Source organism: Sinohyriopsis cumingii, chromosome 4 (genome assembly GCF_028554795.1).
Source record: "Sinohyriopsis cumingii isolate HCF-2022 chromosome 4, ASM2855479v2, whole genome shotgun sequence".
Taxonomy (NCBI): domain Eukaryota; kingdom Metazoa; phylum Mollusca; class Bivalvia; order Unionida; family Unionidae; genus Sinohyriopsis; species Sinohyriopsis cumingii.
Window position 1 is genome coordinate 63745520 of NC_142964.1, and position 72089 is coordinate 63817608.

The following is a 72089-nucleotide window of genomic DNA, read 5'->3' on the forward strand; positions in this document are numbered from 1 at the left end:
CAGGTCCAAGAACAGACCCCTGTGGAACACCACAGCATAGATCAACTGGGCTGGAGTGTATTCCATTTGCAGATACAATTTGTGTCCTGTTGACCAAGTAGGACTTGAACCACAGTAAGGCTGTATCATCAATGCCAAATACATGCTGGAGACAGTGAAGTAATATATCATGGTCTATTGTGTTAAATGCAGCAGACAAATCAAGGAGGGTGAGAGCTGTAATCTTTCCGCTATCCAACGCAGAGAGAATGTCATTAACTACTTTTAGAAGAGTAGTTTCAGTACTGTGGCAAGGGCGATATGCAGATTGTACATTGCTAAAAAAACTGTTTGAATGGGAGATTAGAAACTGGGCGGTAGTTCTTTAAATCGTTATGGTCTAGTGTTGGTTTCTTCAGCAGAGCCTTTACAATGGCAGTTTTGAAAAATGATGGGAATTCCCCGGATGAGAGAGAGGTATTAATAAGATCAGTTAGTGAAGGCAATACTGGATCTAAGCACTCAAGCAGCAGTGATGTTGGAATTGGATCAAGTTCACATGACTTTGGTTCACTCTTCATCAGGATTGTACGTACAAAATTCATAGAGACAGGTTCAAATGCTGCTAATGGTTGCCGCTCAAATTATGTATCCCAACTGTATGGTGACGACGAGTCAATTGAAATTGTGGTGTCAAGCTTATCTCTAATGGTTTGTACTTTGTCACGGAAGAAATTTGCAAACATGTCCGGAAGGTCGACTGGAGAGAAGGTAATTGGAAGTGGTGTAGATTTGTTCCTTAACATTAACTTGTTAATAATCTTTGCAGCTGGAACTTTCCATGATCTTAGTAGTGTAGTGGGCTGATTTCGCTGCATGGACTATATTTGTGACATTCTTCTTAGCGGCTTCATAGATTTGCTTATGAATAGTGAGTCTGGTGGAAAGCCAAAGCCTCTCAGCTTTTGGCGGTCTGTTTTAGCAGTGCGAAGCTGGTCCCTAACACTGCTATACCATGGAGAACACTTTTGAATTGATACTCTGCACTTGGTAGCTGGGGCATGTTTGTCAAGCAATGAACGCAGGCAGTTATCAAATTGTTCTGCTGTAGGAGGTAAGCAAGTTGTTAGGCTAGCTTGGATGTCGTGCATTAGTTTGGTTCTATTTATCATACGGAGATTTCTCTTAGTAGCAGATAAAGGTGGAGGGTTAGGGACTGATACATCAAGATGGCATATAATGCAGAGGTGATCTGATGCAAGGTCATGGGATACCAGGGAGGACAGTACAATGTTATCATCAGGTCTATGAAGAATCCAGTCTAAAATGTGACCATGTTTATGGGTGTGTTGGTTAACTGAGTGTTTGAGGTTGAAAACATTAATGGAATCTATGAGTTTTGATGTATTTGGGTTTCTGGGACAGTCAAAGTGAAAGTTGAAATCTCCAAGAATAATCAGGTTGCCACCTATCGAATTTCCATAGTCCAGGAGATTCTGAAACTGCTCCAAAAAGAGAGAGTCAGCCAGCTTGTTTTTTCTACTAGAAGGAGGGCGGTATGGCAGAAAAAAATGGACTGACCTTTGCTTCAGTGTGAGTGTGGTTTGGACTAGTTCAAACAATGTGTGGTCGAAATTGAATGTTGTGGTGTGGTTAAGACGTTTTATCATGGAGTTCTTTGTGATAACAGCAATTCCACCTCCGCGAGAATTACGGGGGAACAACTTTATCCACACACTTGGGCTCATCGCCTGATGTTTTTAGGCATGTTTCTGTCAGGAAAAAGATGTCAATATTCTGGTCGTTTATAAAATTAACTATTTCTGTGCGCTTTTCCGGTGGTCCTACTGTATGGGCATTGAATAATGCAATACGCAGATGTATCTCTTGGATAGTTGAAACACAGGTTGACGAATTAATTGGGATTTTGAATTAGGTTATCAGATTAACGGTCGAACTTTTTGTTAATTGTTGAACCGAAATAAGGGAGATAACTAGAATTATTCTTCCTGTTCTACGCCGGCCAGCTTTGAAACAACGTTTCTTTTTCCACTTCTGTTTACATTTAGGTAATGATGAATGCAGTTCGTTTAGTCAAGAGCACAGTGTAGTGTGGAGAGCCAAGGAGTGATCATTTAAAGAAATTAATGAGGGTCCATCGTAGCATAAACGGGTTGACTGGCGTGTATCACGTGATGGCGGTTTGTTCAAAAACAGTGGAGCAAGACAGCTGAGTAAAAGTCTAATTGTTCTCATTTCCAAAACAAGGAGATGAAGAAACACACACGAATTTAACAGCCAATACATAATGAACACAATAATGTAGATGAAAACAGGTAACAAGCACAGATATCATGAAACCGGCACTAAAAAACGGAACAGCTGCTTCAAGCCGGTTAAGCGATAGCGGCCATCTTGTTTCAAATTCAGATATATATATATATATATATATATATATATATATATATATATATATATATATATATATATATATATATATATATATATATATATATATATATATATATATATATATATATATATATATATATATATATATATGTGTGTGTGTGTGTGTGTGTGTGTGTGTGTGTGTGTGTGTGTGTGTGTTTGCCATTCAGGATTCATACAACAACGCTCAAGGGGAATCAAATGTTCTTACAAAGAGATTTGGAATCCCAGACAGTTTATTATTAAATGCCACTTTTTTACGTTTTAAATTATAATCCATTTAATTCACTTAACAGTTATTTAGATTCATTTTTAAAAGCCGGTTACATGCAGTTTGTAGTGATTCCTCGTGACGAATTCGGAGAATATAATGCAGCTCTGTCAGTGTCTTTAGCCCAAAGCAGGTTCAATTGAGAATGTTATTCTAACGCTAGGAAATTGATTGTGTGAAATTGTTACCATACATTAGATGAGCACAATCGTTTTGCAGGTCAGGAAGATATTAAATTAAAACACTCCTTGTTTTATAGCCATTCAGGGGGTCTGATTATTTCTCGGTAAGAAGTTTGATCAGACAAGAGTCCTGAAGAGCTATAGAGAATCTACGTTGGGGTTTGGACCGAGACAAAGAAATCCCACTCAAGGGGTTGCATTATTTGTCTCCCCACGAGGCTTGCCGAGGGGGGAGACATATAATGTAAACCCACGACTGGGATTTCCTTGTCTCGGTCAAAACCCCAACGTAGATTCTTTTTCTCACCCAATCATTTCCTTTAAAGTAAAAAGAAAAATTCTCACTTGTGCAATATAGTTCACGCGCAAATGTTTACATGCGGTCCGTTAATACAAATATGTTAATGAGGGTTGTGGCGTGACAGTGTCATCTGAAGTATACAGTTTTATGCATGATCCCAAAAGATAACAACATACAACGTTGCATAGTACTGAGGTATTATCACATTTAATATATGGATGTTGTATGAAAATAACAATAAATAGTTAATATGTATTACCAGAAAATGTTTTATTTTCATCAGTTCAAATTTAGAAAAAAATATTGTAATTAATGAAACGAAACTGGGTCACGCCTTTGTTGTAGTGTATAGGCTATTATTAAAACAAAAAGTTACATAAAGCATGAGTGTCCGTGCATGGGTTATTCACGGGTAATTAGTAATTTGTGTCACTATCGTATATAACTCTCCTTTTCTTTGGAGGAGGTGGAACTCTTTTTGACATACTTGTGTTGTTCTTAATATTAATTTTAAAATTACCCACGTGTTTAAAAGACCCTCCAAATACGGACCTTAGGGGATAACCATGTGTTAAACTTTAAAGTTCACGGATCCTTTGAAAATTTATTTTCTGTCTAGGAAATATGGCAAGTGCTGCCGTGAAATTTGTTTATGGATTAATGTATTCACATATAAATGATTCCTTCTGGCTGGTAAGTTCATTATTTGTCATAAAATATTATGGGTATATTTTTGACTCACCTGGGCCACAATGGAGATGCTTAACAAAATGAGATTAAAGCCTGTTTGACTTAACACATTTCTGGCTGTTACTAAATTTTCTGTAGTTGTTAAGAGAGCTGGGAGGCTATGAAGTGTATAGGTTTATAGTCTTTGTGCACAGATCAGTGTTTTCTGTCACACAGATTGAGAATTTTATCCTATCTGTAGCAGTCATTTTTTAGGTCAGCGTAATTAAATGTAGCTAACAGTATATAATTTGTTTCGCACGAAGTATTTAAAACTAGTTACGTGTCGTTAGCTACATTTAATGACGCTGACCTTAAAATGTATTGAGCTAGACCTGCACATAGAATAAAAGTGACCATGTTGTGTTGAACGAACTAGCATAAATCCAAAAAGTTCGACATCGTATGCGTGTGTGTCTTTGTCTCTCTCGAAGTGTTTTTGTATGGTGTGTTCTCAAAGACGGATTTACCTTAAGTTGCTATGTTTTTGTTATATATTTGTTGTTGTTGTTGTTGTTTTATTTTAGAACAACTATGTCAGGCACAGCAGAAGACAAGAAGGGTTTCTTTTTTTAAAAGTAGTTCTGAGCGCGTGGACACCTTGACTGAGACGACTGGTCTTAGATTACAAACTGAGATACAAAAAGTAAGGTGAGCAAAACGGATAGATTTCTCTGTCGCGTGGGTGAGAAATGTATTTCTTCGTTGCACATCCGGTTGTTTCTCGCGAAAGTTTGCATATGCGGTTGCAGATATTTCATGTCAGTCATTTTTAATATTGCCATTTATGAAAATATAAATCGTGATAAAAATGAATAGTTAATTGCTTATTATCATAGGTTCTGTGGTAACGGCCAAAGTTTAATTGGTGCATGCTACTTAAGTCCTAGCAAGCCAATACGTAAGATGCTCCCTCGGCTAATCAAAATCGTTTGCTATCTGGAAAATATGTATTACGGAGATGACAATAGCCCTAACTTGCCAGGAAGGTGTTCCCTACCCTTGTAGTTTTTTGTTGGTTTTTATTTGCATGCATTCCAAAAAGTGTCAAAATATAGGCAATACATGACTTACATCGATCTAATATATGTCGATATCCGTAACATCTGAATAACCTCACCGAATTTTAACTGCGCATGTTTGCGGCGAGTTGACCAGCCATACGCAAATTCAAGCAAGGCCGCACTCTAATTATAAGCTAATCTGATTGGTTTGTTATAGGACTGAAATCCTTTAACCATCTACTTGAAATGGCAGAGACACGACGTAAATTGATATATTTTATTAAAATGTGTTACACTTTAGGTCTTTCCTTATCCATTTTGTTACAACAAATAAAATAACTTTCCACGATACGTTTAAACTCGGGATCTGTTTTAAAACGGCGATCATACTCGTGTTCCCACATTTCCACCACTTGGTGTCCTTGCTGTTCTATTTTAAAGCGCCGCTGACAAGTGGCCTCGTACAAGTCTTCCATGGTACGTTGTAAAAACTGATTTTTCAGTGTCACGTTGAGGGTAGCAGATAGGACATTCGTGAAATAAGTAACCATTAATCTTATACTCGATCTTGTGGTTTCTTTAGTCCCTGTCATCCACAGAATACCTTCCGTTAGAAGAGCAAGGATACCAAGTGGTGGAAATGTGGGAACACGAGTACGATCACCTTTTAAAAACCGATCCCGAGTTTAAACGTATCGTGGAAAGTTGCAAGTTGGTAGACCCTCTGAACCCACGGAACAGCTGGTACGGAGGACGGACGAATGCCGCCTGTTTGCTGTACCACGTGGACGAGGAGAAAGGAGAAGAAATCAAATACTTGGACGTGTGTTCGCTGTACCCATACGTGTGTAAATATTGTCACTTTCTCGCAGGGCACCCGCAACTGCTGACAGAACACATCGACCTGGACAACATTTGCCAAAACGAAGGATTGATTAAGTTTAAAGTCGTGCCTCCCAGAACTTGTACTATCTCATTTTACCTCACCATTGCCAAGGGAAACTGATGTTTCCCTTCTGCCGAAACTTGCAACCAAGACCAACCTTGTCAGCAAACCAAGGAAGAACGCGCCTTGACGGGAGCGTGGGTCAGCGTGGGATTGTGTAATGCTCTGGACCTGGGATACCAACTGTTAGAAATGTACGAAATGTACTATTTTCCCAAGACAAAACAATACCACAAGGGCGACGAGACTCAGAATGGCATTTTCACAGACTAAGTTGATGCCTTTTTGAAACTGAAACAAGAAGCCAGTGGCTATCCTTCCTGGTTCCACACTCCCGACGACCAAAAGAAATTCAAAGAGAAATACTGGGAGCAGGAAAGCATCACTTTAGACCACGTGGAAAAAAATGAAGGAAGGCGATCGTTTGCTAAGGTAACATTAAATTGTTTGTGAATCAAAATGGCAAAAGGACTGTGGTTCGCCAAGACGGAGTATTTGACATATCCTTCTAGTTACTTTCAGATGATTCACGACAAAACCAAATACACGAAACACGCGGACGTCCTTCGTGAGGACTTGATCTTAGTCAATTATGAAGAAGAACTGAACTTTGTAGAAGCCGACGAATTTCAAAGAAATGACATCATTGCGGCTTACGTGACGGCCGATGCTGTCTTAAAATTGTACGAAGCTTAAGAACTGTTAGGAGATCGCGTCATGTACTTTGACACGGACAATTGCATCTATATCGATCGCCTGGTTCAACGTCACCCTGACATCGAAGGAGACCATTTATGAGTCTGGACAGAGGAGCACCCCGACGACAAGATTCTAAGTTTTACTAGTGGCAGTCTTAACAATTACGAATATCGGGACCAACACGGAGTGTGAAGTAAAAGAATTGACTCTCAATCATCGCACCATTCAGGTGGTAAACTTTGGCGTACTGAAAGCAGCCTTGCAGTCTGGACAGGATGATACCTTGAAAGTAACCACCTACTAACCTCACAAGATTGTACTTTTACCCACACACCAAATCGTCAGTCGACCTTTGGAAAAAGTCTATCAAATCGTGTACCAGAAGCGAGTGCGACTTCACAACCACTTCACTTTACCTTACGGACACACTGGTATAAAGAATGGTTCCAAGATGATAGACACCAACAACAAGGATGACTCCGACACTGCAAGAATAGAATGAAAGACTCATGTCCAATAAGAACTCTAGTGCGACGCCTTGCTTGTTTATTTACTAACGCCATGGAAAACTATGTGCAACCAGTGCAACTTCCAGACTACAAGACTTTACCTTATGGACACTCTGATATCACCCAAAATTAAAAGGTACGACTTCCAAGAACGACACTTCATTGTGAGTATAAGTGACGAGATAGATGAAGCACTCCAAGCAGATGAAAAAAGAGAAGAAACAAACATAATTAGCCTCTTTCACCACCTCCATACCGTCAAAACAAAGTTCGTTTAAGAAAGAAAACGATTCAGTAGACCTAAAGGAGTATTTTGTTGCATCCAATTAACTCCGACAGCGATTTAGAGAAAAGTTAGGACTAAAACTTATACCTACACGGAGAAATTTAAAGACCTCTCGTTTGACATTCCAGCCGAGGAAGCAGCATGTTTCATTATGGACTTATCTGACTCACTGTTAGAGGAACTCAAATGTCAATGTCATATCAAAGATTGAGGTCGTTTGAGCCTATCTATGTATCACGACAGTTTGAACTCTCTTGTATGTCTCGGGTTTAGTACACCTACAGAAATAATTTCTTCCAAACTTTTGAGAGCTATTGAAGACGTGCAGACGATGAAAGAAAAAGTTGACATCTCCGATGGAAAAGTGACCATTCATATGGCATACGTTGTACCTCCATGGGGAGAAGACAATAACTGCACTTGATCTGCGAACCGGTAAGTGTACCTAGCACTGTGAACATAACAACTGATTTACGAATGAAAAGGAGTATGTGATGTGAAACATCTACGCTGGGTCACACATGGTAGCTGACCAGATTTTAAGCAACGTGTATGATGGATGTAGAGAGAAACGTGAACTTTGTCCTATTTGATTGTTTGTTACATGTTTTATCTTCTTCTTAAAAATGAACATTTAAAGTGCCGTGAAAGAAAATGGCATTCTTTTATGAAATGTAAATACGTTTTATATGAAGTGGGGGTTTTTTTTGGAGTTTTTTTGGAAGGCATGAACTTTACTAGAACCATGAACTAAATAAGTTGTAAATAGGTTTGTTTCATGTCGAAATGTTTATGTATTAAATGGATAGTGCTTAGACCCTAGCACAGGCCAGAGAGTCCATGTATGTAATTGAATAAAAGTTTTTTTACTCATACAATAGACTGTTCTTATTGGAGTCTATTTCGTATGTGAGTCTTTCTTTGAAACATCTGTGTCCTCTTTTCTGTGTTTGGATGTGTATTTGTTTGTTTCTGTATGTCTATTTTTGTCCCTATCAATCATTTGTCCCTATAAATACATTTCACTCTATAAATAGTTTTGACCCTATAAAACCCATGACGCCACCAGTGTTCAATTCTCATTGACTTCCATGTGAGATTATCATATTAAATTCCAATTGACACCAATTCTGACATACCCATTTTTAACGTTAAGGTCCCATTAAAGCTAAAGTGGCCCAATCCCTTGTCGATATGTTCAAATTACATTCACGACCTGTTAAATTTCCATATCTTAAATTCCCCTTGACGCCAAAGTGTCCCGCGACCTTTTTGACTGAGATTTCCATTGACGCCAAAGGATCCCCATTAACTACTCATGTGATCACTTGCTAATAATAATTTTAACTTTATCCCTTCATATGAAACTATTACTCTTGCACAATAAATGTTCTCGGTTGCTTCGTTACTAATTTTTTTCTTTAACTTTATGACAACACCGCCTTATGGATGCAGCATTTTGTTTTCTTTGAACGATATAAAATCTCAGTGTGTTAAAGATAATGTGATAAATAATTTTCCGCTTAGACTTTTAAAAATAAATGGACTCGAAATATGCGGTCCTATATCAAAGACACGATCTTTTAGTTTGTGCAATTTATTGCACAGCAAAACGGCGTTCAGTCATTATAGCACTTCATGGCATCTATAATTCATGGCTTTCAACCTTGATTTGTCAGTTGATGACACAAGGAGTTATTTATAGCTCCCATGTTCTCCCGAATTGAGTTTACCTTTATTACGAGGCTATGCTCTTAAAATAAGTAATATAAAAGAGTGAAGACAACAGGCTTTATAAAAATTTAACAAATAATTTATTTCCCTAGAATACAAAGTGAAAAATGAGAAAATAAAGAACTTACGGTATTGTGAATTAAATCCAAATTGTAATCCAAGAATTGAAAAAAACACAAGTCTTAGTAATAAAAAGTCCTGAATAAAACTCAGCTCGAGTCCCGAAGAGATCCAATTTTGAAGGTGATGACGTCTGTAGTAACCTACGAAGTACAGATGTGTCAACAGTCTCTTGTTGAATCGCAGAAAATATTATTCCAGTTTTGAATTCAGTACAAATTCCAGTGAATATATTTGTCCAAGAATATTGTCAGTGCACTTTTGTATTTCCAGGGAAAATAATCACTTGAATTCAATAATTTGAATAAAATAAAATTTAGCCCAAACTGGACACAGCATAATACAACTTAACGTGCCAAGTGTTTTAAACCCAACAGACAAACCTTTATCAAAACGTCAGTTATACGACTAATTAAGACGCAAAACAGATGTCCGGATGAGGGTCAAAAATTCATTCTTCTGGAACAAATAGAAGTTTGTTACCAATTGGCACATGATAAATATCACGTTGTCCAGGTATGACCTTCACTCATTTTAATGATTCTTACTCTGAGAAAGATGTTTAAAAAATTTAAAAAAGTTGTTTACCAAAACTGTCACTGATTTTGAAACAAGCTCAGCAACTAGATTCAATGTTTCATTATCCATATCATATAACGAAAATAAAAAATAAAATTAAAATTAAAAAAATATTAAAAACTAAAAAAAACAAATTAAATTAAATATTCAAAGCACATTAAAATTATCTTCAGAAATTCTCTAATGATGGCCATCAGAACTGTCTTTTGTTAATAAAGCATGCATTTGTAAAGTGGTCATGATATATATCTAGCAAAACACTAAAGTACCAATATAAATAAAGTGACTAAAGGTCAAGAACTATGTTGTTGCTATTATCATTTCAGAATAACTGAATAAGGTTACTAATTAGGTGTGTGCCCAGAGACTTTGTTTTCGGGGTCAAAAAGCATCGTCAGTTATTAATGTCTCGAGTGTCTTTTTTGTGGGAACTGTTACTCCTAATTGATCGCTCAAACATATACATCTGTAAAAAAAAAAAAAAAAAAAAATAGAGGCTACGATCAAAGTGAATAAATGGGCACTGCGACTAGCAACGAAGTCAAATAGCCTATTTCATAAACACCTTTGGGTACCATTAATTTCAAAATGATCCTTTGCTTTATGTTTAATATGTGATTGGTGACATGATCAAATTACACTTACAATGCCTCATTGGGAAACTTCAGAGACTCGGTGGAGACACTTTATTAGATGGTCAAATATCTGAGACTTCATTTGCATTATTGCTTTTACATCGACAACCTCAAGCCTTGTGTAAATACCAAAGCAAACACTTACAATTGCATGTTGAATTTACTGTCCTATTACCTTTACCATCATTTTCCAGCATCAGCATTAAGCAGCAATCATGATAAAGATTCTGTCTGTATAATACGAGACACTTTAATTAAAAACATGATAGGGAAGACAAATATTTTGCACTTTTCTTCAGTATATGAAACTAATAATGCCCTTGAGTTTTTTTTAGTTTAAATTACAAATTGCACACACACGACATATACTATGTTACCGTCGCGTAAACTAATATATGTCTCTAATGGACGAATCATCATATACGCTCAAATTAAGGGCGACTAATTATGCCGCTAGCGGACGATTCATCTTATGTTAGTTGAAATTAAGGGTGACAGTTATAAAGTAATATTGGCTCGGCTGAAGTTGCTATCTCGTCAAGAAAGAATATGATATAAAAAATAACAAAACTGTGCACAGCAGAACGATATTAGCAATAATAATAATAATAATAATAATAATAATATGGTACGGTATTCTCATATCCTAACATTTGTTTACACATTCCTCCCCCATTTATCGGTATAGATGATGATGACGATGATGATGATGATGACGATGAAGACGCTATTATTATTGTTAATATTATTATTATTCGAGGAGGTTGAGGCCACAGTGATGTGGGTTTCACTTTTATAAGCAATGGATTCTAGCTTTAGGATAATCCCCCCCCCCTTCTGCATATAATTTTGCAAATTATCTTTTCTTACCGTTTGTTTATTGTGAAAGTGGATGACATCATACTTTGACAACAGGTATCCACAGGTCAACGCTTTCACAGGTTTATCTCATTATTTTCTTTTAAATTCCATGTTTCAAATATTTTTCTTTTTCTTTATTTAATTGGACCGTCTGATATGTAAATGTTATGTTTCCAGTGAATGACAATTAGCTAAAACGTGAAAGACTAGAAGATTTTTAAATTACATGTATGATTTAAGGTGAGTTTTCCCTTCATCTTTCTATTTCATCTAACTGTAATGAATATGAAACAATAAGTACAAGTTGTAGCAAAAGTTTTATTGATTTATTCACAGAGCTGGGAAACAAATAAAAATGAAAATAGATTTAGACTTTTTTTTTATACCATATTTGTACTCATATGGGAAAAGTTCGAATATATCTCACACATTTACCTTGCCAGCAATAACACCATTCTAGACAACATGAAATATTAAGTAATCAACACACACACAATATCTGCAGTCATATCCATTGATCTATGCATCAATTTATTTTCAACTCTGATCTGAGGAGATAAGCGGGAATTAAAAACAACATAACTTTGAAGAGAAAAAAAAATACGCCGAATTCGAATATTAAATAAAAATAAAAGACAAAGCTATAGAATGTTTTGATAAAAACAAAATGTGCAGTAAATTACAATCTGTAAAATATACAATAAATGACACTATCTTTGGAATTTTTCACATTCTTTCACGCTGATCCATATATTCCATGGAAATCTTCCAAAAAAATGTTTCCTCAAGACGAGCTTTCATGTTAAAATATTGTAAGTCTTGCAAACATTTTAAAGCAAAAATTATTCTCTAATATACATGCAAACCCTCAAAAACATTAATAATAACATAAGATAATAAATCTGGTGTAACATAGATTTCTCGTTAGCATTATATGCTTAGTGAGGCTGACATATAATTATGGACACGGAAGGTACTGTTAACACAGCTAGAAAAAAATAGATTTAGGCTCAGAATATATACCTTTAAATTCTGTAGTCCCATATGCAAGTTTAAGAAATATTGCACAATTCGATAACCAGTAACATTTAAATACAAATTAAAATTCAAAGAGCAAATGCCCTTCCAATCAATATAACATGTGAGACGGACAACACGTCATTTCTCAACACTGGATCTCCAATCGAAATTCCAGCGTGATGTCAAATTGCTCAATTGGTCAGGTCAGCCGGAAAAGTTCGTGGATTTCGATGACACTGTTTACAATGTTTTCGCAGAAAAGTCTCTCGATTAGAGAATGGACATTCATAACAGATAAATATTAAATATGTCAGAAGAAACAGCATTCCGGTTGTTGGCTATTTGTTTTAATGAATGATTTCTGGACCTCTATTTAATCTACTCAGTAGACACGTTTAGGATGTATTCCGGTATTGACCAGTTTTCATTCGGTTTTCATGACATGCGCACCATGCGAGGCCCCATATTGTATGGCAAGTATAATTCAGTTATTGGCTTTTGTTTTATTGACATTATCAGTTCTGAAAACTAGTTTAATAACTCATTCTATCCAATCACCCTGCAAACACCAAAGATAACCAATTGCAATCAATAACTTTGTAATATAAGAAGTGAACATTTCTCTACCATGAACTAAACGTTAATTTCGGAGAGTGTCACAGTCATGTTGTTTTCTATTGCATGTCGATTGTCCGTACTCATACAATATATCTCATGAAAGTAATTATACAAATATATCTCATTAAAGTAATTACGCAAATATCAAGCTAACACTTAGGTCCTGACGATTGCTGTTTGAGTTTCCTAAAATAAGTCCCAAAACGTCAGGGATGTCTCTTTTTTCATCTGCGAAATATTCGCCGTTTCTTGTCATATTCGTATTTTACCTTACCTACAAAAGATTTGTACTGACGTTTTAACTCAGGCATAAGCTTCATATCTGACTCTGTCATAGAATTTGGACACATATTAAACCGGTGCAAATAGTTTGCTTTTTGTGTACAATCCTGCGTATGCTACGTTTTCAATTTTGAGTGGTTGTGGTGGGGATGATAGAAAAAAAAAAAGGAGTTGAGACACTGTTTATTAAAGTTTTGTTCTCAAACTTAGGTTTTCCTATGCAACAGAAAATAAATGCGTTTAATTATTTTAATATCACAGTTAAAATATTACGTCACAAAGTCCCATCTGTTATTTGCGATGTATCTAATATAAATTAACATCTACTAAGGAACTGCACTGATCTTTAATTAGCATATTATTCAATTCGTTCGTCATGTGACAGACACATTTTCATATTTTTATATTTGAGTCGTTTAAGATAAAATTTATAAAACTCTTTCAATGATGCATCAGTTTCCTCCACACAGGCTCTCAAATCAGCAATGAGTTAAGCCTGTTCATACCTTTTCAATTAGATAATCACTATGCATACGTACGTGCATTTGTATGTGTGTGTGTGTCTGGATATGTGTAACAATATACAAGAGTTATTCCAACCCATCCTTTTCACTTGATCACACGTTGATTAGTATGACTTTATCAATAAAATGGGTCTTAAAAATTCAAGTGGTAGACTATGGAATATACTCGTTTATAAGTCGAGGCAAACTGCAAACACGAAAGATTCTTATCTGCAGTAGCATTATGCGACTGCAGTCCAGGGTCTATGGCATATATATTTCTTCTACTGAGTACTCCTAACAAACTGCACAGTTCCAGATCGGCCTGAGCAGTTTGCAACTGGACTCGTCTTATAAGCGAGTACAATAGTATTTAAAATATGTTCTCTTGAGAATAAAACACTAAAATATTGAACAATTTAGTAGAATTCAATCAATTTATACCAAGAATGTGTCATTATCGTACGATGCAACACTTGTCTTAGCAGTATAAGCTTAATGTGCGTGATGATATAAGCTTCACATTTGCCATGTATATCTTAAAAATTAATTAAGAAATTTCTTAATGTTAAGTTTGCTCAACTTTAGTTTCACAAAAGCGAGCGAAATATAATGTAAGTAAAGACAACTTTAATTGCAAATAATGTGTGTTCCACAATGGAACATTACAATAACGTATCCTTCATTGTATATGGTTTGTGTCCTCAGTAAACTCCACACTTTTGTGTCCTCAGTAAACTCCACACTTTCTGATGGCCTTACAGCATTCCTGGGGACATAGTAGTACAAGAAGCTATGAGCTTTAAACACAACATCTGTCAGTATAGTCTTCTTTTCCACAACAGTTCAATACATTGATCTTATTACATGTTTCACAATAAATATAACAGATGACTTTATCTAAACTCGGCAGTGTCCGAACATATATTTGCGAATGTCCCACATCACTCAGACAGAACACACGCATTTTTCTCAGATTACTTTGTGTCACTATTATTAGATTGTGCAAAATTCGAATAGCTTGCTGGATTCGTTCTGCTGTACATGGTTTGAAGTCAAAATGATTATCATACCGGGACAAACTCGACCTTCCATTAAAGACAGTAGAGACACTGGAAGTGATATAAAAGATTGTATACTTCTTCGGAATATCACATACATACATACATACATACATACATACATACATACATACATACATACATACATACATACGTACGTACATACATACATACATACATACATACATGCATACGTACGTACGCGCGTGCGATAGTGCATGCATACATACATACGTACACAGCAAGACAGCCATATATACAGACACAGCCATACAACCATATATCGATCCATCCATCCATCCATCCATCAATACATACATTTAGTTATCTGTGTACGAAAATTCAAAGCAAATTCAAACTGTATATAACTTAAAATCCTTTGGAGAATACCAACCAGCACTCAGTCTGTAAATTAATGTGCATGCAGTGGCGTACTCAGCGTAAATGGCGGACGGGGCGGCTACGATTGCCCAAAATGGGTTTTGGTATCCCAAGATCTCTATCGCCCGAGGCACCGACCTGTCAGCCCCCACCCCCGTTAGTACTCAATTGTGTCTATGTACTGTAAATAATCCACACGGTACTGTAATTCATTCTCAATTCTCTCATACTCAAAATTACTTCAAAATGTGATCTATAGAAACTTAATCAGCCATTCATATACAAATCTTTGCATCTGACTTACATCGGTTCAAAAGCACAAAACGTACAATCAGCTGTACATCCATGGCACGACTAACAAAGTACCAAGCCATAGGGATAATGAGAAGTGAGATCTAGCACCGCCAGTTGAACTTCCTTCGCTAGACCGAGATTCTGAAATAAAATACAGATAAACAAGAATGTTGCACAATATCGGTTGGACAAATAGGAGCAAACTGAGAGGCATCTGGGAAACAAAGAATCTTTTACAAACCATGTAGTCAAATAAATGGTGTTCAAGCAAGTGATGAACTTGCTTAACTATATTTATTACTTTACCGAAATAACTTCACTTGCTTACGGTCATTTTTAATATTTTTTCATTGATGGATAAGCTTTAAACATTACTAAAGTTTTGTTGTTTGTAAATATGTTAGGTACCTGCTCAAGAAATCAGGTAAATAAAAATACAGGTGAACATAGACACTGGTGATCATCCGAATCCAATATCGATATTATATATATAATTGTAAATGCTAATTTGATAATAACGTATGTAACGGATTATTTGCTTGTTATAATACAGTAAAACCTGTCATGAGCGACCTCTGCTATGAGCGACCACCTGTCATGTCCGACCACAATCGTAATGCACGGATCGATTTTACTATATAAACGCTCTGTTATGAACGACCACCTGCTGAACGCGACCAGCGACCGCGATTTCTTGGCAAAATATGCATTTTGACACTGCTATGAACGACCGCATCGCCAAAAAATCAAAACAGATTGACACCACTGACCGTATCTTAATCCTTTGTAAACATTAGAGCTCGGGATAAATGTAGTATGCAAACAAAGTGCACATTAAATAACACTATAGTTGAACAACCATATAACGGGATAAACACCTCTAACCATCATTTAATCCTTTGTAACAAAGACGGCATAAATAGCAAAGATTGCTCTAATAAAGTATTTAAAAATAATTTGTCTTGCTACAGTACCAGTTTTGTGAAATTTACAACTCCAGCGTACGGTGTCATTTGTAAACTGCAGTAAACCAGACTAAAGTACATGTCACTAACCGCCATTGTAGTGCCGAAGTCATGTGAATAGCCAGTAAGAGTAACATCAAAGGGAGTAATGATGGATATACGCAGTCAATTTAGAGGTTTGTATTTTTTCTTTATCTGTATGAAAACTCACAAAACGCCGGTAGTCCTTATGTCCAAGTGAGAAATCGTTTGAAAGGGCTTCAGTGTTGGTTTGAGTACGTCGTTTGCTTTCCAGTTAATCCATAAAGCCTGGAGGGTGAATGAGCTCATTGTCTTTAATACTAGTAAGTGAGAATCATTTCCGGATTTTTTAAAAATTATTTTTTATTTCTTTTGTTAGTGTTTCACCAAGCCACAGTCTGTTTACGTGGGTGCAGATGGTCGGAACATTTGTTTATCGAGCTATAACGCTGTTGATTTAAATAAATGTACAGTATTGTTTCCTGATGAGTTAATTATGTCTTTTGGTTTCATTCATTGGTACATAATATATATTTATTCCACAATTCCCCAAAACCTGATCAAAACATATAGTCTTTATAACGTCAACACTAATAACAACGGCAGAATCTCCGCTGAAAAAAAGAAAAATTTTAACACTGGAAGAAAGGATTAATGTCATTGAAAGAAATGAAAAAGGTGAGACCACTCGCAAAATAGCAGTCAGCTTAAGCGTCGGTAAAACGCAAGTTCAAAATGTAATCAAAGACAAGAAGTCCATTAGAAACGAATGGCAGAAAGGTGCACAAGCACAGAGGAAATATGCCACGGCACGACGGACAGTTTACGGAGATCTGAACGAGCGAGTATGGGAGTGGTTTTGTGTTGCAAGGAGTAAAAACATACCAGTAAGTGGAAAGTTGATTCAGGAAAAGGCAATAATTGAGATACATCTTCAGACCAAATAGCTGAGTAAAACATGTCAACAAAGAAGTATAATGGATTTCTTTTTAAAAAAAACAGTGAATAAGTGTATAAAATAAGATATATACATCATATCTAACTGTTCATTTTTTGTACATATTAATGTGATGTTGAAATATAAATTTTATTCTCGTTGTTTGATAGATGTATATCTTTATTATATAAAGATATTTTGAGAGGAATGCATGCATTATTTAAAAAGATTCATGAATAAAGGATATGATACATGTACAGTGAGTATGGGTATTATTTATTTTTTAACAGTGCTAACTATTGACCCTGAAAACCAGTCCATTTTCACACACCTCCTATGAGAGACCACCTGTCTTGAGAGACCGCTTTTGGTTGGCAGAAGGGGCGGTCTCTCATAACAGGTTTTACTGTATATTTTAAATGAATTACACAGACAATTTCAAAACAACGCAGAATGGCACGAATTACGCATTATAACTTAAAGTTACAAAATTAACATTGTATGGCTAAATAAAAAAAAAAACTGAAAACATCCATCTCCCTGAAGATTGTATTTTCTTTGTTTAATAAATGCTATGCCTCAATGTAACAAAAAGCCTTTTAATTCGATATTTGTTTTACCCCTACTGTTATTTCAAATATAAATAATTATAGCAGGGGCCATGGTGCCTTCAGCACGTGAACATTGATAAGTGCACGCAGAAATAGATCAATACAAATAAACACAAAGCACTCAAAACTACATGAGAAATACCGTCGTACCTCTGTTCGCAGCGTTAGATAACACTGCTTTTTGCTTGTGTTGGGATACATCTGAAATGAAACGACATTCAAATAAGCACTGATTGGTTGGTTATAAGATCAAATTTACTTGCCGCATTAGAATGTGTATTTTTCTTTGTAATCTAAATATTTTGCTACAAAACAAGGACTACAATAAACCGCGTAATCATTTACAACATCGTACAACACTGCTACTGGATCCTTTAATTCGTAGTAAAAACTAAAGCAAAGAAGCAACTCATTGACTCTTGCGCCCTTTCGTAAATATTCAAAACAGTAATTACAAAATAAACCATAACGCTAATTAATCTAATTAATATCTTGGTAACTAATGGGTCAATTTATAATCTTGTATGCATTACTGAGAGATGATCGAAATATACATAACTACAATACATACAAACTTGACACCTTCATGTTCTGCATAAATTCAAAATTTATTTTAAACTATATTAAAGTTACATCCAATTATTTAAGACATGATCAGATTGTATTCCTGGATACTAAAAATACAAAGATAGCTCCAGGGTAATAAGTGTTCACAGTATTGATGCAAACAAGTTTCCTTTGTATCTCGCTTACTAAGAATATGTTGGAGTTTTGCAATATTTTCTAAACAATTATATCAGTTTGTAAATATCGCCCTCGTTTCCCCTGGAGCCATCTATATATACATGTATATGCAGTTTGAAATAACATGAAGAAACAAGTAAATGAGTAAAACTGAAGGTAGGAAAAGTTGCAGTAGAAAATATCACATACCATTCTGAACATACTCCGGTAAATACATCTCCTGCATTCGTCTACTCTCCTCGCTTAAAAAAGCTATTAGCAAAGCACATGTATTAAAACATGATAGTAAACAAACAGTAGAGTACATTACCTAAAATTGCTTTCCTCTTTACACATGGTATTTCGCGTCAATGCCCTTTCATACTCAGTTTACGTGCGGTAGTTGTGAAAGATTATACAATAGCATCTCATATTACATGCAGGAACTGCACTTAGAAACATTAGCAAGACCAAATGAATAAATAAGAAACCGAAAATAGTCAAGAATATTAAAATAAAATCATATTTATATGGACAATTGAGCTGGCAAATAAAAAGAAATAGAAATAACTCAAGCATAAATGTACAGGAAATTCAAAGTTAAACAAATGGATACTTGAATGACTCCAAGGGAAACTACAGGCTCTAAAGCATTATCGTCTACTAACACAGAACATAATTGTCAAGGAACTACAAGAAAAAGTTTATTGTTTCTAACCATATACCATCTGTTTGTGGCTAAAATATAAATTATCAGTATACGAAGCATTGGTACCGACATAAATTCACACTGGGAGTATTCATGACAATAAAAATAGAGATAAATGTTTCAAGTTAAATGCGATTTAGGTCTTGTTTTTGGTGCCGTATTTACTGGACTATTAGGGGGTTCCACCTGCAAACAACATAGACCCCGATCTTCTGTCGAACAATGCTCCGGAATATTCATCAATATTGTTTGTTCTACTTATTTATTCTAACAAACTGCATGCATCAAATCTGGACCTTTGCATTGCAGTTGCAGCCAACTTGTAGGCGAGTAGATATGGTACCTTATGACAGCAACATTCATCGTACGACAGCAACATAAACATAAAACTTGTGATAATTATTACGAATTAAATTTGCATTTGATTACTCGTAAGAGCTACTGGAAGCATTTCTGCTCGTATATTTCATTACGTTAACTGAGTTTTGCTATTACAACAGGTTCTGAGAACCGTATCAGCCAACTGTGGAAACATTAGAAATTGGTTCAAATATTGAAACATGCTGCTTTAAAGTGACTGATTGACTGACTGAACATCAAGATAGAACTGTATGGCTCCTTGTTCAGATCTCTGTTTTGGATCATGACAACAAAGTGAACGGAGAAGAGATTCGAACAGATTGTGATGACGCTGATGTTTCAGACAGAATATATTAATTATATCTAATTTTCTTGCTTGGGAAAACTTTTGGATACTTTTATGCAATGTCCGTCAATCTGTAAAGTTTACCTTTACCTTGACTAATCAACAATTTGTTACACTAGTAGTCTTTCGAACAAACAATTGAAAAAAAGGTATGTTGTGAACTCCTTAAAGTGGGTCCAGTACAGCACATATTGTGTCGCTAGACAGGTTTCGCGTCACGTCCTGTCACGACAATGAACGTAACTATTTTATCTCTATATCTACAGAAAAATTTATGAAACATATCATCATTACTGTATCATCATCAAATAACATCATTACAGCAACGTTAACCCATGTTATCATTACAACAACGTTAACCCATGTTATCATTACAACAACGTTAACCCATGTTATCATTTTAGCAAAGTTAACCCATGTTATCATTACAGCAATGTTAATACATGTTATCATTACAACTACGTCAACACATGTTATCATTACAGCAACGTCAACACATGTTATCATTACAACAACGTCAACACATGTTATCATTACAGCAACGTTAACCCATGTTATCATTACAGCAACGTCAACACATGTTATCATTACAACAACGTCAACACATGTCATAATTACAGCAACGTCAACACATGTTATCAATACAGCAACGTCAACACATGTTATCATTACAGCAACGTCAACACATGTTATCATTACAACAACGTCAACACATAATATCATTACAACAACTTCAACACATGTTATCATTACAACAACGTCAACACGTTATCATTACAACAACGTCAGCACATGTTATCATTACAACAACGTCAACACATACTATCATTACAGCAACGTCAACACATGTAATCATTACAGAAAAGTTAACCCATGTTATCATTACAACAACGTCAACACATGTTATCATTACAACAACGTCAACCCATGTTATCATTACAACAACGTCAACACATGTTATCATTACAACAACGTCAACACATGTTATAATTACAGCAACGTTAACCCATGTTATCATTACAGTAACGTCAACACATGTTATCATTACAACAACGTCAACACATGTTATCATTACAGCAACGTCAACACATGTTATCATTACAGCAACGTTAACCCATGTTATCATTACAACAGCGTCAACACATGTCATCATTACAGCAACGTTAACCCATCTTATCATTACAACAACGTCAACACATGTTATCATTACAGCAAAGTCAACACACACCATTAGTACAGAACCTCATGCTGTAATATTCATTGAGTGTACTCATGTAGATCTGCAGGATTTGTAATGATTTTAGTGCCATCTGATCTGGAAACGTTTTCTCCTACAATTTCATCACTGATATATAATTGGAAAGGCTAAATAAATCTCACATTATGTCACTTTCAATTAAATAAAAGGTTAAGATTAATACGGAATAGCACCTATTTCGTGATTTTTGTGTCGAAGAGGGACAGACAGAGAGAGACACAGGTAGAGAATATGTTGCACTTGGTAATACCTTCACATTCTCCTTTTTCACCTTTATCACCCTGCTCTCCCTTGACATTATCACCTGAAAATGAACATAGAGATTTGAGTTGAAATGGAAACGCGTCACAGTTATTTTAAAAATCTTATAACACATACGATATTCATACCATTATTACAGGAACCATGTACGCAGGGCCGGCCTTAGGCCGATTGGACCGATTTGACCCAGTCGGGCTCCGTGCTCACACGGGCCCAGCGTGTTAGTAATTTTTAAAAACATATCTATAGACAGAAAGTAATTTCAAAGCGATGGAAGAAAATTTTAAGTTCAGTATCATATAAAACTTGTTTAAAAGTGTAATTCCAAATGCCGTGAGCACAGGGGGGCCCCGCGCGTAAATCCAGGGTGCGCCGCAAAATGATCCAAATCGGCACTCGCGTTTACTAAGGCCGTACCTGCAAATCTGTACACGTTGAGTGACACAAATATTCTGCCTGTCTGTTAATCATCTGAGTGCAAATTTTGTGCCAACACCATCAGGGATTCAATTAGTGATTGATACCAGCAAGGAAATAAAATATTTGAAAAATCCATGAATATAAATTCATTCTCACTAGAACTCATACATTTCTGAAAACAACGGTCATGTCATTTTGTGCAAGAGGATTTCTCGTTTTTCTTCTCTGACGTTTGCAGACCTGAAGGCATAGTATGGACGTCCAGCCGAACAATTATAGGTAAGCTGAACAAATTGATCACCGTTAATCAGATACCAAACTGTATGAACGGTCTTAAGGCAACAAAGACTATTGATACATTATTTTTGTACAGCTTAGAATGACTATGGTTTCTTGACTGTATAATATCCTCAAGCCTAACATATTTCATTATTGTAAAATTCGATAAGGTAAAAATAATTCTTTTCTTCTTACAGAATAATTGATGATATATTTGTGTAGAACATTTTGTTTATGATGAATAACTTCTTTTATTTTGTAATGTACAACAATATTCACGAAACAACGATGCAGAAAATAAAAGTCGTCGGGTTATTTTGTGTTGTGTATACAACATGCTAACTTTTTCGACACAATATATCCAAAGTGATTTTTTTATTCGACCGTACAATTGTCGTGAGAAAAGAATGGTCGTTCTGGGATGCACTTCATAGAATTATTTTCATGGATGTATGCATTTTGAAGTTCGGAATATTAGTAAAGTCTATGGGGATTTCTGATGATTTAGCTTATGAGTTCAGAACCAATTTGTGAAGGGCATAAAAATTTGCCCTTGGATCTGATTAAAACGACAGAGTTGGGCATTGATAATTCCTTCTATGTCGCAAGTGCTGATTCGTTTAGATGTATTACTGTTCAATATTTCCGATGGTATCCTGAGAGAAGAATTTAGATTAATCATCACTATAAGCAATAACAAATCGAAATAATTTAATTCAGTTGTTCCAACGGAGGACTGGACAGACTGACCAACCTTTATCGCCTTTGTAGCCTGTGAAACCAATCAATCCGCGCAGTCCCTTTTCTCCTTTATCTCCTTTCTCGCCTGAAACGACATAATTGTATTTACGAATAGTATTTACGAAATATAGGAAAACATTATGTGAACAAAATATTTTGCTTATTTCAAAGAAATGTAAACAACACATGAGTTATTTCATAGATTTCTAAGAAATATGCATTTTTATCACAGTAAAAGAAATCAGAGACGCTCAAGGAAGTGAACTAGCTATTATTTAGAGTCTCTGATGAGTTACGTCATTTTCGCGAAGGTTGATATAGTAAAATTACAGGCAACGACTTGCCTCAAATCGATTTAGCTCCTTTTCAAGATAGCAGATACAATTCTTGCGTCTCTCACCACAGGCTATGACGAAGGTTGTCGATATCTTTAAAAAAATTATCAAGAATAGATGACCTGAACTTTTAAAACAAATTATCTTTACTCCTTCCTAAACTATCTCCACATACAGTCAGAGTCTAACGCATGGACATTACCTTCCCGTCATGCATCATGCTATTGTTGGACGACGTCCACGTGCTGATATCTATCAGAAATACAGCCACTGGGCAACGGTGAACGGGCATATGCACCTGTCCAATCAAACTCGGTTGTCGCTATAAATCGGAATCTAATATGGCTTCGATAATGCTCTTGTTTCACCGTGAGATGAGTCGAGTTTTGCCAGTGATATGTCGGTCGCATAAAACAAGTATTTTCTGTCTAATCGACACACGGAACTAATACGATACCGTGAAGTTTTAATTATAAATTGACCGTGAGGACATAAAACATGTATTGCTTCTTGTATATTACGAGGACATGTTATATGAAAGAACAGTAGCGGAAAGTGATGTGAAGAAACGTTGATTATCAAGAACATTGAATGGATTTATTGTTAATTGAACTGTATTTTCCATGGATACTGTATCACCTGAACGTTTAGGAAACTTGTTTTACTGTTCTGTAGTGTTACGCATCCAATTTAATGTTTTTATTAAATTTTTCTTTTATCTTTTGTTTTGCTTTACCCTTTAACCTGACCCATTTGTATTTATATCAATTCATTGCGCGTATTATCTCAAAACAGGACATCACGAGTCGTATAGACGATCATTAAAATTAAAATTACTTTCAAGCACCTGTGATATCATGATAACATCTGAAATATATATTCGTATATAGTATACATCCTCTTTCATTTTGTTTCTTTCTGTTTGCAAAGCGTTAATGTAGTATTTTCGTCTTTGTTGAACGCAGTAATCACTTTTATTTTAAACAATCCCTACTGATGGCACTGGAGAGTTATGCCTCCTACGACAAAAAATAATGTTTAAATCAATTACTACATCCAGCTGAGCCCAACCCGGAAGTGTCATGCTGAATTTAGATTGTCATTTAACATGCAGTGGCGATGTAATACGCAACCTTAAACTACTACATTACACAGCCTGGTCTGCGAGAATATCTATTAAAAAATATAGCCTTTCCAAATCTGCATAAAACTGCTCTGGAGACCTTGTGGCAGGTAAAGGACAGGTCAGACATACCAACGGATATATGTACCGAAGCAAAGGTGAGGTAAGTCACCCTTAAATATGTATAATGGACCTAAGCGTGTCTTCCATCCATGTACCTTTTAGAGCTGGACTGACCGGTCCATAGACTGCCATGAGATCCATGTACCTATTAGAGTTGGACTGACCGGTCCATAGACTACCATGAGATCCGTGTACCTATTATAGTTGGACTGACCGGTCCATAGACTACCATGAGATCCATCAGCACTATACAATATTTATTATATGATACCGATGAAGTATTGATCCTATGGTGAGAGAAAGCGATTCAACAGGGCATAGTTCAGCAGGGCATAGTTCCCCGGATGGAGGACATGCCTTACATATACAAAAATGCATGGGAAAGTTCACATAACACTTTACCGATATTACGAAACAGAACTGATAAATATAATGGGAACTAAACTTAAACTTAAATTAAGTCAGAGTACTTAGTCACTATTTGATTTGTTTCTTTTTAAAAGAGTTCACCATTTCCTCATATTTAACGAACATCGTTAAACAGTGGAAAATCTAAGACAATAAAACCGATATGACTAACAAACAGATGGACACAATTCATTTTATATAAAACCTGCTTCGTCTGTGAAATGTTTAAAAAATATCAGTTAGGTTTGAAAAGAAATTAAAATACCTACATTGCATACACATATTTGATAAGCGACAAAGCAGTTCTGTATGAATGTGACTATTCGAAGAACGGAAACATATATTTTTAGACAAACATTCTCTGGTGATTTTGGGATAAAACGATACAAACCCATTTCTCCTTTGATTCCAGGAAACCCCAGAAGACCCTGATGCCCTTTGTCTCCTTTTTCTCCCTTCTGACCCCGGAGACCTGAAAATTTAGATCGACATAAAGAGTTGGTCGTTGAGCGGTGTCTTTGCTACTTCTTTCACCGACAGAAAGATTTGTCGGAAAGAATTATCTTCCACACATCGATGTTTTCCTCTTTGGTTTTCAGTACTGCTTATTTACTTCTTGAATTACTAAAATCGTTGGAGATATGAAGACATAGACGACATTGACAGACATGTCCTTCTGCAAGAATGCTATGAGCTTATTGAAATTAGCAGATAAAAAAATTATATTACAAATGAATGTAATCAACTTTTAAAAAGAGTCGTTTTTTAATATCAAGATTAAAAATGTGCATCGGGAGTATGGAATAATTATTACCTTTCTATTTGAAGTTTGAAGATTTAAGTACAATTCCATAGCAACAGACAAACTTACATGAACGCTCAATTCCATTACAATTTATGAAACGTTCTTGTCTTATGCATACTATATTGGCCGTTGCTTCTATGTTCCTTTTTAACTGATTTCATAGACGTTTTTAAAATCTATCTTGTCATGAAAGTCCATCGGCATAAAAATTCATTATCTAGTGGTCATATCATTGTCTTTTCATTTTTCTGTCCACGCTGCTGATTAGTAAACGTAGGGTGTCAAAACTCCTGATCATCTATTTTCTGACTGACAGGATGAAATATGACAACTTAGGGAGATAACTACCCAAGAAAATCGCAACCAATATGAGCCGAATAAATGAACATTCTTTATGAAAGGATTCTTAAAGATTTGCAAATTTGATGAGCCTCTGATTACCACATTGTGGTTCGATAACAATTTACTGTTTGGTGAACGGAGTGTGTAGGAAAGCTACTTGTTGCAATCGGGAGTCGTCGTGAGCAAGAATGCATCAGATGAGACAGAGAACTTGAAACTCGTAGAACAGCATATGATAGTCTGAACTTGTGAAACATTAGGGATGAAGAAAGGTAACACCAAAAGATCTTTTCAACGCTTCGTAACCTAGACGCTGTTGCTGTATAAAACTTTTACTCACGTAAACGTCCAGAACGTTTCACAACAGAATGTTCCTTTCTTCGTAGCAAGAAGAATTATATCAATGGAAGATCTCAGCACATCCCAACATCCCAACACATATATGGTTCGAAAATTGCTATCAGAAAATCCGCCTCCATTATATGTAACACAAATTACTGGAAATAAAAAAGTGCTCTCCATCATAAACTACAACACCAGCACTGAAAAGGAACATAACAGCTGTTCAAATATGCAAACCAAGATTCACCAATCCATCCACACAGTTCAAAATCCTCCCACAAACGCAAGTCCCCAGTGTGAAACAACCCATATCATTTGTTCCTCGCAGATTTCGCATTCACAGTATAGTTTGTTTTTTGACGCAACACTCAACGTGCAAAATATCAATATCTTTAAAACAATGAATTCACACGCAAAGACAAATAATACATCGTGATTGTGAATCCAAGAGAATCAACCTGTTGCTTCCCCCAAAAGACCACGTGATTGACCATGTGACAATTCCATTCTAGAACGTGTTGATGTATCTTTAAATGACATTCCTATTTGCAGAATAAATTATACAATTTAATGTGATATGTTTTATTTGTGATAAAAATTTGTCGTTGTTTGATAGATTATTTGCATACGTTATTAGCAACTACATTCATGTAGCGTATTGCATTGGACAACAGTATAATGAGCCTACAGTTGTGGTTTAATATTCATATTCCTCCGCCGTGATCTGGTCAAATTGCAACGGAAATAAAGCAAACCGGATTTGCTTTGGATTTACCTCTTTTTTAAATATTAGCTTCTATATTAAACGGCTACACACTAAATAAAAATACAAAATTATTGTCTTTGAATAGATTTGGTCTCAGGGCGAAAACGTTAAGACAGCTCGGCAAGCCTTACTATCTTAACGTCTGCCACCCCTATACCCAATGAACCATGTATTTAAAGACACTAATCTTGTTTTCTGTATCCAGAAAGAATGTAAGACTGAAGGCTTTTTATTTTCAATGTATACCATCCATCGGTTGTACTGTGGTGTGTTAAATAAGATTCACTAGCGTTTGCTGTGAGAGTTACATAGCTTCTAAAAAGGTGACGCAAGGCAAAAGCTAAATGAATATTATTTTGGAAGAGCGACGTCACTATATTCAGAAGACGTCTTAGTGTGTAAAGACTTTACGATACGGTAGCTATCTAATAGATAACCTGCACAGATGTTAGACAGACATGGTTGACAGAATCTCTCCCACCAGTCATTCCAATGTTGTCGAACAGTTCAAAATAAGACGTGAAACATTTGAAAACTCCTCAGATTTAAATGAAAGTCAATCTTTCCATTAGAAGGTAAAACTGAACGGTAGCTGTAGAAATAATATACCTATATGATTAATCTGATGAACATTGACAACGTGGTCTTGACATGTACACAATATCTGTATTATGAACAATTGTATGCGTCTAAATCTCCCCCTCCCGATCCCACCAGCGTTTAACATACCTAACAAATGCTTTGTTTAATGTGTCGACTACTTAGTACAAACTAGTCTGTCAATGGGGATGGGGGAGGGCGAACTGTTTAGTACAAACTAGTCTACATGGGAGAGGGGAGGATAGAATGCTTAGTACAAACGTGTGTGTGTGTGTGTGTGTGTGTGATTTGGATTTTTAACGTAACTTTAATAAGTGTTCAATCATATCGCTGCTATGTCTGCAGCGTGGCAGTTTGTAGTGATGTCTAGCACAAGGGGCATCATGCCGCATATATGTATCATCATGTCCCACTCAGTCACATTATACTGACACCAGGCCGACCAGTCCTAACACTAACAACTTAATGCTGAGCGCCTAGCGAGGAAGCTGTTAGTACCATTTTTTTTGGGTAAATCTTTGGTATTACTCGGTCGTGGTTCGAATCTGCGACCTCACGCATCCGACGCGGACGCTCTAAACACTATATCACCAGAGCGGTTGTATGGACGGGGAGGAGAGGGCTGACTATTTAGTAAAAACTAGTCTGTTGATGGGGGAGGGGGAGGGCGGATTGGAAGGAGATGTTACCAGAGCTTGCTTTTTCCATCTTGTACAAATCTGATTGCGCTTAATATACGCAAGTTTAGACTTGTCCCTTTAAGAGTAGTCAAATACTATATTCAAACACGCAAATAAGAATCATATTCCGAAGAATATTTCTCAGTTAGTATCATACTATCTGCAATTGGCCAGGTGATTGCGACTAATCGTGAAAAATATAATTTACCTAGAGACCTTAGGGATTAATTCATCCATATGTTTTCCTATTAATATGTCTTATATATCTCAATCCAAGTGGGATACAGTTCAGGCATAACAGTTCATCTCTTTGAACATTTGCTTTTTGAATTCGTGTAGCACACTTGTAATATCCACTGGCTACGATGAATTGCTCTTTCCAGTCTAACATTCCTCAAGAGATCCCATATGGCTTACGACAGAATATTATTAGTTTTTTTATTAGTAGTTGTGCTGTAATTACACGGAGGAGAGATCATGATATAATTTCATGGCTTACAACTGATAATTTGAAACTTCTGGAAAATTAAACACTTATCTGTCACCGTAGATGCGCGAAAGTCTCTTGAATAATTGCTCTCACTGATTGAAATGTGTGCAGACAATATTTGGGCCCCTAAGTGCTGTACCATTATGCTAAAACAGTATAGCTTCCCTTCATACTCCGTCTAATAGTCTGACAAATGGCGTATATGTTCGGTTCTTTACAATGAAGATAAAACATCTTTCTATACTCATTTGTCTTCATTGCCTTTCTTAATGCTGCGAGAAAGGTTTAAACATTGCAAACAGGTATAATCGCCATATTTCCCAACGATTGGTCAAGACACCAATGCAGTGTCTTGTCACTGGTTGGTCAAAACGCCAATGCAGTGCCTTCTCATTGATTGATCAAGACACCAATGCATTGTCCTGTGAACAGGATTTCGAATATAAACTCTTGCTAGTACTTAAGCAGAGTAGCCCTCGCTTTAAAAGCACCCGCCATTACACATCTCAATGAAAACAAAGGACCATATTGGCTTTTTTGACGATACATGTTTAGAAACATCACATCTTGTTTTGTTTTGTTCTTAAAAATTCTTTACACTGAACTATTAATCGGAACTCATAAGCAGACGTTAAAGGTATTACCTCAGACACTGTACGTAAATCGGAATACAAAAGCAGGTGATACAAAATCTGTTACACCGGATACTCATTATTAGTCAAACTCAAAAGCAAGCGTCACAGGTGTTACATGTGTCCTGCTTTATTTCTCTCACGGCATTTGCTGTGGCAACGATGATATTGATTGTGCCGATGTATCGTTGATGTTTGCCTTGGTGGTTGTAATGATGATGATGATGATGGTGAGACAATCATCATCATCATCATCCGCAGCATTCCTATCATCATCACATACCCACAATTATCTTCATCAAAAACACATTCACCACCACGAATCATCATCATCTGTATAATATAGATTGTTATGAACGGCTACAAATCAAAATAGTGCAGACCATTAAGATTGTAAGAATGTTACTAATTATCATCGTAGCTTTGTCGCATTGTGTTTGACATTAATGTCCTCGCAGTTATCTATCTCACACCTGATCGACATTACACTTTGCAAACACATGAATGTCTACAGGCAGGTCCTCAGACTCTGATTTTAGCTAAACAAGGAAAAGTGTCATTAAGATAACAGTTTGCTAAATCGAAAGTTTAATGTTAGGTTTCGATTTGTGCAAACTAAAAATGAAAATAAAATTTATTTGATTGAAGAGAATGAGGATTGTACTTATGTATAATTTATAGCACATAATGACTATGAAACAAACGATGTAAACTATATTCATCTCGCAAACATATCGGTTAATAGATTTAAATTTGTGTACATGTTTATCGCGGAATAACAAAACAAAATTAACAACTTGAGCACTAATTATCGACATGAAGAAGAACATTGCACTCCCTCTCTAAAACAAGAACACTGCGTAGACTCTTTCGTATTATTGATTTTTAATTCCAACGTAATAGAGCTGCAAAACAAAAATCAAATTAATCGTCATATAATTAGTTACATTTTAAAAACACAAACTTCTTCAATGATTGAAAAATCGGTTGAAAATTACTCCATGCTATTGCTGAACAAATATTTAAGAAAACTAGTGAAAATGTGGTATTTATCTATATCAGATTTTATTTCCTTTCTCAGTTGCATAGTAGAAGCTTTTTTTTGTAGTCTGGTGAAGCTTGTAAGGAATATATGAATTGTCACTGAAAAATGATCCATAGTCCAGAAGGAAAACCTACCTGGAAGTCCATCTAATCCATCTTTTCCCGGTGGTCCTTGTGGTCCCACTTCTCCTGGAGGTCCAGAGTCCCCTTTGGGTCCTGGTGGCCCAGGAGGGCCCTCCAGTATTCTCTCTGGACCTGCCATAGTAAGACAATGATTATATATATATATATATATATATATATATATATATATATATATATATATATATATATATATATATATATATATATATATATATATATATATATATATATATATATATATATATATATATATATAACACAATAATGAAGGACAATAATACAGTAAGTAATAAAGTAAGAAAGTATGGAATGCAAGAAAAGAACCCAGCACACATGCAAATGAGTAGGTGCAGGTTAGATTCCTTTCGAAAACTTTATCACTCTGATAGCGTTTGCAGACCTAGCAGGAACTTATCCAGTTATGAACATATAATTGCTGCGCTAGTAATGGTTTATGGCACTGACACAGACCGTAATGATCTGCAATTTTTTTCCAATTTCTGCTGTGTGTTATATAGTCTATATAGTGTAACGGCAGGGGAAGAAAAAGTCTACCCGTTGCGGTCAGAAATCGAATTTGGTTTCTTCGTCCCACGACCATGTGAACAATACTATCAGACCAAAAGAGCGGTTCAGCTAGGCTGGTCAGTAAGTGACCCCAACAACCTAGACCACTACGATATTATGTACTACACAAATTACAAATAGTGTTATTTTTCTGTAAGTAGGAGAGATTGAACGCACATGAACACACACATACACACACACACACACACACACACACACACACATCTTACCTGGTGGCCCGAAACTGGAACACATATCGTGTAATTTTTTACAGTGCTCGTGTAACTGTGCTCTCTGAAAATGAAACAGATTACAATATTCAACAGTAGAATCACGTTTAATAGATAATACCGATATTACGAGCCTTTTCTAATATATCCACGCATCTATATTACGTGTACTTTAAAACCTTGTCTCATCATTCAAGCACATTTCCTCACTATTTCGTTCGAGCGTACTTTTAAGCCAGTTTCTTCTTCTTTTCTTCTTCTTCATACTTCAAAGCAAATTACTTCTTGAGGAGATACAAGGCGACCTTTATTCTAGACACTCCTTGAGGCGGACTGAGCTTAACGTTTTGAACAGCGTGAGATGCCAGTATCGCCAAAGCTGATAGTTCTCTTTCGAAACGGCGAATGTCATTTACTCAGTGGCATCATCGTAGACTGAGTGAAAGTAATTTGTTCAATAATTTAAAAATGTACAGACTAATATCATAACGCTTGCCATGAATTTGTATCTTGCATAAAAGAGATGGCATAATCTGCTTGTTTACAAATGTGTATACCTTGCCATAACATAGATCAATACATCTGCGAACGAAACTGACCGTATGTTCTATCCAAAAAGTAAAAAAAAAAAAAAACAATGATGACGTTATTATACTGTATTGTCTGTGTATTGACGAATACGACCAAACTGCTGAACCATAATCGTTCGTATATTTTTGATTATATATTATATGAATTGTGATGAAATATTGAACATTCGTCAATAATATATCAAGATATAATATATATATATATATATATATATATATATATATATATATATATATATATATATATATATATATATATATATATTAAATTTATTTATTTTCTATATCTTTATTAAGTGTGCATTATACGTAATAAAAATATTAATAACACTGTTTATCTCTATTTAGTCATAAATTTTTGATTATATATTAACATGCATGTAAAGAAAATATATGCATTTTTTATGTTGTATGTCCAGAGAATACGATAACATACTGTATCTACGTAAAACTCTGTATCTATAGCGAAAAAACTTTGATATGCCTGCCCATAATTACTTGCAAATGCTGTATAAGTTATGGAATGAAAGTTCTGAGGTATGAAAGCTTCATTAAAATGTAAAAGAATAACACAAATAATACTTTTCAAAGATTCAGCTATTAATACAATTTTAATGCAAATCTACTCTGCTTTACGTCTGTCCTATTTGTTTATTCCTGTAAATTCTAATAAAGTACAACGATGTGAATCCATGTAACTCATCAAAAAAATGTTTGAATTTAGTAGAGATTGTTGGATTTTATTATGCATAAACAATAAAAAGGTTCTAATGTAAATTATTGTCATGCAATGTTTGCTATTAAATATTAAGTAGGATTTTAAATGCATCGATGACAATTGTTTCAGCATGACAATGAGCACGTATAACAGCCAGAACAAGGATTTATTAGGTTCAAAAGGAATAAGAGATATGTCCTCTTCTGATAGCTTCATACTGCCCTTCTGATAGCTTCCATATTGCCTTTTGTAGCAAACAAGTTTAATATTAATATGACCATTCTGTTTTTATCTTGTGATGTGACTTTCGCAATGTCCATCCAGTGTTAATGTTTGTAATCTTTTATCTTTCTTCTGATCGGATGACTCTTTTATGTACATTTATTTGTGAATAATTTTAAGGATTTTATCACCGATTCCACTTCAAAGACTTTGACTAAGAAACAGACAAATGCATTCACCAGCGCTGCACTTTTATATATATATTTTAGGTACTTTCCCGAAATCAGTTCTCCTGACTGTCAGAAAAGTTTTGTTTCTGTCTGGTATAAATGTTGTTGTTGTTGTTGTTGTTATGGGGTTTAACGCCATTTTTCAGCACACGATAGGCTATACAAGGCGGCCAGTATTAATGGTGGAGGAAGAACCCGGGAAAACCCCGGAAAGAACCACCGACCCACGATAAGTTACCGGCAAGCTTTCTCACATACCCAAACTGGCTGAATCCGAGACTCGAACCGGCGCAGACAGAGGTGAGATGGCAGTGATCCGTAACGGAGAGCGCTTTAGACCACTCGGCCACTCGGGGCCCCTGGTATAAATGTGGATTCTTTCAAATAATGTGAAAATAAACCATAAAACATTGTCTCTTCAAGCCATGCTGGTCTCAGGTTTCATCATCTACACTTAATGAGCAAAATGGTCGATAACGATTTTATTTATCACCGAATCGAACATTGCAAAAACAAAAAGATCTGTTGAAAAAAGCTCAATCAAACTTCGAATAAAATAAAAATGCTAAAATGCTTCACATATTTTGTACGAAACAAGAACAGATTAAAATTTGGCGAATGAATAGTAAAAACAATATAAAAATGTCAAACTGGTGCATAAAATGCCTTCAACCGCAATATTGTGGTATGTGGTTGTCAGACAATTACGAAAATATCAACCATTTACTCTCGCGTAATGCTGGTATTTTTATAATTTCTTGAGTCAGTCACTACCTATTCATTTATGAAACTCAAACGAAACTGCACTAACGAAAAATACTTTCCATTATTTTTAATTGAAACAGAAACATAAATGGCATAATCCTCCAGGAAAGTTTATGATTTTCTGTCTTTATAAGAGAACACATAAACAGTAGAATGGACGTGTTCTTGTGCCGACAACAAATATCTGCATCCTAGCGAATTTTTGGATGTGTGTTAACGAAAGCGTAGGCTGTTTATTTTTCCAGTAAGTTATGACACTTCACGCATCAAAGTATACATTTTTCTGATGAAGTCTGTGTGTTAAGTTGGGTATTTATCATCCGCATTTGGAGCCAACAATATCAAATATTCCGTTCCCTGAGCATCAGGAGAACCGTGCTCTTTTTTATATGTGAACAGAGACTTATATTGTATAATGTGTGTTATCAAGTACAAAGGTTTGTCCATCATTTTATCTAACTTGGCTAGTTCCTGGTTCTGTTTGATAGCACACAAACATACATAACCAGTGGCGTCACTAGCGGGGTGCGGACCGTACCGGGTGACATCATCAGATGGGGTGACACCAACATGACTCTCTATAAAAATTTGAATTTTTGTGCAGGAAGGAGGTCCATGAGGGTGACATTATGAGTTACCACACTAGGTGACACCAACCCTAGTGACGCCACTGTACCTAACTAATGAACGATTACTTGGCAACCATGCGCCTGAAGTTTGGCCGTTAATTGTATCAAAAAATACTCTACGACGTAGACTAGGCCTGCCCATACTGTATCTGCATAGAAAAATTGCAGATATCAGTCTGGAGAAGATAAAGAAAATAATGATGCCTCTTGCTGATTGTTTATGTCAAGCCAATACTTTTGATCTTATCGACTGAGTAAGTATTCACATGATCTGTGGTATGACCTCACACTGTGAATAAGGTCAGATATGAAGCCAGGCAAATAACAACTAAATAGATCTTACATCATTCCCCTTACTGACATAGATTTTAGTTTTATTTACTTTAGAGACGTAAATTAATAAGCTTGTGCTTATTATTAATTAAATTTCCCTTTATTGTACTCACAAGGCCGTCTAGCGCCCAAAATTGTGGCGCCACGTTTTCGATTCACATTGTTTTTATCCAAACTTCTCTCCAGTGACAAAAGGGAAAAAGTCACTGGCAGCACACAACGTATGACGCCAATATCAGCTTTGTTTTTTACATATGTTTAATTGCGAGTTATGTTGCAATGAAAAAAATGCAGATTTACTCACGGCAAACAGAGATAAGTGTGAAGATGTAAAGATGTTGTAGTACCATTTGGGATTAATACATATCACCAACAATGATAAAGTGAGCTTTTAATTTCGTGTTTAGCAAAGGATTCATCATTGCTGAATTTGAACATGAATTGAAAGAGACATGAAAATTTACCCTAAGCTAAACTTTAGAGCAACGTAATTTGATGTTAATTTGCATAGGAAAATTCCAGCTTGGCTCTTTGTTAACAATCATTGATTTTAATTAGAATTTCGGATGCATGTTTCAATGCAAGGAATAGTCAGGATTCTTTTGTATAAACCAAATGACAATGTCTCTCATGAGATGTTACTGACGAAAATAGTTAGAACTTCAGCCAGTTTAAAATTGAGCCAGATTAGATCTTAGTGACTCATTCCATCTTCTTTATTAGTAAAGACACTAAACATGTTACACATACTGTTAAAGCATTTGAAGACAAAACTATTAGAATTTTGAACGAAGAAGGTGTCACAGAGAAATCCTAAAAAGGACAGACGGTTGTGTGGTGCGGCGCAAAGGGAAATCAGCTATGGAAAATACGTGTCTGTTGGTTTGGAGGGTTAGTACAAATAAACAACAGAAGTGACACACCAGAAGTCGTCAATGACCATGGTAGAGAAAGGCTGACACAAGAAGAATACCAAGCAGAACAGGATAGAAAGCGAATTCAGGTCAAATGCTATTGCAATTTTTAACTGATATTTAAAGATACATAACGGAAACAAGAACAGAAACACTGCAAGTACAAAGACCGCGTTATTAAATCTTATACTGCATATATGTTATAGTCAATTACGAAGTACTTCATGTCGTGTACTTAACCTTTAACCTTCTGAGAAGAAAATACATGCATTATCTCACTGACCTTAACATAACTGCAGGCTTCATCGTGAATAATTTCAATAAAATGTTTCAATGTATGTGTACGTGTCCAGTTTTAAGCATTTCAAATTCATATTGAATTGTGATACGATAATTTACTCTTGTAACAGTTATTTATATGGCTTACTATTTCATATATTTTTAATTTGATTTGTTTGTTAGTAAGTTTTATTTTATTTTATTTTATTACATGATATTGTAATGTAACATCGTATGTTGGACTTGGTCCTGTCCTAAACTGAGTTCACTTCTGGTTGACCCAAAATGACTTTTTATTTTATTCATGTTCAACAAGTACTACATAGTTAAATTACTCTCTCTCTCTCTGTGTCGATATATATATATATATATATATATATATATATATATATATATATATATATATATATATATATATATATATATATATATATATATATATATATATATATATATATATATATATATATATATATGGATGGGTTTAGCATCAATACTATTATTAACAGGAAAAGTAAATATGTTTATTTGGGTCTAGGTTTTGGAATTTCCTTAGTGAATTATTCGTAATCCAGGTTATTGTTTTGTAAACATTATAGAAAGTTATTTTCCATTAGGTAATGTTTTTGTGTTAGAAAATGTTGATTGTGACCCAAGGTCATGTAGAACGCTATAGTGTAACTCAGAGGACTATATCAGTTGCTTTAAGGTCTAGCACCTTGAAATGGTATTATATATTGTGACCAGTAATTTTGGGCTGGAATCTATTTTCTTCAAATTATTTAATTCGTGATTTTTTTCTCTTGAAATAGAAAAGGTCATCTGATAAACAACAACTTTGATTCATTGGAATTTATAGTGTATTCAAACCTGGAATTATATTTCTGTGATTCAACAAAAGAATGTTGGCACATCAACACAGTAGGAGCTACAACAGACACATCGTTGCCGTCAGTTTTTGGATTTATTCGGACCTCTTCTGAATTTTATTAAGGACTTTAAATTATTAGGACTTTTGTCTATAAATCTTTGATTATTTTGGGATTCAGTTTGCAGTACCTAAGTTCTTTTTTTCTCATTTTCACTTTATACTCAAGGGAAATAAACTATTATTAAATTTTACAAAGCCTGCTGTCTTTCACTCTTTTCTGTTACTTATTTTAAGTGCATAGTCTCCTAACAATATGTGTATATATATATATATATATATATATATATATATATATATATATATATATATATATATATATATATATATATATATATATATATATATATATATATATATATATATATATATATATATATATATATATATATATATATATATATATATCTTCTCTCTCTCTCTCTCTCTGTATATATAACCGCTCCGGTGGCCTAGTGGCTAGTGGTTAGAGCGTCCGCTTCAGATGCGGGAGGTCGTGGGTTCGATTCCCGGCCGAGACATACCAGAGACTTAAAAAAATTATACTAACAGCTGCCTCGCTTGGCGTTTAGCATTAAGAGGTTAGTGTTAGGACTGGTCGGCCTGGTGTCAGGATAATGTGACTGGGTGGGCCATCATGCTACATGTCTGCAGCATGATGCCCCAGTGCTAGACATCACTATAAACTGACACATTGGAGACATCGTAGCGATTTGACTGAAAAATTGTTAAAGCTACGTTAAAAATATAAAAAAAACCATCACAAATCACTCTCTGTATATATATATATATATATATATATATATATATATATATATATATATATATATATATATATATATATATATATATATATATGACTCTGAGATTGCATTCAGATGTTTAACATATCATATTTGTGTTGTTTTTCGTTACTTTCTGTTTGCCAGATTTATGTGGTGTGTACTGTCCTTATGTCCGTATGGTACTTTGGCAGTTGCCATGTGACATACATTTTTAAATGTCATTTTGCTTTGGGCATCAAAGTTACAGCACAATTGAACGGTAACACCATAATCATACTGTACATATCAAACGTTCGATAAAGGAGTTTTTTCTTTCTCGTTGTCTTTTCTTTTTCTTCTTCTTCGCGCAACATTCACCGAGATGATCATGATATAACGATAGTGGAACGTATGCTAGGAAACAATGATCAAAATATAACGATAGTTGTAATTCAAACTTGGAAACTTTGTAAACCCTGAAATGATTGCGAAGCTTATAATATATCCGTATGAAACACAACTTCACAATAAACTCTGAAATCTACATATATGTTTGAAGCGAGAAAGAGGTTCCATGAACTTTAATTACGAACGGAAGTCTGAAATATTTTTTTTCAATGATAACTTTGAAGACTATTCGTTTCTGATTGTTAACTTAAAAAATTACATGTATCTGTGTGGATACCAGTCTACAATATACGCAAGACTCTTTGACCTGAATGGCTGCCTGAGCGTACAAATTTTATCCTCGTTTTATTTTCATCTAATACAATATCTGTTTTATAATTGACTTTTTCTTCTACACTTATTACATCTGTCATGCCCATTGACAGTGTGATTTCTTTGTTCGGTTCAAGATGGCGTGATATTTAATTTAAATGTCGTGAATACGGAACCTTGGCACCCATACAGTTTTCGTAAGTAATACCAAGACACAAGCATTCCTGTACTTGACTGCTATAGTTTATATATATGTAAGCAATTAATTGGGACTATAGACCAGTCTGGATATAGATGCTGTCTCTTCTCACTATCAAGCTTCTCATTTCCCAAGACAACACGAACCCGAGCAAATTACTCTGTCTGCATCTGTATAATTTATCTTCTGAGTTGTATGTTAATTGTTTTCTTTTCCTCTCACCCTAGTGAAGAAGCAGAATAAAAATAACAATGAATGTCTACATGATGGTGAACATCTCAAAACGAAACAATGAACTGAAACATTTTAATTCCAGTATTGTGCTGAGATGTCATTAAAAGAAATACAAGCATGTATATATACATGAAAATGAATGCATGTATGTATGCTTGTATGTATGCATGTATGTATTATGTAGGTAGGTAGGTATGTTCTATTGTTTAACAGCACCTCAGAACAATACACACTATCTGGATCCAACTAATGGTAAAGTTCGCAAAATGTAAAATTGAATTTGATAAACTTTTAGGACATACAAGCAAACATACATCCATACAGACAGACACGCACGCACGCGCGCACACATACATACATACATGCATGCATGCATGCATGCATGCATACATACATACATACATACATACATACATACATACATATTTTTCGCTCAGTGGTGACATGCTGATCGAAACTTGCGTGTTATAGTATATATAACCGAGAAAAAAATATGCGTTCATATTGTTCGTTAATAGGATGATAAGAATGGTCGGTATTATTGTACGAAAGAAAACCAAACGTATGAAATATGCAACAACTTTTTAAACAATCGTACACACTTGCTTAAGTGACCTATCAGCAGTTACACTGTACGATAAGTAGGAAAACGTCGGTAGAAAAGTCCTAATTACTGCTGTTTTTATTTTGTTTTGTTTCTTTAATTATATGCAGCTATTTTTGTATTTCCTTTGTACAGTCGGTTATGTCATATGTTAAGCTAACAGGCAAATTGTATCGCAAAATACCACGTTATGAAACGATAACAATCCTGAATACACGAAAAAATGTTCAAATGAAAACTGATCAGCTCGATAACACTACACTTCACTCACACTCTGGTATTGACAACAGCGGATATTAAGAAATAAAGAAAAACGTAATTATACTGGAGATATGCTGATTAAAATTCTGTCCCATGCTACAAGCTGAGTATCTTCTATTATAATTTAATTATCTTACCGATCGACATAATTCCTGAAAAAAAGATTTTGGGAAATGGATTCCTTCGTTTGGTCGTAAAACCGCTAAAATGGAATGAATATTACATTTGAAGATTTAAGAAAATCGATTCAAAATAATTAAAGAAGAGTGTGTCGGATACCATTTAAACTTTTTAATACTAAAATAGGAATAGCGCGGTGTCATACGATATTCGGACATTAAAGATGTATAATCGGACAATAAAGACATCATCGATGTGTTATCGGACAAGAATGAAACTTTTCCCTAGATATTCCCCATTCTGAATATCTTACCGTTATCTTACAAAGGAAATTAGTTAGCTTTTAGAGTCTACAAGTTTGATGGAAAATATTTTATTTATTATGTAAAATATTACCATATATACTAGCTTATAAATCGAGTCCAACTGCAAACAGCACAGACCCTGCACAACTGGATCTGTGCAGTCTGTTAGGAGTAATCGGTAGAACAAAAACATAGATCCTGACAAGCAGGCTCATTATGCTACGGCAGCTCAGGATCTTTGTGTGGAGATGGGGTGGGGGGAGGGGAAGGCCGGATGCGGGTTGCAGTTTAATTTTGCTTATAAGCGAGTATATACAGTATTTGAAAACAATTGCAGATTCACGATATGGATCATTGGAGGAAGGGGCGTTTGAATATTTTCATGAAGTATTTCAATATCTGGACTGATGTTTATTAAAAGCGAGCGATGGAGCTTGTAGTATTATATAGATCTCTGTAAAAAAAAAAATGTTTGCCCAACAAAATATTTAAACAACATATAAGCAGTATAAGCTATGAAGATTTGCTCGATACAAGTTATTTTCATAGTGTGACAACTAAACGTAGAATTGTATGGTTCCAGATGTCGAAAGTTTTGTCCCAACATCTATATAATTACTATATGATTTACGGAACTTATCATTTTATTTGTTTATGTATTGTATATGTATAATTCTTCTTAGCTGCTTGAAGGACTACGGATGGCCGAGTGGTTGAAGGTGCTTCCCTTTCAAGGATAATCGGCTCTACTAACAGGAGTATGTGAGAAAGGTTGCAAGTACCTTCCCGTGGGTCAGTGATTCTTCCCCGGGTCTTGCTAGGTCCTTCCTCCACCAAACATACTGACTACAATGTATATCTTATCATGTATTAAAATGTGGCGTTAAACCCTACAAAACCAACTAAACCATAGCAGCTCGCGCACATATTACTGAATGATTGTCAATAATATTTATTGACTTTTGCTGGGGGGAGGGGTACGTTTATATTTTGATTGCAGCACTTATGTAATGCTATGAAAGAAATAACATTTGTACACTCACTTGTGTAGGGATACGATGTTCAGTCTGAACACCTAACATTCTGAGACGACAGCAATAAAGCAATGTACAAAAAACATCACGAGCGCAATAGTGTAAGACACCAACACATTTATGTAGGCATAAGACAACACTACAAGATTCAATGCTCCCTGACGAAGTGCAGGCTAAGTAAATTCGACACTCCCTGGAATAGTAATAGAATGGAGATGGTATATTACAAAATTAATACTGACATGGACTATATTATTGATATAGCTGTGCGCCACCTTCGGCAATGTATGCCCTTGGCATTAAACACATCACTTAAGTATGATAATACAGACTATGTTTACCGAATTTACAGTTACTCTCGTAGCGACGGAGGATTGAGTGGAAAGTTAACGGCGAAGCAAATGGGCAATTACTAATTTAAAGTTTTACTTTAACAGTAGACATAGTTGACAAATGATAGAATCATGTGTTCAATAGGGAGGCGTCAGAAATAGATGATCAATGAGGACGCTATGTAGTGTGTGGGTTATTATGAGTTAGGTCCCGTGATTACAGCTATTTATAGCATCAATGCAATGCATGCAAATTTACCTAACATCAACATGAACTGCGCAAATGAAGCTTGATATACGTATCAATGATAATAGTGTATGTAGCCATTAGGCAGCGATGAGTGTATTTATGGGAGTGACCTCCCGCTAATATGTTTCGTGTAAAATCTCTGACTTGGCTAATTGCAAACTGGTAAGTCTTAGTTTCTGTTGTGGTCATGTTCTCGATGACCACACGTCCTTGACAAAGTCGGGTGTGCCTACCCTCGGGATGACAATGCTAGTGACTAGGTGCGAGTTCATTTGTGCTGGGGAACTTCAAATTAAAAGCAGAGGTGAGATGTTCCTCGACTTAATATGGAAGAAAAATAATAGGGCATAGTCAGTCACTTTGTATGTATTTTGTTACAATTTATTAGAAAGGTCAAAGGTTAAACTGTAATAGGTTACAGTGATTTTTTTTCACAGCATTTTCGGCAAAACTCAATAATACTATCTTCTGTCATATGAACAAGGCGAATAAAACTAAAACTGTTTGAATTCCGAATGGTTTGTGCAACATCAAAAAGTACACGAATCAAGTCAATAAGGAATGACACAACAATTAATTATATTATCTTCAACAACATTGACACCGTCACATTTCATTTATTGATTGAATTAGTAAAACACATTTCTTTCTAATGGAAAACAACATAATCTTTCCGCGTTCCACGATCAGACATTATGCAGGCTCCAGCCATGCAATAACTGTTATAGCTCACCATTATGCTCTTCAGATTTTATCAGTGTTCTAACACTGGCCACTTCATTTTTAATCTCGTTAATTATGTTCAGCTTAAAGTAGTGGCAGTATAAGATATTACTATGGAGTGCTTGGTATTTTGTTTTACTCATTTATATTAAGAAAAGAAACAACTTAGTCTCTGTCGACTTTGTCGAGGTAACTGGTTTTGTAGATATTGTTATTTATGTTGACTTCGTCAATGAAAGTGTGGTATCCTGAAGTGACAATGACAAGGTATTCTTTCTTATCCAAAAGGCTTTCCCGTTAACTGTTTTACTTTTCACAGTTTTGTTTCTTCAGCCTCAGTAGTGTTAACGATTTTATCCGGCTAAAATTCATGTGCTACAAGGAAATCAGCCGTGAACTAAGTGAAAATTGAATAATTAATGTTGTAATTTCTTGAGTGTCCATATTCGATATTAGATCCATGAATATATTGAGCAAGGTCTGCAAAAGCATGATGCACGAAACTCCGAGCATATTAAGTACTGTGTAGTAAAAAGAGATAAAACTATTTTTGTCTCTGCTGACATTTTTGGTATGTGAAAGCTCAGATATTTTTTACCTGGAAAGTTAAAGGTTTGCATAGTAACTCCATGTGGTGCAATAAAGAAACAGCTCGTTTTCTTGATTGTTCCAAGATGCTTTATGAATGAAATTAATTTTCCTATCAACGTACCACCCAGTACGATATTTACTCCGCTTATTTCCATTGCTTAATCACAATCTCACGAAGCTAGAAAATGATAGGTTTGTCATTGGTACGCACCTAGGCTCTATTCATCACTCCTAAGTAATATGCCTTTAAATACTAACTGGAAATTTGAAACTCAAAGTATTTTCGTTTTAAAATACTTCTTCAATAAATTAAAGTTTTAAAAGCATAGAGAATCGTAGATGAGAAAGCACGAAATCTCTGATGTTCACATCTCATAGTACAATTTGATTATTCTTGTTCTGAACTAAAATTGTATACACTCAGCTCGATCCATCCCCTTCTCCAATGTTATGAGAACCAGGAAAGTTTAAAATAAAACAGCGAAACAATTAAACATGGAAAGAATCACAGGAAAAACTGAGGACTACGGAATTACTTAGTCACTTGGGTGTTAGAGATGTGGATTTTCTTTATGACCACACTTAGTATGGAGAAAGAAAAGGTGTTTTCAGAGCTCCATGGGAATGTTGGAGAAAATTTAAGGAATTTATTTACCGATCATTCAATAGTTTATAGGGATATAAACGTTTCTCGGTGCTTTATTTTATTTTCAGCCTAACAATGCTTTATGAAAGCAATGGCACGTGATAAAGATTATGAGCATCTCCATTTATATTTATGCTGGAACAATCTACTGCCTTGGCGTATATTTTCTTTATTATTTTCATCTTTCCGTGCGAACTGTCAAAACCAAACAAGCTTTTACTGCAATATTTTTTCATTGTGGTGTGTAATAAACGCTTTTTCGATACGTATCAGTAGCATAATGTTATAAATCACTCTTTAGTTGCTGAGTAACAAATTTACTCGGAGTCTTGGAAATGTAAATTAAATTTTGATCAAATCAAAATTAGTAATATTGAAAGGCTTATTAATTAGTTTACACCTAAATAACTCAAATACTGAACTATAACTCAGATATACGATTGGAAAGATAAACATTACTTACAGTGGCAATAAATGAAATTCATTTTTAAAACCGAACTATACTTGAATGATATAAGTACTCTGTAAATAATTAACATGAACATAATATTTTTCAGTGTTATGACCCTATGGTCTTAAACTAAGTAACTGAAAACTGTGAAAATTAACAAGTTTTGATAAATTAAACACATAATTTATTTTCTTTGAATAAAAAAATATTGGCAATTTAAAGAGAACTTACAGTATTGTAAAATAAACGGTCCTAATAGTTTTATCACAAGTCCAAATTTATAAATTTCAAATTGAATTCCAGTTGTACTGCTAATAAGTTCCTACATTGAATGTGTTGATGTGCCTGTGGTCTCGGATATGCCAATGTGCTATCATTAGTTTAATGTATCGTAATAGTATAATCAAAGAAATTCTTGTTTGAATTCCTATGTATATATCTATGTTTTTGTAACTCTTCGGACATGACTATATTGTGTAGTTTTAGTTGATGACTACACATTGTAATGATCACCCCCAGTCAAGATATTAGAAAGTTATTTTTGGTACAGGGTATTCCACAGTCAAGATATTAGAAAGTTATTTTTGGTACAGGATGTTCCACAGTCAAGATATTAAAAAGCTATTTTTGGTACAGGGTATTCCACAGTCAAGATATTAGAAAGTTATTTTTGGCACAGGATATTCCACAGTCAAGATATTAGAAAGTTATTTTCGGTACAGGGTATACAATTCTATTTTAGGATATTAAGAGTGTAGATTATAGGATCCACAAATAGATCTTGACGTAGGTGTTAATGACCATTAATATTAATAGTGAGACATGTTTAACAATTTTTGGGTTGTTTAACATTAGACAGGTTTGTCAGGTGTTTCTTAGAAGAATCAAGTTATTTGAATGGGTTAGGTCACATTAATAGGTACTTGGAAATATTAGATTTAGTAATAAGATCTGTCATATTGGGTGCATTGTGACATATAGTTGTAACAGACTCTTGAAAGTGTGTACAATGATAGAACTGAGCAATCAATTTCATTTCTATATTGGATTCATTCTTATTTCTGATTCTAATTTCATATGTCGAAATCAGTCTGCAGATGGGTTTGATGCTGTGTTCAGATAATTTGAGAACGGACATTTGTTAGGATTATTCATTGGAATTAGAAAGTGGGCATTTGACTAATATATTATTCTGGGAGTGTTATGAATGATTCAAAGGAGTTCTGGTCAATGCCATTTTGATACATCAGGACTTTGGCAGACCAGTGCATCATTCGAAACATTCTATTCTTTTGGATTTAAATATAGCTTTTTATGATTATTTTGGATTCAGTTCATAACATTGTAAATTCCTCTTACATTTTCATTTTATAACTTTGATAATTAAATATTTTGATACGTTTTACAAAACGTGTTGGGTTTGCGTCTTATGATTAAAGAATCATAACAGACTTCACTATAATTCGATGTTAATGTAATACGCTAAGAATATTATTGATGAGCACTTTGTATTTCCAGTTAATAAAAATTTGAACAAAAGGATCGACCCAGATGAAAAACTAAACAAAGCAATAAAACTGATTCTGCTTCATGATGTTAAGGCAAAAATGAGTAATTTCTCAAGCACAGACCATTATATACAAAATTAAGACACAGTAATAGAGCTCGCATGTAGGTCAGCATCCTCTCTAAAACATTCAAAGTGATCAACAAGTTGAATTTCCAAGTAAAAACTAAGCCATAGACTAAGATTCAAATAAACATATTTCCGCTGTTGATGATGATCTGAACATTTAATCCACACTCATAGAAAATATGAATTATGTTGTTTACAAAATAAATGATATTGGTCAGGTACACAGTGAGCTTGATTTTGGACAACGTCAAGTACGAAGTACCGATGTTTATGACATGTAATTATTAAGAAAAGCCTACAAATAATAAAAATTAATTATGCATATCACAGCGCGTAGCATACAACTTGGGTGCTGCTACTGAAACATATGGTTTTCGTAGAAATGCAAAACATAGACCCAGCAATTATCGATAGGAAGTATCAAAACAATGAAGAAAGAAGAGAATTAAAATTCTCTAAAAATTTTCAACAGATCGCAAAAAGCATTTGCTTGCTCCCGTCCTTTTTCTGAAACACCAGTCTGTATACTCGCAGCGAGCATATCCTTTATCGAGACAGATGGTTACACGTGCTGAGTGAACAATAGAGAGTTTGCAAATGTTGGTGGCAAATAAGTTTTGTATTTTTGTAATACATGATTTTTGCGGTAATATAGCGGTTTTAGAAACCTAATTCTTTCTTGTGAAATTTTGAGCAAATGAATAAATAATGAAATTCCTCCTTGACGTATTCCTACCTCAATGATTGCTTTGTCTTTCTTCAAAATGTGTATTATCGCAACAACTAGTTTCAAGTGATAGTCCTAAACTTTATCAATGGTAAATGCACATTCCTAAGTAAGAGCAATAATTAGTTTTCCATACTCAAATCTTGTTTTAAACAATGAAAACTTTTCCCCTGGAGGACACAGTTATCGATGATTGCCATTCCTGTATGGAAAGTTTTTTTTTCTTTCAAAGTTTCTGTTTTAATGCTTTTTGTTCATTTCGGATTATTAATAAGTTCATAATAAAGTGTGGTCTCTCAACAGTTATCAAAGTGTTTTTTTGTGATATTTTTCCATTTCTAGATATTGGCTTTAGCACTGGCCCCGCAAAAGAATTTGATAAAGAAGTCTGGATAGTTTAGCCCAGCTCTCATTGATGATTGGGATCCAAATCCTATCATTTGGGATTTGATAATTATATCGATATGGTTCCTCCCTATTTCCCAATAAATAATGTAAATGTGACTATGTTTCCTCAATTTTAATATATGTGTTAAAACATAATTTTCTAAGCTTTTTAATATTGTGATATCTTTTAATCCCCCGACTTCACACCAACAAAGAAAAATCGGTAACAGAATGTGATTAAAAAGATTCAGTTTCAGGTCTATGGGGAGACAGAAGTATCTAATTTTTCGATAAAGCAGATGCAAGGCCTTTCTAGCATCGTCAACTTTGTATTTCACTGAGTAAGCAAACGTTTGCTGTTTAGAAAAAAATAACATATAAATGTTTAAAATCTTCGTAAATGTTTCTTAGATTCTAAGCAATTATAAATCTATATTTATCTTCTCATCGTGTACAAAAATTAAAATTTTTGTCTTTCCTTAAATTGATGCTTAAATTTCCTAAGCTTTGAATATTCGTAAAACATATTTAAATAATGTTGGAAAGAATATTTCTTCAGTACCAAAACGTAGCGTTATCGGCGTTAACAAAGCAGGAAAAAGGACATAGAGTGGTCAGAAACTTGTAAATACACTCCAGTACACTGATTTTCGAACAGTTTTCTAGGTCAATTCAGACAGATGATAAATATCACTGGTAAAAGAGAGTCACCTAACCTCACACCCCTGTTACATTGAAAGTAAGCGGATTGCTCTACCTAAAACTGAAAGAATATTCTATTTTATGGTATATGCTATATACTATTCTAAAGATTTTCACATTGTCATTGTTATCTAATCGTTTCATTCACATCCATGTCCTCCAACATTGTAAAAATCACTAATAAAATCAATAAAAATGCAAACTAGTTTCATTTGCAATGTTTTACAAATTTTAGTAAGACGGTGAAGACAAAATATATGATTTATAGTTGCATAACAAGGCCTAAATCCGGCTTGGTTTTAATTAAGAACCGCGTGAAAATCTAAAAACGTCTGAATTTTTATTTTTAACTACAGATGTTAAAAGTCTAGTAAAACAACCCCACATCGTGGCAGGTGTATACTTATCAGATAAACGTGGATTCCGTTTCCCCTTATAATTATTCCTTCAAGCCATGCGTTTGGAATCAAACCAGTATTAAATAGTTTAGTAAAAACAAAACTGACATACAAAAGCATCAGCATATCAAAAGGTCGTTTTCTATGTTCGTTTCATACATTATACGACGAAGTTTCGTTGTTCTTATGATCTTTAATACATTTCTAACTCATAGTCAAGAATGTCATCATTATTATCTCTTGCCATAATGCTTGCATTACTATAAGGGGCACACTAAGGCGCCAAGGTTGGGGGCCTTGAACTCAACCTTAGCATATTATGAGGAAATATAATTATGAAATATTCATAATAAAAGATGAAGAGCACCAAATTAAACTATAGCTAGTACAAATTTGTCAGAGGTGTTTGGATGAATGGCTTTTGTCATCCATCCGTTGACCTCTGTATGCAAACATACTCTAATGCATAAATCTATGCAATACATATTCCGCACCTTAGACAGAATAGTAAATGGCAATAAATTAATATTGACTAAAAAAAAAAGATTGTATAGTTACCATTTTGTATCGTAGCTTGTTACGATTTAAGTCTAGGACTTGTGGTTACCTTACGAAGCAAGAAAAAAGCTTATTCCGTTCATTGTTATTTAAGTCATCGAATTATGTACTCTGTTTCGCAACTGAGGCTGACAGAACATTATTCCAAATGAGTGTTTTATAAATTCTTCAACGGCAAATTTTAGTTATTGTTATAAGTGAACTTGATGGGTGTATGCATGGAATATTGTCTACTAGAACTGATACTTACGTCAAATTTACGTCTATAATTTTCATTTTCATGTAAAGGTCCATGAAATTTTAGGAGAATGACATGAAATCCAAATTTATTATGAAACTTATTAAGATTCTTCCAGAAACGATTCTCATTTATTAAGTCATTTATACAGGAAGATTCCTTTTTCAATCCAGTGTTTGTACATTACAGTAGAATTTCCAGAAATGTTATCACCATATATATATATATATATATATATATATATATATATATATATATATATATATATATATATATATATATATATATATATATATATATATATATATATATATATATATATATATATATATATATATATATATATATATATATATATATATATATATATAATTCTCAATCAGGCAGTTATTACTCTTGTAAAAGATTTATTCCATAAAAGAACCTGTTTTTCTACGTTTGGGCGAAGTACAAGGAAATATTTTTCCATTGGACCCAAGAGTAGTCATTATTCTGACCCAGGATATATAGAATCAAGAAACATTGATATTTTAAGTCTACCCTCATGATATTCTTTAATAATTATTGTCTCCTGCCCCACTCCAATTTGGTAAACTCAGTATAGATCTGTAAGTTTTGATAATGCCAAACGTTTAATAACTGTAATTTTACCAAATGTTGTAATCTAAGTTTGGAGCCTATTTAGCGAGCAATTCGACTGTATTGTACCTGTACTTGTACATGTCATATTCTGAATTTTATGATTATCCCCTGTCAATGTGGTGCGATCTGTCCGTTTGACGTTTCATGGGAATGTTTATTAAGGCTTGGCTGTCCATCTAATAAGTTTTCAAAGTTTGTATGCAGTGTGTATAGTTGACATGAAGGAGTTAATTTAATCAAATAATACACATATGATGCAAAGACCACAATACATTTTCATCGAGTGTCCTTTCCTCCAATAAATACTGTTTGACAGAAAGATCAAAAGACTTATCCTTCTGTTCTATCTCTAAGTTTTCTCGCTTGCATGTAAGTAAGGGGGCTATTGAAAGCTGATACAAACAAAACGAACACAAAAATGACCTCTTAGCTTTTTACTATCAGCAATTTATTTCTTCATATTTGACTCAACCTAAAAGAAAATATCAACAACAATAATAGTAATTTAATTATCAAATGTGCTGAAAATACAAATGATGTTAATGCCTATTCGGTAATTTCACTTATCGATTTTTTCCTTAATCCTATAGCCATATTCTACCTAGAAAAAGATAAATAATGAAATAAGTATATGTTTATTTTCACACAATTGTGACATGTCCCTCTATTGATTTTCACCGATCTTCCTGCCTAATAAATATATTTTAAGTGATATTTACATTTCCCTCATCTACTAATCACATTATATAAGTGGTGTGTGATACAAGTAGTCCATTAACAGTCGTTCTACAAAATTGTCAGACTATTACATTTATTTCTCCTCAATGTTCCAATTCTTTTGGTAAAATAAGAACGAGTCTATATTTAATGTACTAAATATATTAGAACTCTCATCCATTAGCAATATTTTTCTAATCCATACGATATAGAAATCTGTCTTTTTTGTTAACCTTACTTTTCTTATCTCAGTCTGGTTGCCTCAGTCTGGCAGTCTCATTCATTGTGTCCACAAGCTAAGACGTACTTTTAAAAAGAAGAAACCCTTCTTGTCTTCTGCTGTGACTGAAGGAATTGTTATAATATCAAACAAGAACAACAACAGGTATGAAACAAAAAGCAGTTCACTCAAAAGAAACCAAAGGTCTCTCCAATTTTGATATCAAACTATACAAAATATTTTGAGAGAAACAGACACACACACACATGCACACTATGCTGAGTTATTTGGTAATATGCTAGAAACTATTAAAGCACGTGAAATTAGAACTGACTGGAAGTAGTAAGCAGGTCAAGACTCGTGTTACTAATTCAGCTTTTACAGCTGTATAGAAACATCATGGTATTATTAACTCATTGAAGTTACATTTCTGAATGATCACGATCAAACCTATATTTATCATTAGTATATGCTGATTTTTTTATCCGTTAACTTTATATTGTCAGAATCGTGCAATATTACCCGATACTGAACTCGCGCGCAAATACACATATTGCATTTACGTGCATAAAAGAACTACTTTCTATTTTAAACAAACAATGGATGCAGACGCCAGCACTTTTGATTTGTAAACAAATCATGTACACTCGCATAGTAGGCGTTGTACGTTGTGGTTGTTTAAATTTGTTTCGGAATGAATTTGTTGTTGTTGTTGTTGTTGTGAGATTTAACGCCATTTTTCAGCACAAGATAGGCTATACATGGCGGCCAGTATTAATGGTGGAGGAAGAACCAGGGAAAACCCCGGAAAGAACCACCGACCAACGAGAAGCTACTGGCAAGCTTTCTCACATGCCCACATTGGCCGAACCAGAGACTCGAACCCACACAGACAGAGGTGAGATAGCAGTGATCCGTAACGGTGAGCGCTTTAGACCACTCAGCCACTCGGGGCCCCTCGGAATGAAGTAAAGCAGATGTTTCGTGGACTGCCACATACCAGGTGTTTTGGCACATTCCGCGTTAACTGTTTTGATACAATGTTTCGGATTTAGGCTAGCTATACAACAGACGCAAGAAAGGGTCCTTACAAATAACATACTAGTGACAAGGCATATACTGTCTTTAGCTGGTGATAAGAATGGGAAACAATATGCTTACAGTTTTACATCCTGAATTTCCTCAAAATATACTTTCTTAGTTCTGCAAATCTTTATTACATGAGCCATGTCATAGGTTCTCAATCTTGATTACACATTTCGAAATTATACTGTAATTTCGAATATAAGTGCAATACAATCATCCTTACTGCATTCAGAATGAAATAAGCATTAAATTCCATAGCGTCTCTTTGATAATTGCAATTGAAAGACTTCATATTTCCACCACATTATGATTTCAAACATTCAATGACAGAAACAGAAAAACATTTGCAGATGTCATCACGCTTCTCCCTCGTTTCTTCAATCCAAAGTATTTCACGTGGAACTGTCATATAAAAATCCAGTCCATAATCACGAAATTTCGTAGAATCGAAACAAATATCAAAATCTGTTCATTCCAGATCAAATGGAAAAGTTGTTGCAGTGCGCATTCTTTCACAATATGACTCCAAATTTCAATTTTACCTAGACACACTAATTTCTTTCGAAAGTTATGTCGAGGGCGCGACCAAGTTCAAATTTATCTGGGCGGAGTTACGTGCGCAGTAATAACGTTGGTGTTGTGTAATGATGAATCTGCACTGGTATATTTAGTTTGGAATAAGGCATACATTCAGTTACCTTGTTTTTCGTAGTGTATTTTGTTAATATAATTAAGCATTAGGAAGAATAAAAAATGAGCATATAATAAAAAGGTTACTGCATTTGTATGGGAAAATATGAACCCGTTTTGTCGGATGGATATACTGCAATCCTAAGGTCGTGCAGTATTTCCATTCGAAAAACTCGTTCATATTTTCCCATACAAATGCAGTAACCTTTAACGATAGATATGTTTTGATGCATGTTTGTGTTTAGAAAACAATAGGAGCTGCGGTATTCTTTGGATCTACCTGTGTTAAAAACGTATGGCCGAAAGGGGTTTTGGCGCCCAACGACTTCTGGATTAGACCAACAGAGATTGAGAAGGGACATTTGTGTGCTCAAGTTTATTTCCGTTTTTAATTCATTATAGTTGAAATGCACGCCCTGATCGAAACAAATTTAAATGAATACTTGAGAAAATATATGGAACAGATACATATTAGAAAGCAGGGTTGCAAACTCTCTCTCTCTCTCTCTCTCTCTCTCTCTCTCTCGCTCTCTCTCTCCAAGATGGAGGAAGTTTTTGTTCCAAACACAAATGACGATCAAAGAAAAGGCTAGAATGTAATTTGAGTACAAAATTATTTTTATAATAAAAATAAACATAAACAAGCATAGGATTCAGTTTACATAATCGATGAATATGATACACTCATACACCCATATTCTGACATTTGTGTCACACATTTTCATCTATCTGCCTCTCTTGTTTTACGAGAACAAGAATGATAGGTAAAAAGAACTGGGGTATTCTGATGTTTTTATATGCACACTGCTTTGATGGTGATGATTGTGTTAATCGTTTCAACACAATATTGTTTACTTTCATTCGATGTTGCATTCCAGATAAATGGATCGTGACAAGGCCAGACGACTGAATATGGTATGATTCAGTAATGATTCACAGCGGGACAGAACATGTAAAAAAGCTGCTCGTACCAGCCAATAAAGAGATTGGAATAACAATAGTAAATGTAACGTTAAAATTAATAAGATGAAAAAGAAACTCAAATTAATTAATTTAGATCAGGTGCATATATAAAATTTGCTAGTATAAGCAAGCCAAGACATGTTTCGAGAATCACTAAATATCTGATGCCGGAATCGAAATCTACAAACCAAAAACCAACTCATCAATTTACCAACCGAATACTACCTCCGAAATCTGCTAACCATATATAACCTCATATTCTCGTCATTCCTATCGATATATATATATATATATCGGATTGACGATATATATATGAACGCTTTTATTTATGTCATTATCGATGCTGGGTGTTCCAGACCAGACCCTTCCAGTACTCAGCCTTAGAACGCACAATAAACTATAATTTTTAAGGCTACGGAACAGGACGTCTTTGACGCTATACAAACTCTAGATAGAAGTAAGGGCCTCATGCAATTAATCATAAGATGTTGAAACCTGTTTCGCAGTCACTACTAAGGATGCATGCTACTTGCTCAGTAGATTTCCTGAGAATTAAACCAACCCTAGTTCATGAAAATTAACTATGTTGTACCAGTCTTAAAAAAGGTGATATATGCACAAAACTGCATGCGTTTTGTTCTGAGTAGGCGGAAAGAATAAGTTTGATATGGCGTAGGGATACGTCGAGGCTGTCAGGCCGAGGCGTATTCATATTCCGTTTAAAACTAGTTCTATAACCCAACTCGGTACGAAACATGAATGCGGTTTGTATTTATTACATGCCCCTTTCTTATACTTTCTAAAAATATTTGTAGCTTTACTTGTTTGAATTAATTTCAAAACTTACTGTGACTTATAAAAGTTGTATTCATCGCGTCTACAAAATATTTGCGAGCGGACGTCAAATAAGGCACCTAGGTAGTTTGAATTTAGATGTGTGATAAGGAACACGGATTGAACAGCTGTATGCAACGCCAGATAAATCATGTACGATTAAATTGGTATGTAACAAAGATATGATATCCAACAATAGACCTATCTCACTCATAAGCTGTAATGGAGAAACGCCTTGTAAAGATTATGTGTAGGTATGTTATTATCCTTTTCAATGCAAATAATCTTTCTTAATTGTATCAGCCTGGCTTCTGACGTCCAACTGTACGGTGTTTCGTTAGTGTGTAATTTACCTTACTCTGCGTATTGCAAGAAACACAAATGAAAATCGTTGTATGGTGTTATGTGACCTATCGAAACATTTGACAGAGTGCGATATCGAGAACTTTGTTTTCAACTTAGGGAACATGGAATATCTAACTAATGCACTGTTTTTATTAATGATTCATTATCAGAGACAGGTAGGACATTTAACAAAAAACAACAAGAATTGTTGAAATTATTAATGTTTAGGGTTTCCAAAAGAATTTTTCAAACATTATTCTTCACTTATATTAGTCACGTATATGCCAGTATTGTTTGGGGCGGTTGTTGGGAGCAGGAATATATATTGTACCTGCCCGAATTATCGCTGGTTTACCTTGTTATTCAAGTAAAGAACGACAATATATAGAAACAGTTACTTATATAAGTGAAAGAAGAATCAGTCCAAAGCGAGCAACTTCTTGTAGAATTATCAACGATGTTGTCCCACTATTTTAACAAGAATCGATTTCCCTTTATTTCAGCTACATAAGTCGATATCCACTGCGTAATAGGTCTGACATTGTTTCAGTCTTATGCAGGTATGCAGATCATTTATAACATCCAGTGTCGATTTATGGAATGGTCTTTCAGAGAATATACGACAGATTACGTCCCTAAGGGGAGTTCAACGATCCCTGCTTCCAAAATCTAATAGTTTCAAATTCTTTTTGGCATGGTGATAGAAAATTATCGATTATACACGCAAAGCTGATGAAATAATTGTAGCTCCCAATAGCGGCGTCTCTACAGACTGGGCTTAATTGACACTTCCTTCTGCGTGGGTGATGAAGGCGCCGAAACGAATGAACATTATTTCTTTTCATGTCACAGGTATGTTACTCAGATACCCACATTATTACTGCAGCTAATTTCTATTTGGATATATTATTGGGACTAAGTTCCAAACCAACCAAATAGCAAAATCAAATTATTGTTCTTGGCAATACAACATTATATCAAAACTATGAAGTGGCTTGATCCAAACAATGTTTGGAACGTTTCACGTATTAATGACACATGATCTAGATTTTTCTCTCTTCGACCGTATCTTCCTGTTCTACCTTTAATTTGTTTGAACATCCCCATTATATAATTTAATTGTATACATATCACAGTCATCTTAAAAGGCTTTAAATTAGAATGTACTTTTTGTAAGAGAAAGGCTATACAAAAGTCATATAACTTTGTAGCCGATCCCAGTTGCATTGTTTATAATAAAAAATATACTTAAACCGACTGTTCAACGTCTCAACCCTGCTATGTATTAACATACAAACTTTATTACTGCAGGGATAAAGAATCCTCAGAAATTTTACAAATAATGAAAACTTTCGATCTGCATTACTGGAGATTTATAAAGAGACCATTAGCAATATGTACATCTGTTAAATCACCATATATATTCGTAATTTTCGACAATTTACAGTAATTATCCCATTAATCAAAACAAAGTTTGCTGTGCACACTACTTATGATACCGCTCTTCGGTTTGGCACTTGGCATAAAATCACCAGATGACCTAATTCAATAGGAGCTTCAATAGACGGTTGAAGTGGTGGCCAACGGTGTCTGGAAGGTGCATTTTAAAACCAAGAAATATTTATACATTTTTAAAAAAAAATAAAATTAGCTCATTTTTTCAACATGTAGAAATTTTAAACAGAATTTTCTTCAAAATTTATGTTCACTTCTTTACTAGACACTGCTATACTATCACCAGGATTTCCCCAATTCATTTTGTAGGGTTCATGGAATCCATCAATGATTTCATCAGGATAGAAAATGAATCATCTTAACGAATAACATAAAATATCTAATCTTTGTTTGAACAATGAATAAAGAGCATATTTAGCTCTCACCTGGAAAATTTAAATGAGATATAGGGATAAAATTCGTTTTCATAAGTGGAAATACAGATGGACCCAGGTAAGGGTTAATTCAGTAAGCTTTTGAACAGTACAGTAATATATATTATCCTAGTCTATATCGGAGACTATAAAAAGAAACGTATTGCAATAGCACCACATACGTCTGACATTGTCGTTATTAAATGAAAACAAACTGAATAGGTTTATTCTCTTCGCAGAGCGTATGCTTTTTAACTAGTCTAGAGTTTTTTAAAAACCACGATTCTGCGAGTTTTACCCATGATCGAAAAAGTGAAGTAGTGTTGATTTAAAGTGTAGTGTGGGCTTCATAAATGGATGCGTTTACAGCTACAAGAGAAAGATGAACAAAATAAAGAAAGCAAACCAAGCTTTTATAAATAACGGAAAAGAAGTGAACATAAATGTATGGAAAGCTTTATGCGGAGTCTACTATCATAGTGAATGGCCAAACCCTCCATGCAGTGGACAATTCACCTAATATGGTAATACACTGTCGCGTGCAGTCTATGTCGATGACGAACCAACGCCAGAATTGTTAAAGCAATTGTGGCCTTATACAGACCACGCGCAGTCTGCAAAAAAAACTAAAGGTCTATGAAGCCACTGTGCTGCCGACCATCCTGTATGCATGCAAAATCTGGACGGTGTTCAGTCGCTATGCCAAAACGCTGAATTTTTTGTTCATATTGGCTGCCCGAGGAAACTAGAGAGGATAGGATGGTAGCACAAGCGATCAGAAACTGAGGGTATCACATGGAGAGGCATTCCAAGCATCCACTCTACCGATGAAACCACAACTGGGATGGGAAGGCCATGTCACTAGGATGTCAGACTAGCGACTACCAAACATCATCTACGACGACCTGAAGGAGAGGATATACCTCAGGGAGGTAAGAAAAAACGCTTGAAAGACTCATCAGAGTCTTCATTGGAACATTTCAGCGTCTCGTAGTCATCATTGAAATATTTTAGCATTAACACTGAGACATCTGAAGATCGCCTACAGGATCGTCCCACTAGCCACAGTCTTATCCATAGATAATGTTATTAGCAGAGGAGACTTGCAGAGGCAGTGTTAAGGCCCACGCAGCGTAAATCTTGGAAGCACAGCATATCTGTTGAACAAGCAACCCAAGCGGCATCTCCTGTCCCATGCCACATATACAGTTCAGAGCATAAATTGCCCTGATCAGAAACTCGCGTGCCTACATAAATCAAACCAGTTCGCGATGTCATGGTCATCTTTGAACTTGGAGAATGAGCAACATGATCAAGTCAGTGCTCTCGTGTATTTATGCGCGAAGATGACAGGCGAAGATTTGCACTGCCCTTTGGACAAAATAGCCTTATGGCATTGATGTATTCTGAAAGAGCATGAAATGTGAGGAGCGTGTAATTCTTTAAGCTTTGATTGAGAAACACATTTTGTATATACAAAAGATAATGTTTTCTTCTCCTGCGTAAGAACCAGATATATTTCATCTTGCGTCACTCTTGAAGTATCACGTTTTTTGTAACACGCAATGAAATATATCCGGTATTGACGTAGTTTCCATATATTACACAATGCGATGTTTCCGTCATAAAAATGTAGCATTTTCACCATTTAGACTCAAAACTTCAGTGATAAATATTTAGAAGCGTTTGTTAGTAAAAATTTCATTTAACTTATTTGGCAACTCAACACAAGATAAGCAGCCTAGTGAATCCAATTTTAAAAACTATTCCAGTTGGCAGCCTGCTTATGTACCAGAGGATTACGGATTTGCACATGTGACATTAGAAACATAAGCATGCCTTACGTTTTTAAACTGCATTCAAACTTCAGGAAAAGTTTGGGCGTTGTAAAATTTATCCCCAAACAAATCTTTGGTATATTTTGGAAGCGGGGCGATAATTAAATGACTTTAATTTGTCAACCTGTTTCATAACAAGCTTATTAAGATACAGTATTTGAAGTCAGAAGTGGGCTTGGGAAATGACGTGAAGATTTTAGACGAAAGGGAATTAGACTAATTGATCGCAAGAAATTCAAGCCCCATGTATCTGTATCCACTTCCAAAAATTCGCAAAACAGTGTAAAACTATACCATAACAAGGGAAATTTATCAGTGTTAGGCCAGTGATTCAAATTGTTAGAGTGAGACTGAAGATAGTGCCAGAGGGAACTATGTTTTAAACCAATTTGCTTGGAACAGTTTTCATATGTTAAATACATTAATGTTTTTTTCTGGGAAAAAATCAAACCTCATATACTTAACCTGTAGTTTGGTTGCAGAGGTGATTAATAGCCTGTATACTAGCAACGATTATGGCCATGGTTTGGCAAAGTGACATCGAGTATGACCATGGTTTGGCATACTGGCATCGAGTATAACAATGGTTTGGTATACTGGCATCGAGTATGACCATGATTTGATATACTGGCATCAAGTATGACCATGATTTGGTATACTGACATCGAGTGTGACCATGATTTGGCATACTGGCATCGGGTATGACCATCGTTTGGCATACTGGCATCGAGTATGACCATGGTTTGGTATACTGGCGTCGGGTATGACCATGGTTTGGCATACTGTCATCGAGTATGACCATGGTTTGGTATACTGGCATCGAGTATGACCATGATTTTGTATACTGGCATCGGGTATGACCATGGTTTGGTATACTGGCATTGAGTATGACCATGGCTTGCTATACTGGCATCGAGTATGACCATGATTTGGCTGTTTGTAGAAATTCTTAATAATCTGAATGCAAAGCGATGATAAAACTTTATATGTGCTGAACATTTGTCTCGAAAATAATGGTTTTATTTTCAATGACACATTGTTCTGCAAAAATGGTACAGCTATGGGGAAGAAGTTCCCTCCAGCGTATGTCAACATTAATCTAGATGAATGGGAGAAATAAATACTTCCAAAGTCTCAAAAGCTACTATTTTTACGTTGGGTTTACCGATGACATTTTCATTATTCTTGCCCGTACAGAAGACCAAAAAGAGTTTATTTTGATGAATGACCAGAATTCACCAAGTAAAATTAAAACCAAGATTAGAAAAGAAAGTGTAGACTTCTTAGATGTAACAATCTGGATAATATGGCTTATTTTTTTAAAAAGCCGACACTCATCGATTGCTACATAAATGTTTTATTCATCTACAGCATACGTTCAGGAGCTTTGTTGGATAGCAGATTTTGTGAGGTCCCCAGATTTGCAGTAGTGAGCAAGGCATTAATGACACCTGCTTTTTGCTTTTCGCAATACTATGAAAAGGGGTTATGAAGTCACTGAACTCAGGAAAATGAAATCGGAGGCATTAAGAAAAATAGATATTTCCAACAAAGCACCAGAAATAATTCCTTTCATTTTTCATTTTAATAGACGTTCCGCCGTTGCATCGATGTACGCTAGAGAATGAGTCAGTTGCAAAAAAAATTATTCCTGAAGCGTTTGGAACACGCACTTTGATTACAGCTTACAAACGAAATAAGAACATAAGGGACATAATAATTGATATAAGCCACCGAATATTGACAAACCTGCATTTTTTTAAAAATGTTAATTTTATGGTTGCAATTTGTGCAAAATTTGTAATAAATTCAGATACAAAATTTGAAAACAGTTGTTAAAAATATTAAAGTTAAACAGTTTATTTCATGTGATGTGAAAAAATATGATATGTATTGTTTCAATTGCACAAACAAGTATGTACGGAAATCAAAAGAAATTAACGCGAAAGGATGGGGAGGGAATTTTCGAACAATGGGCTTCAAAGACAAATAAAAACTTTTATCTAACCATTTTAGCACAAAGTGTGGTAAAGATCATCTGCAAGTGATTGCCACTGGTTCAATATATGGTGGTTAAAAGTGAATAGAATAAAACAAAAGTCTGGATATATCGTTTAGGACCTGAAATAATTATTGAAATTTCACCGACACACATTTCTTTTTTCAAATCGCTATTTTCATTAGTAGTGTAATCATTGTGCTGGTCGTTGAGACACACATTTAGTCTCAGATGGGACTATATATATCATTGCTTCACTTTTTTATGTCTATTTCCTTTCTTTCATTGACGAACTCTCCAAAATGTTTTTTTTTTCTCAACCAAACCACGCAATTATATAAGTCTAGGGTATTCACTCACAGGTGTCAACCTGGATTCACAAACTTTAAATTGCTGTAGTAAAATATATTTTTTTACCTGTCTAACCCTCTGAAGAGCACAGTTTAAATGTCATTAATACAGCCATCACGTAATCTAGTCGGATCTTAAGATCCGACTTCCTACACAAGCCATTTCGTAGTTGTCAAGAGAATTTATGAACCCTTTCTAACGATATTCGAGTAATGGATCACAGGTGCTTCTGGAAATAAAACGAAGTGAACCACAAAACCTTAAATAGTATGGATTTTAGATAAACTTTCTTTTGTATCCTCGATCAGTTGTGGGATTTGTTTCTTCTTCAAAACAAAAATCGATGTTACATCTTTTAGTTTTTTTTTCTAAAATAGGAATATATTTTACCACAACGGAATTTACATCAATAATTTCTATCATATCAAAAAGTATCACAATCTGTCCGTCTGTTTTTATGCTTACCTATAATCTGTTGATTTATAAGCCAATTTAAAATTACTTTACCAAACAAAATCGAACAATATACCTATTTCATAATTTCAGACAATCAACAATTGACACATTTATTCAGCTGCAAATCATTGTAATTGCCCTTATTCAAACATAGGCCGCTATATATAGTGTGCGTAAGTCTTTACTACATGGTAAAACAATATTCATCGATTCAAAACGATTCGGTATTTGTTGCCAAAGTATTCAAATTGATAACGTAAATTCATCATTTGTTGGATACGATTTTTGTGATCTTCATGAATCATTTTTGACCATGAATTCAAAAACACTTCGATAATAAACCATGCCGCAACACAACCTCCATCCCGAAATAATACTGCTTGTAAAGACAGGTCACATCTCACACTTACTAGCTCTTGGTATTGTTATATATTGTATCGCTTTATGATACAAAGACATTGGGCACAATTAAAAGAACTTAAATTAGCCCTCTTCCAACATAATACAAATATTGCAACATATTTCAACATGAAAACATTGTAGTAAAAGCTAATAATAATACAAATTATGGGAGTGTGTGTGTGTGTGTGTGTAGTTGCATCCTTGCTTTCTGATCATTATATCTCGCAGAAAAAGTGTATTCTACATCAATATATAGTTGCACTGACGAACCCACGAATATGTTTTTTTTTTCAACAACACTATATAAATTTAATACCAGCATATTTGAAGCTATTCACAGAGGTTCAAAGCTGCACAGCAACATATAGGAATTAAACTTTCTCTCAGGATCAAAAGCAAGACGGTCGTTGGGAATCAAACGCAGACCAATGACCAATGCATTTTGCCACCTTTCCGATAACATGGAAACCATCTGTCGCATAAATAATGGATGATTTGATTGCCACTACTTTAAGATCTGAGAATCAATGAGACCGTTATATTGGTATGCGGATTATAAGAACTGAAATGCAGATTTGCCATAAATTCAGCACTTGTTGGTGATGGTGTCGGAACTACTAATGGTTTATGTCTCCTGCCACTCATTCATTTGATTTATTTACTCTCATGTATTACTGTTCTCACCGCTAGCAGGAAACAATTTGATTTTCAGATACATACTGAAAATCGATGATGCCATGATGATGATGATTATATATATATATATATATATATATATATATATATATATATATATATATATATATATATATATATATATATATATATATATATATATATATATATATATATATATATATATATATATATATATATATATATATCATGGCTTTTAAGGTGTTGATATAAAGCAATTTGGTACTATTGGTATATCAACTTGTGAGCCACCCATGGCGCAAGAATATGCATATATAAACATTCATGAAGCTGGCTGCTGTTGATTCCAGGGCTATAAATCAATGATGAAATTTCACTCATTAATCGTTAGTAACGTATGAAAATAACGATGAAAATAGTAATAGTCTCCATTTTCTAAATGAATTTAATATGGTACACAATTTCTTCGCAATCCTTTCTGCTTTCCGTTACCCCTCCCCCTCTCATGCATAAGGGACAAACTACGCAGAAATCTGGAGTGAGAGAAAAAAGAATTTGGGATCGATAAAAACCTTGAAACTGAATTTACACGAAGTAACCTACAAAATTATGGTTCGTCGTAACGATATGTGTACACTTTCCTTGGGATTTATTTACAGTATTTATAAAATCAATGATACAAAGTTGCAACAGACTGTCGACAATATACGGTAAATTTCTTGGTTACAAGGCACGCATACTGTAGTGTATTTAATGCTTTATTGTTCTTGCTGTTGCTTCTTAAATCTATTGTAATGCGCCAAAAAAATCGATTCTTATTAATTAGATATGAAAATGTCCAAAGGCCGACCCCCCCCCCCTCTCTCTCTCTCTCGGTACAGGCGAAATTCCATGTAAGGACGAGAGTAAAGGATTTTCGCTTGTGCTATACGACGATGTCTCTGGTCCTATTAATGAAAAGTTAAGTCGACCGAACAAAGGAATAGAGAGAGAGAGAGAGAGAGAGAGAGAGAGAGAGAGAGAGAGAGTTATGTCATTTAAAGCACAATAGTGTCTTAGATCAACTGTAAATATATTAAATATTTTAATTACCTCTTGTTGGTTCGTCATTTCGCTTAGTATCTACGACACACTTATTTCCATGCGTTAGTAGTATAGCGGGTCACTTTAGCCTCAATGGGAATTAGCATTACAGACCCCCCCTTGGGTCGTTTTAGCCTCAATGGAAATTCAACATGGAGAAAAATCGTGGGTCACTTTAGCCTCAAGGGGAATTTAACATGGGAAATAGTCTTGGGTCACTTTAGCCTCAAGGGGAACTGAACATGGGAAAAAGTCTTGGGTCACTTTAGCCTCAAGGGGAATTGAACATGGGGGGAATAAAGTGTGGTTCTATCTAGGGACAAGGGAAATTGAACATATGGAAATTGAACATGGTGGGTCTGTATAGCGTCAAGGGGAATTGAACATGGTGGGATTGTCTAGGGACAATGATGGTAGAGGGTCAAACACAACAGAGACAGAGACATACATACAGTAGTACAAGCGTGAGATTTATATATAAAGCATTACCAAGACCTGAAATCTTGATGGGGTGTTCAAAAATTTGCATAATTGTAATGATGCTATAAATAGCTATAATCAAGGAAATGCTCAACGACAAAATGGATGTGGCTAAAAGTAACGCTAAAATGACGAAATTGTCCCAGAATTTAAAGGAAAATAAACATATCCCCGAAAATTAAGTTACAACGGTTTAGAATAAAATGGATAAAATTAGTAACTACTTACAAAACCAACTTGTGTGACGATCGTCGATAAACACCCATGTATCTATTTATAGCTATAATCAGCTAAAATTCCTATGAAATTCCACTATCTATTTATAGCTCCAACTTGTGGGTTATTCCTTTGGAAAATCCCATTATCTTTTTATAGCCTCAGCTTGAGTGACGTTCCTGTTTATGAACTCTAGTACATATGTATGGCTACAACCTGTGGAAATCCCCAAGTCCATATTTATAGTCTCGAAATTTCCAGCGTCAGTGACGTCACTGTACTGAACACTAGGGGATAACTGTCAACAGTGTTGCAAGTGGCTGACCTGAATACGCGCTACTGTAGGTAGGTAGGTAGAATGTATTTGATAGGGATAAAGGGAGTTTTATACGGACAAACAGAGACCAATAGACACACACACACACACACACACACAAACACACACACATCGTACGCGCGCAGACATACGCACACACACACACACACATACACACATACACACACAGAGGGAAGAGGAAAAAACAAACCTCAAATATACTATCAACACAAAAGGGAGATGATACAAACCCCAAATAAACTATCCACACAAACGTACGCGAACGCATACAAATCCCAAATATACTATCAATACAGAGTGAAGAAGAAAAAGTTTTTTGAAAGCACCTAGGCCCTCACCTGCAATGACCAACTCTGCCAAACACCTACACCCCACCCCCCACTCCCAGCACTACAAAACCCATTTAACCCGTTATTTTATGGCATCAGTGTGTGATTTAGGAAACATCAAGACACAAAATGATGGATGAATAGACTGACTATTGTTTACGGACTTGCATGCCTAAAGAGCGTGCGTGAAGGAAAACATCCTTCCATTTCAATTCTAACTAAAACGTGATCCAGAGGGATAGAGAGAGGTGAAAGAGCACAATTTCATAAAGTGTGAGTAAAAACAAAACACGCCATCCTTATTATACAATGTCAAGACCAAGAGACACTTACGTTTTCTTTCTGGTCTATTCTCTTTTAGAAGGTAGTATGAAATTTCACATCAGGGCCAACGCATCGGCTCACATTGTCAATTTTTCCATTTCCATGTCTTTACTGGCACAAGTTCTTCATCATCTTCAATTTCTTCTTCTTCTGAATCCCTCTTCTCTGTTTCGTCTTGTTTCTGTTTCTTCTCTTTTCTCGTAGGGCACTCTGAATTCCAGTGTCCTTTCTCCTGACAACGATATTAGGTATCTTGACTTTTGTCTCTTTCTTAGACGAAGCAGGTATTCTGGAGACAAATACCCATTTACCTTTGCAGATATAGCAAACTTCATTAGCACACACTTTCGTATGACTCTCATCAAATCAACGACCAAAAGAGTAAGTTTTGTTGCCACTTTCGCCTGTGAATTATGCTTTCGTATGACTTTTAGCAAATATTTGACCAGCAGGTCGATCTGTGCTGACTCTTCCATCTTCTTGATCGTTTGAGAGTGGAATGAATACTCTGACGCTAAGACACTCTCCTTATATACAGGGACCTGCTGCGTATGAAACCTAGTCAAATGTAATTTTGCAACAAGATGAAACGATTTCATTGAGGAAGTAAAAGGCAATGATGTACCGTATCGCCTCACACAAAACCTGAAGTGTTAGCTCAGATCCGTGTCAGCGATTTCGAAGACGACATAACTGAGCTTTCATCAATGCTCTCCATTTATACCACAAAACCACGAGTCCTGATTCACGCCAAAAGAAATTTCGTTCGGTCCATAAAAAATAGTATCACATCTGAGAAACGCAAAAACGAACTTCCAGAAAACTGAGAACGACGGCTTACACCTACAACGTGAAATGTATGAGTTCAAGTAGTGCGTAAAACTTAGTCAAATTAAATTTTTATAGTCAAGACGAAACGATCTCTTTTCGAAGAAGAAAGCAGACACCAAGCGACAATGGCGATCCGTGTCACACAACACTTTTCAAAATGTATATGATCAGAGGTTTGTTCTAGCGATCTGCACGGTTAAATTAAATGTTGATGTATTTTGCAATAAGACGGACACAATTTCCATGGGATCGCCCATGGAACCATTGTTCGTGCATTAGTTTAATTTTTTAAAATATTTTTTTTATATAAATCGCCTATAGGATAGACCCAGTAAAGCATGGCCATTCTCGTCACTGTCTGAATAGCTACTCAAGTCAATTCGAAGTGAACGCGGTAAGAAAATAAGTATAGCCAATGAAATGGCTTACAACGGGTGATGCATTGTTTTGTTCTAGGACTGTGTGGCATAATAATCCCTATGTTCTTGCGTTGTTACCATTACAGTGCAGACAGACTGAAATGTGAACTTACAAGCCCTCTTTGTGTGTGTTGTACCATTTCTTCTTACCACATCAAAATACTGAGCGTCACAGTATTGGTTCGCGTTTTCAAGCTGACCATTTTTTTTATATCTCACTTAAACATCTTAACATAAACACTCACACTCACATCGGTAGAGTCAGAACAGACGTGTTACAGTACTGAGGGGCATGTTATCTTTTTTTTCTTTCAAACTAATAAATTTGGGGTTTGTATGAAGTAAAGAACCGAAAGTACAGTGAAACTCAAGGATGATGACCCAATCTGTCTGTCTATTGATGCGTGTATTTACTTAAGAAGAAATATGACCTCTAAAACACAAAGAGATACGGCAAGCATGATTAGAATGAACATAACGATGTTTTCCTTCACGCCCGTGTAATTTAGAGTTTCAATCCTCTTTGAAACAAACTTGGTCTCCTTTTGTAGGGCTTGAAATAATAAAAAACCTGAAAAAATCTTAAGCACTTTGCTATAGATAATTTCATCAACAGACTAAACAACATAAATGCCGTTACAACACTAGAAAGCCTTAAATCTTCTATCAAAAAGAAATGCATCAAAAAATTAAAGATTAACGATAACTAACCAATGAAACCGAATTTAACAAAGGCAGTGACATGTGAAGAAATGTCTCTCACTTTGGAAAGGTAGGCGAATGTACTCTGTCATGCACCATCAACTTGAAAAAAGATTATAAACAGAGAGAAACCTGAATTCAAAATTCAGTTGTTTTTTTCGTCAAAATTGTTTCGTTTCTTTTTTCTTTTTTTGGAACAAATCTAAGCACTAATATAGAGTGGAAAAGGGAAAATGCACATACAAGCTTTGATATTTCTGAAAAAATGAGGGGATATTCCTAACGTTCATAACCACCTATGGACTTGGACTTGTCTGTGACTTATCCACAAAACAAGATGTACGTATTTCTGGTCAAGCTGCAAGTGTGTGCGTGTTTTTGAAAATGGTAAAAATGGGATATAGAATTTTCTCGTGATACTTATAAAGTGAAGAGTCTGTGCAAGTGTCAAAAGCCAAAGTCATATAAGTTTTGTATTTTGTACGGCTTGTAAAGATTTCCACTTTAGAAAATGTGAAGTATCACAAGTTATTATCACAAACAGAAGTGGAACATAGGGGCTTGCAAGAAAGAAAATAACCCAGACAGTTGGTGTCATCAAGAGTGCTAGAGACGGTACCCGAACTTGCTTGCTTGCTTACTTGAATTAAAGTGATTTTCGCTCTAATGGAGCATATATCACTGGTTTAATAACGCACCGCGTGATTTTTAATTACTCCTAGGGAAGGAAAGAGAGCCTCATCTCCCAGGCTTTTATGTACTCACAGACTACTTTTAAATTTAGCCACTCAGGTGTAGGACTAACTAGTCCTTAACAACCTGACTGAAAGGCTTTAAACATGAGTGGGAATAGTCTCACCACACACTCATTTTTCTGTCCGAGGGTGGTAAAGGAGGAAAAAGGTGCTCAAAAAGACAGCCATCGGTGTTAAGTACTCAACAAAACGCTAGCCCGTACTTATTTCAAATCAAGTCCCGTTTTTGCTAATGGACAGTAAAAAGTACCAATAATGTGTTAACCACTTGTGCAATTAGTTCAAATCTAACGAGTCTGTTAAATTTCCTACTTCCTAACATATCTATCTAATATTAGTACTTAGTGTACATAAAAATAGCCATAGTGATCTTATTTAAATTATTATGTCTAAGAGACATATACCAGTTTGGTCACTGTTAGGTTTAAAAAGTTAAATTTGTTGCGGTGTTCCAATGGGTCAAGTTTGTTTCGAGAATAGTTTAGTCAAGGAGGGATACCAAGCCAAATATGGTTCCCTATTTAATGAAAAGCAATCTTTTGGGGCCCTAAAAAAGGTTGTTTTTTCTATTAGAAAGTAACACGTCTCTCTTTTGCTTTCACGTTCGTTCCTGCACTCCTAGTCTCATGATTCTTGATATCAGGAAATGCGTAGCCATGATGGGCGGCAATGTAAGCAGCGGCTTCTACCAGTTGACTGAGGGGGTATCCAGTGTAGGTTTGTCTGTAGAATTGGGGAAGAACTCTGACCCTAATCCCCATTGAGAAGGTCTTGGTTTAAAGGTGTCTAGAGATTGTTGTTGTTGTTGTTGTGGGGTTTAACGCCATTTTTCAGCACGATAGGCTATACATGGCGGCCAGTATTAATGGTGGAGGAAGAACCCGGAAAACCCCGGAAAGAACCACCGACCCACGAGAAGCTACTGGCAAGCTTTCTCACATGCCCACATTGGCTGAATCTTAGACTCGAACCGCCGCAGACAGAGGTGGTCTAGAGATTTGTAGGCAACGTATTGTATGGCTCTAATAAACTGCCCTGCTTTGTTGACGTCATACAATGCTTGATCTAGTCCCATTTCGGTGTACTTCTCAACGAGGGTCAGCGTCCCCCTCTTCCTCCTCAACCGCCTCAGTTTCCTCTTCTGGTTCTGATACTAAATCTTTAGTTGAGGTAGATAGTTTCAAATCCGCTGCTATGGTGTCTGTCGCTGTTATTGTTGTTGTGGTTGTTCTTTCAGCTGAGATTGCCTGTAGTATCGGAGTGAGAAAAGAACGTTGTTGTTGTTGTAGGGTTTAACGCCATTTTTCAGCACGCGATAGGCTATACATGGCGGCCAGTATTAATGGTGGAGGAAGAACCCGGGAAAAACCCGGAAAGAACCACCGACCCACGAGAAGCTACTGGCAAGCTTTCTCACATACCCACATTAGCCGAATCCGAGACTCGAACCCACGCAGACAAAGGTGAGATGACAGTGATCCGTAACGGAGAGAGCTTTAGACCACTCGGCCACTCGGGGCCCCAGAAAAGAACGTAGTGCCTCCGATGATTACATTTGAGTTTGCCATACCGTTTGTCTAACATAATTGGCCCTTTGTTTTGCCACCACTCTTTCCGGGGCAGGTTGTTTGTTAGGTATAGTCGGCTGTTGACTAGATGTTATTTGTGTTCTCGAGGTGGGTGGAGTGCTAACTGGCTAGGTCTGCATTTCTTGCTCCCGCTACTGTTGCGTATATTTCTTCCCTCCACACCGAGTTCTGGGCCTAATTCTTTTAATTTCGTTGTACCCGAACTTACATTATCCATATTATCACCAACAAAAAAAAACCGCACAAACCTAAAAGAAACACTCACTCACTTTTTTACAGAACATTACTATTTTTAAAATTTTGATAAGCGACGGAAACGAAGGACTTAGAGTCGCACTTTCTAACCAAGATAAAGAAATCATGTGCTGATAGACTCACTTCTGTATTTTTTCTTCTAACTGACTAACATATCATAGACAATGGAATGTTATTTCTTTTCGAGAGAATGGGGTAGCCCTGAAATTTTTTTTGGAACTTGAAGCTATGGCGATCGCTTAGGTTATAAGATGGCGGCCTCCTCTGACGACAGGCTTTCTCACAGGATAAGGTCTGCTTCTTCGGAAAAGAGAAGAAGAACTCTTTGGTGTCGATACAACTGTTGACAAAGCCTCTGTCAGGTTCATGCTGCTGCTGTTGCTGCTCTCTCTGCTGTTTATGAAGTCTGTACTTCTCCATCCATTCTTCTTTCTTCTTCTTGAATTCCTCCTTGAAGAGCTCTTCTTTCAGGTCTTCAGTGACTTTTAGCATTCTCACATTTTCTATCTCTTCTGGCTTCGGTATCAGACTGTGTCTGACCCTATGCAAATTCACGTAGGCTTCGTTTAGCTTAGCTAGTTTGGAGCACATATTCGTAGGAGGATGAGTTAACAATGGATGGGCAGACTGGAAACTTCCCCGGTTCTTAAAGTCAAAGCGCGGACGTGAAGGAAAACACTACACGGTTTTCTAGCCGGAACGTTCAAATAGTGTTATGGGAGGGATAGAGAGAAGTCAAAGAGCATGAATCAAGATTCCTATAGCCAAATAAACCACAAAGGCATTTTTTCTTCAAAACAACATTTTTTATTCAAAAATCACTTAACACTAACCAACAACATTTCTAACATTTTTAACAATAATCCAACATTATAACATCAAACATTTATTTCTTAAAAAAAAAAAAATGACAAACATTTTTCTCAATTCACACTCTACTTTAAACAGGGCTGACAACGTTGTGAATGAAATTGTGATTTCCATTGTTGGAAATCATTAGGTCATTGATGGACACTACGTTTCCTAGCTTGAGACAAAAGATAAGCATAATGGTCACAAAACCATCGATCTACTTTCACATCGTTTCTTGAAGAAGAACGAGGATCAAAATGAGTCACTAAATGTTCTAAGGAATAGCCCAGGCTGCGATGATGCAGAAAATACACACAGTACTGTCCACACACCAAGGAATCTGTGCCTTGTAATTTCACATTATTGAATCGGGTGGTTTGAGCATTTCTTCTCATAAAGTCGATGATATCGTCTTCCAAAGGGGGCAATCCGTACGAATCGAAATATTCCACACATCCTTCTTGAGGAAAGTAGACGGCTACCCAGTGGGTTCCTGGGAGATGACTGTCGTCCGTGTTGATCACGTAAGCTTGATGGTCTTTAGGTTTGCGATGAGGGAGTTCATCTTTAGCACAGACGACAAGATTCCAAGAAGCAGTGTACAAACTGTGCTTCAAAACGTAATAAAGTTCTCAGGTATCCATTTTTTTTTTCTTCTTCACAGGTAATAATACGTTGTCAATTCGATCCTGACTTTTTGCTTGAAAATGTCTGACAAGTAACCGTTTCTTCGCCTTGTCTCCCAACTCTGATCCAACAGAGCTTCGATGCGATGGATCTCTTGAGTTGTTAATGGAGGACAATAATGTTCAAGCAAGCCTTTATACCACTGTTGTAACACGTCTTCTTCCGAGATGAGACTCCAAGCTTGGTCCAGATATTCGTCCAATTTTTCTTCTTGACTCAGCATCAGGCATTTATCGTGTTGAATTTGACTGGGATGATCGTTATGACATCCATAGCAATCTTTCTTGATCAATTCCTTAATTTTTTTTCTGTCCAGACTATAGCATAACAGGAAACAAAATGTGATTCTTGTTCTGGCCATCTAGACTTCATCATGATGACTTCTTCGTCTTTGTCTTGGGATTCTCCTTCCTCAGGGATCTTCACATTCCATGTCCAAAGAATCCCTACTATACAAACATTGATAAAAATCTTCCATGACTTTCTAATAGTCTAGAATGACTTCTTTCAAACTGTTGGTTTATGTCGTATTGTCCAATTCAGCATACAGGAGGACGTTCACCGTATTATCTGCGCGTAGATTTTCTGCAAACTGAAATTCCACACGCATCTGGCCGGATTTTATAGGGTGAAAATGTCCCTCCTCGCTGTCTTGACTTACAATTCGTTAGAGAACCGTTTTCGAAAATGGAGTTTCACTGTAACTGTCCCTTTGGAGAATGGAATATTTTGTCCCAGATCTCCTTTTATAGCAATGTTGACAGTGTCTAAATACGACTTACTGACGGGCAAATAGTGAGGATGTACAAATTCACGGTGTACGTGATAGGTGTTTGCACCTCCCTGGTCATTGTTTGTGGTACTATCCACTTTGAAAGGAATGACACGCAGTAACGGCACAGAGGTGTGTCCCACCACGTTGTACTCCACCACATCGGAATACACAAAGATCAAATTCAGTCCTTGG

At 35.4% G+C, this 72089-nt stretch overlaps 1 protein-coding gene across 1 annotated transcript; it reads right to left on the minus strand.

Annotated features, from left to right (window-relative positions):
- Window positions 1–11620: 11620 nt before the first annotated feature.
- On the minus strand, window positions 11621–31765 carry LOC149801331 (uncharacterized). The gene is made up of 9 exons (XM_089954303.1): window positions 31708–31765; window positions 30902–31021; window positions 25457–25537; window positions 23090–23161; window positions 21626–21679; window positions 18913–18975; window positions 18130–18180; window positions 15456–15586; window positions 11621–14821 (listed from the first exon to the last, which is right to left on the minus strand). The coding sequence occupies exons 1-8, from the start codon at window positions 31730–31732 to the stop codon at window positions 15483–15485; spliced, it is 570 nt and encodes a 189-aa protein (XP_089810429.1). The 5' UTR covers window positions 31733–31765; the 3' UTR covers window positions 11621–14821; window positions 15456–15482.
- Between the last annotated feature and the right edge of the window lie 40324 nt (window positions 31766–72089).

Excerpts from the sequence above, each read along its gene's own strand:
- LOC149801331 (XM_089954303.1), bottom strand. The coding sequence starts at position 31,732 with ATGTGTTCCAGTTTCGGGCCACCAG. Across the intron at positions 25,538-30,901 it reads TGGATTAGATGGACTTCCAG|GTCTCCGGGGTCAGAAGGGA; the intron begins GTAGGTTTTCCT and ends CTAAATTTTCAG. Across the intron at positions 23,162-25,456 it reads TGGAATCAAAGGAGAAATGG|GCGAGAAAGGAGATAAAGGA; the intron begins GTTTGTATCGTT and ends ATGTCGTTTCAG.